Below are 60,948 nucleotides of genomic sequence, written 5' to 3' on the forward strand. Positions count from 1 at the left end.
CATATACACATCCACACCTAACTCTGTTCTCTGTTTGGCTACAGTGTGGCTTGTAATGAGATGAGTTAGAATTCAGTGCCTATACTCATAGGATGACAGAACAAAGGAAGTACTTCGTTAGAAACATACCATTAACTTGATGATAAGATCTAAGCTTTATATTACTGGCTTTTGATTTCTTGTCTTTGGGCATTTCATGACCTAAGGACATTTCTGCTTCACTTTAGAGCTGATGTTCTTTAATCGGCTTGTTTTTATGCTGCAGTATTCTTTTCAGAAAGTGCAGTGAGAGACCAAATGGCACCATTTGATGCTCTTCTGTTCAGATGATGCTGTCTTAAAGGAATTTGACAGGGAGCTTTTCTACTGCTACCAGTAGCATGTGTGCTTCTGACTGCAGGTTAGAAAGGGGTAGCTGCTAAGGTGAACCAGAGTATTTTATCATGGTTAAGAACTAAATAGGCTTCAGGAAAAGAGTCAGAATTATCTACAGCCAGGCCACATAAACTAACTGTGCTGCTTATCCTTTCTCCTAGATCGCCCTGGTATGCTTGACTTCAAAGGCAAAGCAAAGTGGGATGCCTGGAATGCATTGAAAGGTAAGCGTCTACTTAAAAATTAAAAGTGAATAAATAAAACTAAGGGAAACTACTCAGAGAACCACATGTGGTTCAGCAAGAAATCAAATGGTGTTGCCTTGTAAGAGCTTTAGGAGTATAAAATCATAATTCTTATTCTCTGCAAGGAAGAAATAGTTCTGAAAAATGTAGGCTGTCTATCAGAAGAAGATTTAAGATATAAGTTGCCCAGGTGGATGAAAATGTTACACAAAGGCAAACTGTAGCAGCAGCAGAAACTTAAATCCTTTCTGAGTCCCAGCCTAGCAGTACCTCACAGTGATCTGCTCCTCCAGTTCCTTCCAGTTGTTCTTTTTCTTCTAGAGTTTTTCTAATCAGAATATCTGGGATATTTGCTGAGGAGCATAACAAGGAGTCTAAGCTATGAAAATGTGGTTTTTCTAGTGTTTTAACCAAGCCAGCATACATCTAAATGCAGTCTGAGTTGTTTGAATAGCTTTCCTACAATAAATGGGAACTGAGTTAATAGAGTTAAAGCACTGTCTAGTTGTTGTCCATACAAATATAGCTTTGCTGTAAAACCGTTGAGCAATTTTGTTCAAAACTTTGATACTGGATTCATAGCCAAGTGACCCTATTAAGCTTCTCTGCTATGCTGTGAAGTAGTATAGCAGGGAGCTGTGACTTGCATGTAAATACTATCCTAATGCTGAAGGCTGTTTTAATTCCTAACTCAGAACTGAGTGACTCTACGCTTGTGGCAGGTACTTTAACAAAGGCTCATGGATCTTTTATGTAATGTGATTGTACAGGTGCAGGCTGAGATACTGAAAAAGATGCCTGTTAAGGGAGTTATTCTATTGCTGATCATGTTTCTTCTGTCCAGCTACGGTAGGGAAATGTTTTATTGAATGTGGAGAACTTGGCAGTGATTCTAGCTGAGAGAAAGGCAAAACAGATGCACTGCAGTAAGTAACATGTCAGAAAGTTGTTCCTTTAATAGTGACTTGAGAATGCACATGTAAATCAGCAACATCCATATAGAAGGGTGTCAAAACTGAAAAATATTCAAAGATCTATCTCTGAATAGTCAACAGAACAGTGCATAAGGGAGCATTAAAACTGTCTGATCAGGCAAATAAACAGTGATGAATATAGCATGGATGTATTTGTAGATGAGCAGGCTCTTGAATCTTGCAGGGTAGAGGAACAGGAAGAACAGCTGTTGTGAATCAAACTCTGAGCTGATGAAGCTGAGACACTGTTGTCACCAGGCTTCAGTTGTCTCTGCATTTGTGTGTCCCTGCTCAAAGAAAAGCTGCCTGGGGGCATTTTGTTGAGCCACTGTGTGTATTCTGACTGCTTCCTCTGTTTGTCTTTCAGGAATGTCCAAAGAAGATGCAATGAAAGCTTATGTAGCAAAAGTGGAAGAGCTAAAGGGCAAATATGGTATCTGAGGACTGGATAGAGCATCTGTTTGCACATCTGAAACATGCCTTATTTCTAATACTGTGGAAAGCTGATTTATGATGATGATGGTTTTAAATATGAAGTATACTGTAGCCTGTTCTTGTGATGATTGTAGTTCAGGGGGAGGTCACATACCTGTGTAATGTACTGACACCATTTGAATTTTGAGAACAAAACAATCTGGAACTCATTAAAGTGCATTTGATACTTTAGCTGTTGTGATGGTCGTCCCCTAGGAATTATTCTGAGCTCATTCACGAGTGGCTGTGTCACAGCTTTTAAACGCTAAGGTTAAAGCGGTGGTTAGCGCTCACCTCTCCAGTCGTGCCACCAGGGGGCCTTAGTAATCTGTTTCACTTGTATCCAAACCAAACCGGTGATGTCAGGTGCTGCTTTGAGAATTTCTTGTGGATAAATTGGAACTGACAAAAGCTGGAGCACAGAGATTATCACTGAGGCTGTGTCTGATGCTTTGTATGCTTAGAACACGGTGCTTGGTCGTTGTTGCCTGAGGTGTTCAGATTGATTCAACAACTGCCAAATGATCTTCCATACAGTGCTTCTTGGAGATGTTATCCCTGAACAGCAGTGTTAGATATGGCAGATTCTCAGGATCTGAACACAAAGCATCCTCTGTGAAAGAAAGAGTTCTGCAGACAGATGAGCTGTTGATGGCCCCTATGCCTTACCACTGTAGATACAGAGCTTTAGTGTTGCCATGTACTGCAGCTACAGTGAGGGGTGAATCACTGGTTTAACACTTACATGGCTCTTCATGAAAAACTTGAAAGTCAGCAGAAGTTTACGAAGCCCACAGTTGTAACAATCTGAAATAGCTCCTTAGCTAGTCTGTCTGCATAGCATGACCTAGTGCAGTTGCAACTGCCAGAAAGGGTGCTTAAAATGTGACACTGAACCAGCTTAGCATAGGGCATGTAAGAATGAAGTATCCACCTTGTACAGGAATAAGGCATACTAATTGCTGCTGTCCTGAATAACATCAGAATGGATGAAGATTTGAAATAATAGCACCTTCTGGAAAGCGACTGGGTTTGTTCTCTGTTCTCCTGAGGATCATTCACTTGAATTCCTGTTGTTGGTTTGTTTTTTTTTTTCCCCTTGGTAAGTGGTATAAACATTTTGGAGGTTTCAACTTCCTCTTGCAGCCTCTGTTAGTTACTTGACATAAGTGAAATATTCACCTTGCAAAACACAGGTAAAAGCAGACATTCAGCAGAAGGGATTCTTAGCTCCTTGCCAGCCCTGAATTTCACAGCAGGCTCTGTTTTGCAGCTGTATTTTGTCACGCTGGCTAGCAGTGGAAGATTCTGCCAGCTTGTAGCAGAATGCAACTCAATGGCAAATGCTTCCACTTCTGCTCGTTTGCTGGCAGCTTATGTACTTGAACATGCTTTGCCAACATGATTTCTATCAAAACTAGGATTGATTTTTCAGAGTTTTGAGGACAGTAACATCAGTGGTCTTCATATCTAGTCTGCCCATTGGTGATCAGCTGTACAACTCAGAAGCTGCAGAGTGTGAGTTGTTATAGAAGCAAGAGCTCTGCAGTAAGAGGTGGAAGGTACTGATGACTGTAAGCAGTGTTGGGATGAGAAGCAGCACACAAATATTGATTGCATGACCTTTAAATGGAGAAATCGTTACTGAAGCGCTGAGTGCTGTTTGTGAGCTGACCTCCTGTAGGCGCTCTCTCTCCAGGAATGCTGCATTGTTTATGGATGCTACAGCTTGAAAAAGGCTGTGAACTCAATCAAGGTGCTGGTGGTCTGGCAGCAGGGTGAATGTCTTGTAAACACGTGGGCTGTGTGGCTATTCTGAATATATTGCTGACTTATAGGCTGCACAGTGTGTGCTGGCTTTGGGGGAGTGAGATGCAATGCCTTGGCAGTAGCAATGCCACAGCAGGAATGGTCTCAGGACATCTGAAGGCAAATTTGAAGGTAGAGGTAATTGCTTTTATTAAACTAAAACAGTGGTAAAAATAGACAACCGTAAAGGAATACAGCCCTTGATATTGAAACAGAAGCAGCAGCAAGTCTCAAACCAAAATATAACTTCAGAATCACTGCTCTGCCTCAAATAAGACATGCTTGGAGGAGCAGATGTTTCTGGGCAGTGCTGCAAAACAGGAGGTTGTTCTGACACCCATTCAGGGAGTTGCTGCTATTTCATCTGTGTTAGATGAAAGAAAGGACAGCAACACCCCAATCCTTGCTGTGTTTGTGGAAGGAAAAGACATGCTCTGGAACAAGCCTAACACGCCACAGGTCAGAGGCCAGCTGGCATACATGCTCTCAGATCTGCTTTGCTGAGTTTGCAGTGCGTGCAGAACGGAATCTGGACTTTGGATAAGGCAATAATAAATGCTAACTTGCATGTGTGATAAGACTTCTGTCTATTGCACTTCTACTGTTAGTTCTTGCATAGACTGGTACCCAGTGCAATTAAAGAAGCTATAGGGGAGTGTTTGTTTTCCACATTGTTTTTTTTCTCATGGGTTTTGCTCGCTCTTACCAAAAACTTGAAGGTGCAATCCTCCTTCTGTAGCTCTAACAGATCCCTATCATTATGCTGCTTTAGGTCCACAACAAATTGTTCCATACCAAGAAGCTGTTTCCTATTTGATTAAGAGGCAGTCTGAGGGGAACTGCAGAATGTGACCATCTTTCTATCAAAATTCTCCAGTCCTAATCTGGAGTGACCATGTTTCCTAACACCACTGTTTTAACCTTTCAACTTATTTCACCCCGATGATAGTGCTTGCTAAGAATAAGTGACAATTGTGTTTGCTGTTTAAAATACAGGCATCTATCTACAGAGTGCCCAGAGCTGGCAATACTGGGCAATGCCAGTTTGAAGTGAGTGAGCATCTGAGCTGTGCGGTGCATGCTGGTGGGATTGATTATTAATGGAAGGCTTGGATATGTTTCTGAATGCCACAGCTAATTCCAGAAGTTACTGTCTTGCAAGTTGTCAGTGCTGTGAACTAAGACGAGTTGATATCACATAGACGCAGCATGTTTGAAAGAGTCCAGTAATAAACTAGGAAGGGTAGAAGTTGATAGAACAGAAATACAGCAAAAGAAGACTGATTTTTTTTTTCCCTCTCATTCACAAGTATAAGCACCTTTAAACTCAGATAAGTGCTCTATAGATTAACTAGTATTCAGCTGTTGACTTAAAGAGCAAATAATGTCTCTCCACCCTAGGTGTGAGTCGGTCTCCTTTACAAAATGAGCTTATATTTCCACTGGAAGGGGCATATCTGTCAAAACTGAAACACAACATGGGTGGTTTTCTAGAATAGTAACATAGAGCTTTTGTGTTAAGCGTCACTGCAGTAGTATTTTAGCTTTCATTTCCTTTTCTGTCTGTGGCTTCAGGATGTTTGTTTGTTCCCAGTGCTTGTACATTTATTTGTCAAGGTCTGGCCCTCTTGCCACTCGGTAGAACTGATTCATCTCTTAACAACCATGTTGCCATCCAGTTTTAGAGCAATCCTTTGCTCTATCAAGAGTACATGACAGTGTACAGAGGGGTTTTGAAAACTTCGGTGTGTCCTGCCTCTGTTTGCAAACCTTCCAATACGTGAGACTGTTCACAAAAATGGAGAAGCTGTTGAAAAGTTTAATGTGGTCAATAAGCATGGGCCTGAGGAGAAGACACCTTGCAGTCCTGGTACCTCTGGTCCAAATACTCAAGCTCAGTAAGTCTAAGAAAGCAGTGATATGAAAAACAGCCTGAACGTGGAATCGGTGGCTCAGCAGCTCCCTTCTGCAATAGTCCTTGTGTTAGCAAAGATTATTGTAGCTCCAACTACTGCCACTGCAGTGAGAAGTTCCTTATTGTCGTGAAGCCCAAAGTCCTGACAAATTGGGATGTTGTATAATCTCTGCCCATTGGATTCTAAGTCACACATTTTTTCTGTTTGCAAGTCTGGATTGCCTCGGGCAGGTAATTCCACACCCTGACAAGCATCAAAATGACACTGCTTAGCTGCCATAGCCAGAGACACCTTGCTCATCTCCACCCAAGAGTGCAAGACATGGTGTTCCCCACATAGCAGTGCTGGGAGGAGAAGGCACGCGGCTCTTCTGAATTGAGCTCTGAATCAGAAACGTATGCCCACTACTTCAGTGTACTTGGTATTTATAACTTTGACTATGTAGCTGCAGTGAATTTGCAATGTGTCCTAAGCCAGCGAGTTCTTGGTGGTCAGAGAAAGAGCTGAGCCTTGATGTTGAGTCTCTGTAGTGCAATGCTGCAGTAGGTCCAATAACCAATGAAAACGAGAAAAACTTTTTTGTTCCAGAATACAAAATGTACTCCTTTAAGTCTGTCCTTCTCTTTAAAGTTTCTCCTCTCACTTTTAGCTAGATTTAGTCTGGGAGGGATCTGGGAGTCGCTGTGACGGGCAGCACATTAACAACGTTTTTCTGCAAGTTACGAGAACCTCAACAGCTGCCGCATCATTTGGATGAACGATCCCAAAGCTCTGCAGCGGGATATCGGCGATGCGTGATGCCCCCGGCTGGCTGTGTGCAGTAAGGACGTTGGCTGCAGGGAGGCGTGCAGCCAAGAGGCAAAGCGAAACCATCTGGCCCAGGAGCCATCTCCTCTTTACACGCTTCACTACGTCCCTGTGCGTGTGAGGGCTGCCCTGTCAGCTGCAGAGATTTGCAGCCATGTGAGGAAAACCGTGAGCTGAAGCGTTTGTGACAAGGGGTTGGTGTGAGCTGTAGGGCCCTGGTACAGCCCCAAACCCCCTTCTGTTACATCCATCGCCTGGGGCACGTTTTGCTGAGTATAACTGCTGAGTTCTCTGAAGCTGCCAGACTCGAGAACTTCCTGCCGGCAACTAGCTGACTTGTTACCCCATTCCAGAAGCTGGTTTTGGGTTGAACCCAGCCTGAGCTGGACACAGCTTCTTGAGCTTGTATTTTCTATCTACTGGAAGGAAAAAAGAAAACAAAAACAAAAACACAATGAGGCAAGACAACTTCTTCCTCCTCATAAAACTCCCTATGTTCACATTTTTGGGCAGATGTGAAGGAAATCATCTTGTCCTTTGGCATCTCCCAAAGGGTCAGCCCACAAAGTGCCGAGGATCAATTTGTCTCCAAGATCAGCTCGATTTCTGGCTGGGAGCTCACCTTGAGATAGCCATCTGATAGAAACAAAGATAGAAATTCCCAGCCAGGTCAGTTGCCACCTCAAGAGTTATAAAGACATTATTGGAAAGAATTTTTCTTTTTAACAGACAAATGAAATCTTACAAGTAATTTTGAGCTTCAGTGTTTGTTCTTTTTTCTTCTGCAGGAGAGAAGCTGGAGAAGGCTCTTCGATGTTGAAGTTATTATTAAGCTAATGGAGCCAGATGAAGCTATTCCCATGTTTTACAGTGAGCTCTGGTTATGAACACGTTTCCCTGAAAATTTTCTCTCCAGGGAGAGGATGTGAAATACCCACTCGAACAATGAAGAAATGGGACTTTATAAACAGAATAATGAAACTGGCACTGTCCCAAGCCCAAGTGAATTAACACAGCTGCAACAAAAATACATTGGAAGAGTTTTAAAGGTCGTCTGCCATACTGTTGTGATGCAGTTAACATCTCTGCAGACAAAAATATCAGTTTCTTATTTTTTCCTTTTTAGGCATAGATCTCTTGTTATTGTAAAGCACTTTTCATACAGAGCTTTCCAAAACAATCGTCCTGAGACACTTTCCCACAATCTGTCTTTTGAGCAGCCCTGATGTTTTATCTGGAAAAGGCAGAAAGTAAAATTGGTTCACTTTGTTCCAAGGGGAAATTTGTTCTGTGTGAGAAAGATGTGCGGTTCCGGCAGGTTTATAAATCCCACATCTCTACCAGCAGGAATCTCCGGCCCAGCAACAAGGAGAGACACTGCTGGTAACTAATTAACACACCACTATTATCTGCGTCCTCCTTTGGCAACTTCTGCAAAGAGCGAATCCGAAAGGACGAATTACATCCCAGTGTTAATTGCATTGCAATTTCTGGTTTGCAGTTTGTATTTGGGGGAAACCAAATTAAAGGCAGGACTTGAAACTGACTTTGGGTTTGCACAAATGCCACCTCCAGCCTGTCCTTTTCCCTGCTGAACCAGCATGGCACGTAACTTTGTGTCTGCTCAGGAACCCAAGCGTGCAATGGAGCATTTTGGTTTCCAAAATAGTCACTGTAAGTTCCTCCTTCTGCAGAGCTGATGCACATGTTTACTCACGTGCGCCTTCCCGCTGCTGCTCCCTGACGTGCCCTTGCTCAGCAGGAAGCACCTCTCATCACAGAATAGATGGCTGAAGCCATTAGGAAAACACAAGTGTTAAAGTTAGATCTACACTTAATTATTTTGTTAATTAGGAGTCCAAGTGCTTTGCAGAACCTATGGTACAGAAGCATCAGGCCTATGAGGTTTTTGCCACTGAGTGTGGATGCGTTCTCTCTGGCTGCACCCTCATGTGCAAGCAGGGTTTGTCCATTTTGTGCAGCAAAGCATGCAATGTCCTGAGTCAGAGGGGCCCATAAGGGTCACTGAGTCCAACTCCAGGCTCCAGAATGGACCACCCAAAATTCAGGCCCTATGAAACAGCACAGCCTTTGTGAGATTTCAATCCACAGTAAGCGTTGTTAAATCTAGAACTTTAAAGCTGGAAATACAACAGCAACTGTACCAGCAAGTGTAGTCAGTGCAGCTGTGGAAATACTGTTCAACTTGTATAACAAATAGCACACTCATGGTGAACATGAAATGAAAGGGACATAGCAAGCATCAGCTTCGCTTGGAAACAAGTTCAGGAAGCAAAAACTGGCACAGAGCACAAGGCCACATAGGAAGCTTTAACAGCAGACCCTGCACAAATCCACCACGTGTTGCAGAAAAGGAAAATCCCAAAGCAGAGTTTGATAAAAATATAATGCAATTATGTACATGGCTTGGAAGAGAAACAAGTAAGATAAAGCTTTTGTAGGACAAGAGGAAGAATAAGGTCAGAATTATCATTAAAATGTGAACTGCAAAACCCAACGTAAACATGTTTTTCAGAATGCCTTTCTCTAGAAGAAAAAATACTAGAAATAATGCTCCAGGAAACAGCCCAAGCCAAATCCCAGCAGCGAGAGATACCTATTGCCTGTGTCCAGCTGCCATCAGTCTGCATGCAGACCATCAGCACAGGACGGCTGGCTTGCCCCGGCAAGGACCTGGAGCAGGGCTGCGGGCAGAGACACTCCTACACCCATGGAGCGGGCACAACTGGTGCTACTGCTGCAGAAAGGGATCGGTAATTCACAAGATAACAAACCACGCGTAAGAAAAAGAACCAGGGCATAAAACTTTACGAGCAGAGCCTTTTTGCTGACAGCACAGGTGGAGACAGGTAACGAGAAGTGCACCGGGATCCGATAAGAGCGAGCACAGCCCCAGGTTGCGCGTGGAGAGGCTCTCCGAGCGGGGACGCGGGGCACAGCCCGGATCCGAGGTCCCGGAGCGCTGAGCTGAGCTCCGCCCGCCGCTGCCGCGCTGACTCAGCCGCGGGAGGGCCCGGAGGGCGCCCCGGCCCCGCGGGCGTGGCGGAGCGGGCGGGCAGCCCACCGCCCCCGGGGCCATAAAGAGCCGCGGCCGCAGCCCGCCCCAGCGACTTGGCTGCGAGCTGTGCCGGCAGCATGACGGCCATCGGGGCGCAGGTACGGCCGGGCGGGGGGAAGGCGGGAGGGGCCGGCAGGGTGCGGTACTTGTTGCCCCGACGGGGGGCTCTTGCTCCGGGCGGACTTCTCGGGTTTCCCCGTTCTCGGTACTGGTTCCCGTTGGTGGGGCTGCTTGGGATCTTCAGCGGCACCGTGGACATCCTTGGTGGGATTCAGTGTGCAGTGTTCTAGAGCAGAGCCCCAAACCCGGGGGTGCAGAGCCAGGCTTAGAGCTGCCAGCTCCCAGCCATCATCCTCTGCCCTCCTGGGGGCTCTTTGCTCACCCAGTCCTGCCAGGAGGCAGCTCAGTGTGGGACAAGGCATGCAAAGCTGGGTCCTGGCATGCAAGCACCCCTGGTGATGCCAGGGAGCCTGAAGGGCAGCGTCGCCTTCTTATGCCTTAGTGCAACCTGTCACTACGTTGTGGCATGGTGTGGCCAACCTATGGCACTTTGACCACTGGCATTGTTCCTATAAATCCCCGAACTTCATCCGTCTGGCCTCATTTCAGCTTAATGCAGCTCTCATAACTCTCACTTTGCTCCTTCCCTTCCTCCCCCTCAGGCACCGAGGCTGCTGGCACACAGGAGGCCCCAGAAAGCTTTCTTTGAGACCTTCATCCGGAGCCTGATCATCCTGTGCTTGGCCATCGCTGTGGTCCTCTCATCCATCTCTGTCTGTGACGGCCGCTGGCTCTTGACAAAGGGAGAGCTCTTTGGCCTGTGGCACTTCTGTGCCATCGGCAATGACAGCGCCCCACGGTGTGTCACTGACCTGCGCCTGGCGCATGTGGAAGGACTCAATGTGGGCATGATCCTCATCCGCAGCACGGTGTCCTCTGCCGTGGCCGTGGCTATCTTTGGACTGGAGCTCCTCATGGTCTCCCAAGTCTGCGAAGATGCTAGCTCAAGAAGGAAGTGGTCCATGGGCTCGGTGCTCATCCTCGGCTCGTTTCTACTGTCAGCCACTGGGGTTCTGAGCTTCCTGATCCTCATGAAGGATCATCTCACCTTCACAGGCTTCACGCTGACATACTGGTGTGAGTTCATTGCCGCCTTCCTCTTCTTCCTCAACGGGATCAGCGGGCTCCACATCAACAGCATAACGCACCCCCAAAACGGAGCAGGGAAGATTTAGGTGCAAAGGGTATGCTCTGCCACTGCATAATCAGCTTTGCCAATTAGACTGGAAGAAAAGGGAGCCTAATGAAGTTTGAAAAGGACACGGTGCCTTACGTTGCATGAGCAGCATGGCAGGCACGGACTAGGGCTGGCTGCCGGCGGCACGTGGCTCTCTGGAAGGGTGAACAGAGTAGGAAACCTCCACTGAGCATGCCAAGGGCAGCAGGCTGTAGCCTACACCGGCGGGCACAGCCCTGGGCCTTACCCAGCCTGTGCTGCTGTGGTGCAGTACTGCTGGGCTTTTCCCCACACTCTAGAGCTCACATGTGATCCAGCTCCAGTGTACCTCATGGCTTTGTTATATCTCAGGGATGTGCTTGTGCCTGGCTGTGCGTACTGGCACAGCTTACTGAAAATCTTTGCTGGGTCCTGCTCCTTCTTTTCTATTCTGAAAGAGAAGGCGTGCAGACCTCAACCTGATCCCGTGTTGCGTGCTGCTGCATTCTCTGCATCTGTCCTATCTATAGATTGGTGGCCACCCCACAGCCCCATATATAGTTTGCTGTGATGGGACTTTGCTCATCCTGGGTTCTTTTCTAACTCCCTGGTTGGGTGGGCACTGTGGCTGGGCAGGCCACGTCCTGTCATACACCAGTTTGCTGGGATGTTTCAATCATCAGACTCGATATGCAATGAGCTCATCCTCTAGGCGAGTCTTCTATCATGTTTCTTCTGGGCAGAGAGAATGTAGGTCCTCCTGGTCAGAACAAGCCCTTGATTAACCTTGGAGGAAGAGATGATTAGAGGAGCTCTGACCTGCTGCAGCTGGTGGAAGTCCATGGAGGCTGGTCGCTCCCTGACAGTGCCCCAGTTAATCCCTGAAACTTCTGCAGCTTTGAAGTTCCCCATGTTGTCTGATGAAGACCTCAGCAAAAGACCTCGTTGTTTTTTTGCTCCAAATGCATTCAGCCTTTCCCACGTACACTGTTGTTGACTCTGAGATAAATGTGCTCAGAGTATTTGAGGGCCTCTGATTGAATGGCGTCTGTATCTGCTGCTAGAACAGCTTGTATTTCATTTTAGGACAAGTGATTCTATGTGTTTTTATCTCTGTAGTTTGATAGCTGTTGAGCAAGATTCTTACTTTCCATGCAATTGAACCCTATTTTATACCTGAGACAAAAACATTACAGCAGGAAGGCCATGGGAGGCACAAATGAGCAGCTTCGAGTTGGAACTGTTTGTAAGCAGTCCCAAGCCTTAGGACTTCTTCTGGGTTCTTGCCCCAGAGTTGGCAAGGTCGAGTCCCAGGTGGCTGCACCCCATGGTTATAGGGTGGCTGAATGGCTGAAGTCACTGTGCACCAGTTCTGGGGTGCCTGTGCTGGGCAGGATAATCCCCCCTGTCCAGAAACCTGGGTGTGTCCTCACTGAATGCCTTCCTGGTGGCATTTGCTATTAGAACTGTCTGTGGGACGCTGCCTGCGGCCCTGGTCCTGGGGAAGGGTGCAGTGTGCCCCAGCTGGTGCCTTATGCCTCGTAGGGGGAGACAAATGTCAATTGGCCTTTATGTTCTTGCAAGACTTTTTGCAATTGAGAGTGATCTGAAGATGCCCTCTGCTCCCTGCAGAAGAGCTCTTTTGTTGGGGGTAGGAATCCTCAAGGGAAAATACCAAAACTTTTTTTTCTGACTGGTTATAATACTGCTTGACTTAGCAGTGCAGGGTGAATGTGCATTTTGGTGGCAAAACACTACGAAACAGGGCTGATTGTCTCACAGCTGTCCTTACACACAGCAACCTGCAGAGCAGTTGGTGACTGTTCATTTTCTGAAGCCTGTGGAAGCGCTGAGCAATAATCCTGAACTTTGTTTAATAAATGTCTTTGAAATAACGGAATTGTCATTCCCTCTTTATAGCTAGAAGTTGGAATGCAGGTTTAAGGGCTGGGAGGGGTGAGCAGGGCTAATGTAGCATCCAGGCACAGTTCTGTGTGTTTACTCAGGAAACATATCAGCCTGATGCTTTGCTGAGCTCCCCCAGAAGGAGATGTGGCTGCACAGCCATTGAACACCCCTTTCCATTCCCCTCCGTCTCAAACACCAACCCACGCAGCCTTCTTGCTTGTATTATGAAACGAGGAGAGGTCGGCTGTGTTTTGTGGGAGACAGAGATAACCTCACAGGCCTGAATGACTTCCTGCTGCATGTGGTATGTTTACCAGCTAAAGAGCTCCTTCCTGTGTCCTCTGTTTCCCTTTTCCCACACCGCACCCTGTGTCTAGAGCATCCTCCTTCTTTCTCCAGCTGTGCTCATTTGGCCCAGAGAAGTGGTAACTGAGTACAGATGTATTCACATAGGTTTTATCTAAGGCTTGCAGTGCTAATAGGTTTAGCTAAATGCAAGGAATATAAGTTTCCAGCATCACCACTGCATTGCTTTATGTAATCTCAAGCAAGTTAATTATCACCTGGTGCTGTCCTGATGGGAGAGGCCATTGATCTATCTTGTAAGGTTTAGTATCTCTTAAAAGCAAAGCAATGAACACTGCCTCCTTTTAATGAGCTGTTCTGACTTTCTGTGTTTCCAATTTTAATTGGGAACTTGTGCACAAAACGTTGCTTGCAGATAAGAATGAAGAAATGATGGTCTAAGCCATACCAGCTAGGAATGTATCCTGGACTGCTAGTGCCACTTTGATTTTCAGCCCACATCAGCTATGTGGGCTGTGTGTTGAGGGATACCTGGTTTGTGGGCTGAGCATTGTTTGGCTTTGTGTTCTCTGGAGAACCCTTGCCTGGATTTCCCTTCCCAGTGCTGAGTAGGTAGAGGCCCTTCTAACCCGTCTCCTTCATGTGGTTTCACTTGTTTTCCAGCCAGGGCTCCAACCCCTGTGAACTGGCACAACCCCTCTTCTGAAACAGTTCACTGCAGCTCCCTCAGTGCTCAGCGAAACATTGTGCAACTCACTGCAAAGCAGTACTGCTTTTTGGCTTCTGACAGTTCTGTTGGGAACTTCCTTGTTGCTGTGTTGGGAGGAAAAAAAAAATCATCAATCGCTTCCTCTTAAATTCAGCCTTACGTTTCACTGTGCTGCTGTTAGGGCTGAAGGAGCTGCTGCCTGTGGAGCTGCACAGCCTCTTGAGTGACTTAGAGTGAATAGCCAGAAGTTGTTACAGGCTTTGCACCAGCATCCTAGGAGGATGTTAAACTGCTTGCCTGAAAGAGGGCACGCTGATAACAAATGCCTTCTGTGCACTGAATACTGAGGAGCAAGTGTTGAGAAGGGGAAAATCAGTGAATGCAGAATATGGAGTTCATGCTCAGCCTTTGTGTTGGTAATTTCAGGGCATTGAAGCTGGAGTCTTTGTGCTCTGAACCCAAATGGTGGTTTTTATCTCTTGGTTTTTGCATTGCTCACTGAAATTTACTTCCCTGTTACTGTTCATTTATGTGCAGTCATCTCAGAGATCCCATAGATCAGTGTCTCTTCTTTCCTGTTCATAGAATTATGGAATCTGGAAGAGACCTCTAAAATCACCCAGTCCAACTGCTGACCCATTGTAGCAGAAATGCTAAGTCACACTTGAAGCAGTGATTGAGCACCTGGTGGGATTGCAGGGCCAACCCAGGGGAGCTCAGGTGCAAGCAGTGCACTGAGTGACCAGAAGGGGTGGAGCCAGGATCCTTCCTATCCCTTCATTTAAGGGTTGGCAGCAAAGGTGAGGGTATTTTGCTGTAGATCCCTGCCTACTAAAGGCCTTCTAAAGGTAAGCTAATTTTTCTTCCTTTGTTTTTGCTGCTGCTGCATTTGGGTTTGTCCCCACTGGCTGCAGCCTAAGACTGCCAACCTACTGTTATTGCTGTGCTTTCTATCACATTATAGCATTTCACCCACTCCCACTATGCTCACTGACCACATTCCTCAGTGCCACATCTTCATGGTTCTTGAACACCTGCTGGGTCAGTCACTCCACCACCTCCCTGGGCAGCCTGTGCCAGTGCATCACCATTCTTTCTGAGAAGAAAGTTTTCCTAATAACCGACTTTGAGATTCTCTGGTACAACTTAAGACCATTACCACTCATCTATTAGTGCGGCTCATCACAGAGATCCCCAGTAGGGGAGAATGCTTTTACATTGTCCATGCAGAAGGTTGGTGAGGTGCCACCACCTACTGTGCAGTGCCAGGGATGGGGCCACCCGCTTCTGGCTCCTGCCATCATGGATCTGCTCTTCCCAAAGCTCTGAGGACTGCCAACACCAGCTGATATCAGTGAGGTTTTATGGAGATGCAGTTCTCCATCTCCATCCAACCTTGTGCCATCACTGCTGGGCCAGGCTCTAGGATAGCAAATAATTGCATCAGAACTGCAAAATTACACCTGATTAGATCTCTGGATACGTATTTCTTCATTCCAGAAGACGGCACTTATGTTTAAAACAAGCAGCTGCTCTGGCTTGAGTTGCAAATATTCAATTCTCAGACAGGGAATGTAGAGGTTGTTTCACTCTGCTTGGTCATATTGCAGCTTTTCTGGGCTAGTGAGAAAATAAGGCTAATGGTTGTCTCTTTTTGGACACATCTGTCTTAGAAAATGACCTGGGACTGAGTAAAAGCCTCAGAACTAGAAGGGTTTACTTGACTTCAGAAAGTCAGTGAGAAGCAGGAGCTTTTACCTTTAAGTGGGGTCTCACTTCTCACTCACAGGACTGATCTAGTTTCTGCTGTTCCTTCCACTCATTTCGGCTGAGTTTTAAAGGACAAAGTTGACACAAATCCTTGCTGTTTTCAAGCTTAAAATTAATTCCTGGAAACCAGTTCACCCCTTTATATTTGATTTTTTTTTTTTCCCCCTCTGCTTTTGAGGACGCCCAGCTCTCCCATTGCTGCAGGTGACCTGTTTTGGCAAAGCAGTTGGGGAATGCCTCTTGTCAGCACTTGGCAGAGCTGTGTCTGTTTTGATGATGTCTTATGTGTGACCACCAGCAGGGAGAAAGTGACAGATGGAATTTCGTTCATTCATCTTTGCCCTCAAGGAATGCCTGGTAAGGACTGCCTCGAAGGGGTAAAGATACAGAAACAAATAGCAGACCTGACTGCATTGGTAGCTGAATTCTTTTATCTTTTTGAGGCTCAAACAAGGGCAATTTTCATGGCCACTCTTGGTCTTTGCTAAAATAGCTCCTTCTACCTTAAAAAAACAAAAAACAAAACAACAACAACAAAAAAAACCAAAAAAACAAACAAAAAAAAAACAAAAAAAAACAAAAAAACCCACAATTGTATAAAAAAACCAAACTGGACCACTGTTATTTTCAAGATCTCTATTGTTAGACAAAGGAAGAAAACTCCATCACTGGAATGTACCCACGCAATGCACGTGCAGTCACAGCTGAAGCAAAAGCCTGACTGTGGTTTGTATTCACTGTGTCTGTCACTGTCCACCACAACTGAAGGACTTGGATCCCTGGTAAATTCTAGGTGTGCATATAATTCTAGGCTTGCATATCAAACCCATGGGCTTTATCAAAGGATGGTTTGTAACTACCATCTTGCAAAGCTAAATATCTTTCTAGCTTCAACAGCGGAAGAAGGGCATAACATCTGAAACCCACCAGCCTGGCCTAGGATTGGAAGGGAGCCACACAGAAAACGAGGAGCTACATTTAAGGTACAAATAGCAACTTAAAAATATCAATATGGACAGAAACATAAATGACTATGGTCAGAAACCCAAATAAGAGAATAACGTTTTGGCCCATTTTGCCTTGCAAAGTAACTCTGGTGCTACACAGGATATAGATGAACAGATGTGCTTCAAGAAGTGCTGATCTACAGCCAAGTCGCACTGTGGGATATATATATACAAGGCTCCCAGCACAGTCCATGAGATTTAACCACATGTATCTGAGCATGGAGGTGTCCCTTAAGAACGCAGTGTTAAAGCATGCTTGATCTTTGGGGAGTTGCCTTCCTGTCCTTTGGTGGACTCGCTTTGGTCACCTGCATCTCTTGAGTTAGGCCGCTTCCTCCGTTACTCGCTGAGGTGCTGAGCTGCTGACGCAGGTGTTTGCTTATGTGCCACTGTCTCCATTTTCTCTGAACTTCCAGCTGAACCTAGGTAGAAAGACCACAAAATACTTGGTTTGGCTGGTTTACCTTGGAGCCCTGCACTGAGAAGAGCAGTATAACAGGAAAGGGAGAGACTGTCACCTTTGCCAAGGTCTGGATTTGTTTATGTAAGCCACATTTAAGGGACGAGGGCAGGGCCTGTGTCTTGTCACTTCTGGAGATAGCGCTGCTGTAGATACGTGATTTTCTGTCAACCTGTTTTTCTGTTTAATTATTGGTGAAGCTGTTTACCGAGACTAGCTGGCCTTAGTTAAGTGTCTGGTTTGGATTTGTCAAGGATTCTTGTATTATTTACAAAACAGGACGTTTTGACACTAAGGGTAAAAAATAAGTGCAGATTTTCTTTTCTGAACCACTTATTCTGAAACCCTGTTAAAGCACCATTCAAAGCATTTTCAAGCCCTCGTTCCTTTCAAAGAGACTTTTCCTTCCGACCTTCTAGACACTAACAGTTTGGTTTTTCAATTCCCCTCCAATAACCTCGGGATCTCCCAGGTCTGGATGACATTTTCCCCTGCCTCTACCAGCACCAAGAGCTGGGAATTATGCATCAACAAAGGCAACAGTCATCTTCCGAAGGCTTTGCCTTGTGAGAGTCCTAATAAATCTAGACCTGATACAGCTTTTTCTGAATTCCCTCCCCAAGGATCAAGCAGAGAAAACACATGCTATGACAGATGATGACATCATACTTGAGGACTGGGCTCTGATTTTCAGTGTGACAGTGTGTGGGGTAGTACTGCCATCCTGTACTGCCAGATGGTAATAATGCCATCTGGTTTAGGAAAGGGCTGCAGTAGTTAAGCAGTGAAGTTTGCATCTGGCATATGATGACCTAGGTTTGCCTGGGAGGCATTTCAGGGGTGATGTTAAGTATCTGGAAAGAAAATCCTCAAATAAAATGTGTAACTCATGGGGGAACATATCCTACTAATTCATGAGATATACTTGAGCAACAGGAAAGAATGTTATTTATACAAAACTCACCTCACCATTAAGAAAACAATAAAGTACAGCCACGACAAAACCCTGAAAGATAAAAAGAACTGTGGTCACAGAATTAGAACTGCAGTTTCCGCTTTTAAATTTGGAGGAGATATCTGAAAGGAAACCAGGCAGCTTGTTGTTGCCACTAGGGCTCTGTTCTGTGCAGAGCTTCACGTTATTCCTCTTACTGCCTTAAAAAGAGTAGCATGTCAAATATTACCTGGAATGATCCAAGAGCCAACTCAAAAAACAGCTGGATTTCCATTGTGCCACTACTTGCGTCTTCGGGGAAGAAAGCAAAGATGATGTAGTGAACCCCAAAGAGTGGGATGAGGAGAAGTGTTGACTTGGCAAGTCTCCTGAGAGCAGAAACAAAGGGGAAAGCTGGTGTAGAAGGGGCAGAAGGAGCCAAGGAGAGCTGACATGGTGTAAAGTTGCAGTGTGCAGGACTAACTTGTACTGGTTGAAATCGCTGCTCCGTCCTTCAGGTGAGCTGAGCTTCCTCATCAAGATCCTTAAAATGTCGACAAAGAGAATGAAATTAACCTGGAAGAAAAAAAAAATAGAAGAAGAAAATGAAAGATATTACTAAAAAATCAAGCCAACAGTAATGTCCCATGACTACAAGTGCAGCTGCCAGGCCTCAGCAGAGCCACTGGGAGTGTTGTAGTTGAGCAGGGAGAATGGAGGGGCTGGGGCTGACATGTAGGATTAGTAGCTGTCACTGTGTCCATCCCTGTCTCCCAGCCTTCCCGGCCTTTAGGGGCTTCCCTAGTGTTTGCTAGCTGTGTCCACGAAGGAAAGGCAGGGAAATACAGTGGGGGTGTTGAGATATATGGGGTTGAGGCCTGAGGATTCTGTGGTGTTGTTTGTTGGTGTTTTGTTTTTTTTTAAACTCAGAAGATCAGATCTCAGCCGTATCAGCTTTTTACTGATGAAAATCTGCTGGGAATAGGAGGATTCCCCCTGGGAGGAATTGCCAGTGAGCAGCACAGCAACACTCGTTAGTCAGGGAGCACAAAGGAGCTTATCAGTGTTGATTTTCTGCCCTTTGAACTGCTAAGGACCGTGTGCTGAGAGGAATAAAGAGATTAGATCTGAATTCTCAAGGTCTGGCTGTTTGTTTGCCTATGTGGCTTATGGGTTTGAGAAAAGCCTCTGCTAGGTGAGCAGGCAGGAGCATGCAGATGGCTCCGCCTGAGGCAGATTAGGGCTTCCGGATGGAGGTGAACTCTCAGAGATGAACGAGGACTGGGGTTTCACCTTGCAGTCATTAGGAAAAGTGAATGCCAGGGCTTCGTTGACCCTGAATCCCTGTGTGCTCCGCAGCTTTTGTGAGGGTGAAAGGACTGCTTAGTGGTAAATGAGCGCAGGGTTGAACCCACCACCTCTGACTTGGGTTTCCTTGAGTGTGCAAGTGTTGCAGTTCATGTTTTGAAAACATAATGGCGCCTGCTGGCAACATGGAAATCTCCACAAACCTCTGGGTTCTGGCTTGGAGTGCCAGAAGGCTGCTAGACTAGCAGCTCTCGCCTTCCTCTACTGCAGCTTTACATGAATCATTGCAGACCCCCAGGGCACCACACTTGGATGAACAACTATCTCCAAGCAGCAGTTCCAGGGCCTCGGTACCTGAAGCTACAAAGGTGAGCACAAGCAATTGCTCACACCATAGACGTAAAGTATTATTTGTGCCAAAGTGTTCTTTACATCAGCTCTGCCTTTCACCCAGCAGGTTCACACTGATTTTCAATGCCTATATCTCATTTCAGTGAGTAATGCCTTAACAGTTTAATTGCTGTCTACTGACCTACAGTGTGTGAAACCTGTGAGCTGCTTTCATTGCTGAAAACAAAAGTTAATGATCGTGTCAGGCAAGTTGTTTTTGGCTTTGCTAAGAGGGGCAGTGACCAGGAGACAGAAAAGCTATTGTACTGAAATGTATAGCATCTCGGTTTCTCCTCCAAAGCCTTCCTTGAAACAGACCAAAACAAGCTTCCACAAGCCAGCCAAGTTCATATGAAATCAACAGGATGTGGAAACCTGATCTTCAGGCTCTTGCTTCTTGGGAGGACGCTCTAGCGTTCCCTTGCAACTTGGCTTCAGGGCATTGGTCATTGACTAATACCTGCTGTGCAGAAGTTGCTTAAGCAGTAATTCATGTGTCACACCAGTTCAGGCACATGTCTAAGACTGGTTCATTAACACACTTCTGAAGTATGTTGAGTAGATGATGTCTAACTTGACAATATTTGAAAATACAGTTTGAATGTGCTTGTTCCAGAAAAGACTTACAAAAATAGACAGAACTACAGGGCCTCTAATGATCCACCAGGTATTGGCATTTGTGTTAATGTCCCAACACCTGCAAAAATAGAAGAGAAGGTGCATTCAGTTATCAAAACACTGGTCTGTTTTCAAAGGGATTTGGTCTGTATTGCACTTCGGGTAGGTCCCTACTTCCTCTTCTACAATATGAATTTCCTGTTCCCACCTATCTGGTACAACATTTTTGGGAAAGCAGAAAACTGTCCACCTGCACTGGACAAGAAGTATATCCTGCTCTTAAAGCAGGATGTTTTTCCTGCTTCAAAACTTTCCAAAACTTTGCAAGGGAGAAAAGAACAAAGCTTCACTGATCAAGTGCAGGTGTTTCAAACTTCACAAGATGAATACATACTTGAAAGTCATCTCCCACCCCTAGAAATGCTCAAATGAAATTTGAGTCTCTCAGCTTGCTTAGCCGGACTTTTCCTCTTCCCCTGTGCTTGGATCCAGTTGTGCACCACAATTAAGTGGCAATTGATTTGCTTGGCTGCCAGTGGTGTGGAATGAGCAGGAAATCCCCACAGCAATCTGCACAACTTGGCCCTTTCCAAGCAGCTTACCCAATATTTTCACTGAGCTGTCTTGCGGTCGCCCAAGCAGCAACAAAGACAGTTGGGGCACCTGCAATTGAAAAAGCCAGTCACTGCTCCACAAATCCACCCCAAAGGCAGAAAAGACTGACAATTATTCTTACTAAAAGGAGAACCATTACCCCATCCAAGGGTGATGAACCACCAAAGGAACTTCTTTTCTGAGAAGAAGGAAATGACCAGGAGAGAGTGGAGGTACAGTCCCTCCACAAGGAGCCAGCTGTAGTTAGACATGATGCAGTACTGAAAGAAGACCATGGTAAGCTTACAGCCAGCCTGAGGAAACAGAGGGTAATTAACTTTTTCTGTCATTTGTATCTATTTTCAAGAGAGTTTAAAGCATTGAACATGTTTTCCAGGGCCCTGATCCCAAATATCTTCAAGATATTTTGTTGCCAATTAAAAGAAGAGGAAAAAAACGTTTCCAAATTTATGTGGTTCTTTTCCAGAACCTGAGGCTGCAAACTTGCATCTTATTAGCAGCTCTCAAACTGTAGTACAAGTCAGCAATATTTAATGTGTTCTCCTATTTTCCCTCTAAGCACCATTTACCAGGATCTATGATTCATGTAAGAATCTCCACCCCAGTTTATCTCATGTTTACAGGCCGTGGCAGCCATATTTAGGTGCCTCTGTGTCCATGTACTGAACACTGGGTGCCTTCTGTGGACACCAGTCACTGCTGGCCAGCAGATGAATGCAGACATCTACTTCTGAGCAACTTGGATGCCCTCTGCTCCAATACTTGGTGGGATCGTAGATACCTGCAAATGGGCATCTGTAGCCATGAGAAAGCACACCTGAGTTTCTGTGTGTTTGCTCCAGCTTGGGCTCCTTTATCATCCTCATACCTCTCTCAGTATGATAAATAGAAAGCTAGGACAGAGATTTCCTTCCCTGCATGCTAACTACAGATGAGATCCTGCTGGGAGGCTGAAGCATGGAGCAAGCTGGAAGGCAGAGGGTTACCGTGTATGCCTCACAGTAGTTTGTGTCTTCAGAGGAAAACAAAACGTTATCTTTGATGAAATTTGATGAGGCTCGCAAAATGAATGATGTGAAGAGATGCATGTGGATGTAGTTCCTCGTACAGCGAAGTCTCCTGTAACAAAGACAGAACTCCTATGAACTAACATTCCTATGAAATAACATTCCTAGACAACACATGTCAGTTTTTTAATGCTGAGCTGAGAAATTAAAACACAGCTTTTTTTGTCTCTGGAAAGAAGATTTGTGCATTTCCAAAGAAGGACACCCTAAAGAAGGCCTTGAAAAGCTGAAGTCACATCTGCTCCACTCAGGTACTAAAAAAAGGCAAACATTGCTAGAAGAACTAGGATTTCATGCCAATACGCTTGGTCTAGCGTACTGGTCACTGAATAAGGACTAAAGTGCAAATTCCAGGTTATAAAGATGCATTAAGATAAGCTGTCTGTCAGGTCACTGCTGTAAACATGCAATGCTTTCCCAGAAGTCAACACAGCAGTGTTTAGAGCAAAGTTTTAGTCTCCAGTGAAGAGAAGAGCAGCAGGAGGAAAGAGAGCCTGCCCAGGGACACTGACACATGGCAAAATCTTATCATGGAAGTGGTGCAAACCTCAGCCTGCAAACTATGTTCAGCTACATTTTGGAGAAGGCAGGAGAACATAATATGAAGAAAATCTCTCACATTTTTGGGGAAACAGAACTCAGCTCATTCCTATCACTGATTTATGCGAAGCTTTTCAGAAATATTTACAATGTTTAACTTGCTGTGAAAGACACCAGAAGTGTCTGTGTTTGCTGAGATGACCAGAGGTCCTGATCAAACCCAACCAGTGATGCTTCTCCTCACCTTAAAGAGGCCAGGACCACCAAGGCAATTGTCAGCGTCACCAGGGAGGTGCAGTACCCAACGGTGTACATGGTCTTCAGGGTCATGAAATAGGAACGCTGCAGGGGAACAGATATTCTCATCTTCACCTTTGATCATCTGTTAGAAATCAGCCCCTAGCAAGAGAAGGCTGCCCTTGTATCTTAACAAGTAGATTTTCTTGTAAAATCAGCTGCTGAAGTTTTAATCTCAGCAAGCCTTTGAAGAAACATTTGTGCTGAAGAAAACCTATACACAACCCTGCCTGGGGTAAATCACATTATTCAGTCTCTATTTATCAGATTGAGCACGTCCCTCCCCCAGGGCTCTAAAGAAGCAATGCTAGATCACAGGCACTCTGACTCACTCTCGCCTCGTTTGTTGTGTCATTGACGTTGTAGCCACAAGCAATATCTGGTCTTGGATATGGATGGGACCAACCTTCGCTGGTGCAGTTTCGATAGACAAAACCTGTATGTTAACAACAAAAAAAGGCAAAACCAGGTGTAAGCATTTTAAATTGTACCTTTGTTAGTCAGTCACAAATGCGTAGGGTTGCTCCAAGAGCAATGGAACACTTTCTCCCCAGGCAGTGAGCTCTGCATAGCTGGAGGTGAAATGCAGCTGAGCTGATTATGTTGATACTTGCCCAGTGTGTTTGTGTGGGTCATAATATTGTTTGCCAATTCAGGGATGACTGTGATGGATGTGTTTTTATTAATTGCAACATAAATAATACTGTTCAGTACATCTGGTGTTTCTTGGCCAGCGTTCCAAGATCAGCAAACATACGATTTGTTCAATCATGGATTCATACTCCATACAAATTACTCAGATGTTCCCAACTCAGGTTTGCACCATGTTTTGTCACAGTCTGAAAAGAATGCAAAATGTTAGACCAGCACAGTTTTTATTGATAGGATTTAAATGGAAAGCAAAAAGCTTGCCCTCACTGTCAGATCCAGGCATCATCTTGCACTTAATGGAAATCAGAGGCTAGGCTAACTCAGTTAAGTTAGACTTCTGAAAGGAAAACACTTAGGTTCATTGAGTCCTTTGTGTCTTCCCAGTCCATGGAGAAAAAGAGGCTTTCACAGAATTCATCTCATTTTCAGACAGATGTTTGTACAGGGCAGTTTTCTCACCTATTTGGGCGTCCAACTCCCCAAGTCAAGTGTGACTTGAGCCACCAAGATGCACATGGTTAAGCAGGACAGGTGTGAACGTGCTCACATTCATGTCCTGCACTAATTGTGGAAGCAGGCAGTCCTGCCTTAAACATCTCCTGATCTCACTGGCAGAAAATGGCCCTACCATGCAGGTATAGGCTATAGGCTGAAGAGAAGCTTTCACGAAGACATAACACCACTGCCTGCTGTCCTAATCACATGCATCTGTCCAGTAAGGAGACACCCTTTACAGTGTCCTGTTTCACCGCTGTTTGGAATGAAAACCTGAAATCGGCAGCCCTTCTTAGTGGAAATCTTGACAGAAGACACTTTGAAAGTCTATTTTTGTATACACAACTAGCCACAGGGACTCTGAGGTATCCAGTTTCTGCAAAACATCCCTGCAGTGTTCAGAGAACAGAGGAAGATATGCACACAGTGGTGTCTGACAGTGGTGTCTGACAGTGGTTTATGTTTTTTGGAGCCCTGCTGGGGCTGTCAGGACAGTCAGGGGCTCCTGCTGCCTCTGAACTTATCCTGGTGACCTGAGAACGTGTCCTCACTTGCTCTGCACCCACCTCTGTACAACTGCAAAGCACTGCAAACATGCTGAGATCTCCATGTGGGAAGAGCTCAGGGTGTGTCAGTACCCTGACACTACTACTCTGATGCTTTTATGAACATCTTGTTCCAGCTTAACATCACTGGAAAGGCCAGGATTGTTTTCAAACAGGTTTTTTTGTATTCTGCTGCAGTATACAGCAACAACAAAAGCAAGAGAAAGAGCTCTCCCAAACATCTCTCCCCACTGTTCTGTCTTCATGGGGCCACAAAGATGAGCAAGGGACAGGAGAACTTATAATATGAGAATGCTGGGACTGCTCAGCCTGGAGAAGTTCTGTTTCGAATGCTGTCACTTTGATTAATGCTTATCAGAAGTAGCTCAGCTCTCAGCTTCTCAGTCAGGAGAGCAACTAAAGTTTAAAGCTGTTAGCCTATCTGTCTCCAAGATAATGCAATGCGCATTGAACATGTAGCTATGACCTTTGGATGTCCAAATTCCTGTTTTCCTCCCAAGCCGATTCTGGCTGGTTGGGCAGAGGCAGGGAGCGGATCCCTCTAGTGGCTGCACCAGCACGGATTGCACTGTACACATTCAAGGCTCAGTATTGCTGTGCTGGAGATTTGTGAGCACGTGCCCGACAGAAAGACTGTGACTTTGTATCGTGTTTCCTCTGTCCCCATGCAAGATGACAGGATTCAGTGGGTAGCTGCTGTCTGTATGTACAGAAAGCAGCGTGGTATTTCTTTCGATGCAAACAGTTTGTGCCTGATTTTATTTAGAGTGCTGAATGCTTATCCTCCTAGTTATCTAATCCTTATTAGACAATCTGATATGTTGTCTCCTGTTTCTCCTTCCACAAAATCAATGCCTGCTTTTCTGTAAGCACTGGACCTCATTAATTCACATTCTATAACTAAAGCCGACCTCTCCTGATTTGAATCATTAACTCACAGAGAGAAATGGAAGCACATTTCTCAGACATTGTTCAAAAGCAGAAATGAGCAGAAAGCAGGTAGAAACTACTACTTACTGGCTTGCGATTACTGTACTGTACTGTACTGAGAATAAATTTCACTTGGTTTCTAACTGAAAAATACATTAAAAAAAAAAAAAAATAGTTGCTTGAGCCCATCTCTTTTTGAGCAAGGAGTTTGGTGAGCCATGGGGATCATGAAACCTGAGTTCTGTGCACTTTTGCCACTTCTCTGTATGGAGACTGTCACAGCTAATAGGTGAACCCCAGAACAGATTTCCTCTTGAGGGAGGCACAAAAGAGGACCTTTCCCCCTACCTGGCTGGTTGTTTCTGCCAAAGCTTGCATAAACTTAATGCTGTGCGAACTTTCGCTCTCGTCAAGCTTGGTTGAGACCAGTCAGAGTTATTTGGAAGAAAAGACAGACTGACTGAAGAAAGCTCCCTTCCCTTAAGAAATTAAGTGAAAAAGCTGCTTTACATGACAGCATTTATTTCCTCCACTTTTCTTTGACTGACTAAGAAAAACAAACTCTTGCAACATCTTACTACTTTCTCACCTTTAGCTTAGTGATGGAAATGGAGCTGCTAGGTGGCCATCCGGCTTTAAAAGGACAGAATTTCCTTCAAGTGAGGGTGACATCTCTCTAAACACCACATTGAACAAAAAACACTCAGTGTACTTTTAGTGTTACCTTGTTTCCCAGTCAGCATCTGGAAGAATTTGGGGCAGTGAGCACTGACAGTGTATCCCACAGCAGACGAAGGCCAGCAGCTCATGTTATCCCACATCCCAGCACATCTTCCTGGGGGCAACAACAACACACCATAGAACTTCTCCCAGCAATGAGACACCATACAATATTACACACCAATGAAACATCATGCGGCATCTCCCAGAAATGAAGCACCACACCACCTCCCTCAGCAAAGCACCGTGCAGCATCACCCAAGGGCTAAAGAAGCTATGGTAACAGGGATGCCCTGCTGGGTGAGACAGAGCGAGTCCTTCTGGGTGCTGTTGAGAACTGGATGGGACAGAGCAGGTCCTTCTGGTTTCAGACCAACCCCAGCATCCCATTCTGGTCTCTGAGAGCCAGACACACAGCAAACTGGGCTGTGTTGAGCCTTACATCAGGCCCTCCTCTGCTCCCTGTCCTCCCAGTTTGGGAACTATTGAATGGTGCTGGAAAGATAAAGGAAAGCAGAGGTAAAACATTTAGATCACATTTCAACTTTTCTAAAGCTCCCACTTTGAATCAGCCCGATGTTTTCTTTGCATAATCCTTGTGTAAACACAAAGAAGCACAACCTGACAAAGAGTTTAAACAGCTTCAGAATTATACTGGGCAAAGCTGCTCTCTTTCCCTGCGTGGTACACTGAGGACAGGCACAGGGTCCCCAGAGCTTTGTTCTTCTTCTTTAGATTAAAGTCCTGCAGGATTATCTCCACGCAGAACTCAGACATGCAGATAATTAAAGGATGAAGAAATCTGCAGACTGAAAGCATTATTTCCTGTAATAAAACCATTATTTTATAATTCACCAAGGTAACAGACCCTCATTGAATAAAGACCAGCAGAAGGAAATTCCTGTGCTCTCTCTTCAGAAACCATTACGTGAGGACAGCTGTGTACCCTGTCCTTGTTTATTTTGGGGGAGTTTCTCTGCCAGGAGAAGGTGTGTTTGCAGAGTTACGGTGACATACACGGGCTGAGTCACTCTGCCCATTTTCAGTTCAATGCTTTCTGCTACATGGGTAGCCCTGAACTCACACCACAGTGCCCTGTTTCGTCCCCTTTGCACAACAGTTTAAAGAGCTATTTTGATGGCCATTGGAAACGCATTCTCATAGATTTAACACAGTCCTGTTCATTTAGCTTCTTTCTGTGTGGATATAGGGAGGGGGCACAGAGGGCAGTGGACTCCTGTATTAAAATACCGAAGAGGATGCTTAAGATTTGGATACAACTGAAAACTAGATTAAGTCTCTTTTACATGCAATGAGACAGATCTGCATTTTGGAATATCTGCCAAGCTCCTCTGAGTACTCCACTATCATCACGCCCCAAGGCAGAGCTCACACCCATCAGTCTGCATGGATCACAGGGATGGATAACACTGAGAAAAATGCAAGCTAAAAAATATGCAATAGATCTTCCCTTTGAGTCCTGCCTGTGGGCCAGGCAACAGCGAAACTATCATGTGTCTTAACACCCTCAGCTAGAGAGGAAGGCTTTGAAACTAAGCAAAAACCTCATGACTTGCTCCAAACCCTGCACAGAGCACGTCTCATGGAGCACCGTCACCTCTCGTGCTGATGAGGATCTTGCCACCTCATGGTCTACAGAAGCCATTCAGGATCAGTTCAGTCTGCAAGATTATGGATGACACAAACCCAGCCCCAGCGGTGATGGCTAATCAGACACAACATCTGTTGCCTCCATCCTGATCCTGAGTGCTACGTGGGGCTGCCGACCCAGCTGCTGCCAGAGCTAACTCTCCAATCACAGGCAAGCTTAAATAACTGCTTGTGTGCCTCCTATTGGAGGAACATGGGGATATTGAGCTACCCACCCGACTCGAGAACAGCTTTCAGCTTGCACATTCACCCACCTTCACTTGAGCTTAGGAGGAGATCGTTTTCAGGCGTCCTGTTCCTTGCCTCCAGGGACAAAATCTCGGCACAGTTTTCTTCCTCCTTTTTCAAGACACTCAGGAGGTCGCAGACAGGAGGGACAGCCCTGATCTGAAAACATAAAAGCAGCAGAATTACTTTTCCTCTTAAAACTTACTTAGCAACGCTTGCCTTCCTTATGCTCCTACTCTCCATCTGATGCAGTCAATTGGTTGTGGGCAATATTTCCTTGAAATGCAGTCAATTTTCTTAATTAAGTCTGCTCTTTTCTGATAGCAGTAGGCAAGTACAGACTTGGTTCCTGCTTTCTCCCATTTGTTGACATTGTTACTGAGAGAAATGAGCCTGTTACTCTGCTAAACAAAGTGCCTGAGCAAGGTGATCCTCGTAAGGACTGCAGAAACATTCAGGGCACTGCTGGACTTTCCTGGAGTGCTTAATCAGCCACTGCTGGCAGTGTTAAACCACAGACCTTCACAGTTCATTTTCCTAGGTGACATTCACTTACACAACCAGTCCAAATATGTCCACTGGCTGCAGGCCACCCAAGCCTGTTCCCCTGCTACCGATCATGGAACTGTAGGAGCGAAGCCAACAGCAGCACTTCACTGAGATTTCTTGCAAGAGAACTGATTGTAAATCATCCTGAGCTCATTCTTTCACAGACCTCCTTCCCCATCCTCCTTTCTCACAAGGAAGGGTTAAAACATAAGTCTTAACTCAGTCCTGATGTAGTCACTGAATGTGCAGTTTATGTTACATGCAGCTGAGCCAAAATTAATGTACAAAACAGCTATCTGCCATTAAAATGGCATGTATTGAACATCATTGTAAGGTGATTTTTAGGACAAGATCCTAGTCCATTCACCTTGCAGTATGCTTAATGATAACAAATCTTCCCACACAACATGATAGCCTGATTCCCATTTGTAACAGACCTGCTTGGTCCCCAGTGAGCAGGAAAATCTACTTGCACCACTTTTAGCTGTTTCCATCATTTTAAACAAAGAAAATATTGGCTACACCCAGGTTCCCATTATGACAAATTGCATAGCTCCTTGTGAGCTATGAAATAAATAAAACTAAAATAAATCATTTTTTTGCATAATGAAATGAATTTTCTTGAATTGTTTGTGCAAAGAATTCAGGTTAAATAAGCTGTTCTCTGGTACCAGGATTTAAAAGCATTAAATCCCTTCGATCCTGGAAAAAAACGAGAGATGTCCAAATGGAGTAATACATCCAAGGAAATGTAACTGCATTTAGCTGTTTCTGTTGTTGGCTGAAGGCTGAATTCGATCATTTCTGAACACTGACAGATGATTTAAACATTATTTATCACTCTCTGTTGCTGAACATTTGTTTACCAATAGTAAAGCAATCAATGTTTTCATCACACACTAGAACAAATGCAACTGTTCAGACCTGAAGCTGACTTCTGTTGCATTATTTCCAGAAGCTGTCTTGGAAATATGTTAAAAACCATAGTGTTGAAGTGTTGAACATTTAAAAAGATCAACAGAACTGGCTTGGTCTCCATGAGGGTGGCTCGTTGCAGTATAAGCACATGTAAAACAAACGTTAATCATCATGTTAGCTACACTTCTTATTTCATCAAAGAAAATTTAAGATGCCAAAAGAAATCTAATCACATAAAATCCATTCCAAGCAGAAATAGTTGTTCTAACTCAGTGTTCAAAGTGCATTTCTTAACCTGTGAAGGAGTGGATCTAAATGCTATTTAATACAAAGATTATTTGCATCCACTGAATTTCCACACAGTTTAATTTGAAAATAAGTGGTCCAAGCTTCACAAGTGGCTTAAGGGAAAACAAAGGATGCCAGGCTGTATGCCATAAACAAAATTTGTATTCTGAAGGACTGGAAAGAGAGCGAGCTGAAGGAGGTGCTCTCAGCAGCACCCAGAATAAAGACATCCATTTACAGAGCCTTTTGGTGGTACCTAAAAATAAGAAACCCAAATGGCAAGAAAACCAGCACAGTTGATGTTTTAGTACAAAACACAATGAAAGCAATGCAGACTGCATTCCCAATGCAATTAAAACATCTAGGCAGGTTTTATCAGAGAGCAAGGCAGATCCCTGCTGGGACAAAGAGCTATTTTGCCAATGCAGCAGTGATTCTTTATACGGACTGGGGGTTTGTCTCCTAACTTCTCACAACTGGGTGGACAGATTTTGGACTCAATTTTCTGTGCTTTTCAGAATTGGAAAGCACTCAGAGATGACACTCTAGGTTCAGCTGTGTTTCTGATGGTGTTGGGTGACTGGAGTACAGCAGCAATCTGCACATTAATTCCCAGAAAATGGGAAAAGCCAAAAGGAAAATCCAAAGTGTGTGGGGCAAATATCATTTGATATTCCTTCAGCCCCAATCAGGGGAGGCATTAGCAATGGTGGGCATTTCCCCTAAGGAGATTCCCTCCTGAGTTTACCAAAGCAGTAACATTTCCCGTTTATACAGCTGGGGAAACAGAGGCAGCCAGCATCTGGCTGTCTGAATGCTGTCAATTAGTGTGGGAAGCAGCAGAAGCAAGAATAAAAATAAATAAATCCCAGCTTACACACAGACCTTTAAAGGAAAGACACGGCGACTTCATGGGATAGAGGTGCATTTATTCATTCAACATTATTCCATGCAATCAGGAATAAATAGCTCCAAGCACCTACCAGAACAGCTGAAATCCCGAAGATGATCACCGAGATGGTCCACATGTTCAGCCAAAGCCCGCTTCCCGCATCCCTCATGCACCAGAGATCACCAGGCTGTCTCTGCTCTCCTGCCTGCCTCTCAGCTCCCCTCACTTTGTCCCTTTCCCTCCTCGCTTTTTCCTTTCCCAGCTTTGACCATCCTGAGCCAATGCTTCAGCTGCAGAACCCCAGCCAGCATCAGCAGTGACAGGACCCCCCCATCCACCCTCCAAGCTCTCCTCCTCCTCTGCAGCAGCCTCCTGTCCCAAGAATAACAGCACCTCTGTGGGGCATGTTCCTGCTATCGTCTGCCTGCCTTCCTGGCTTTTACTCACTGCTATTGATGGGTGTCGGTGGGGAACGATCATTCCTCATGCTCCCATGATAAGGGACCAAGCAGGGCTCCAGTGTAAGATGTCAGCCCCACGATGGCGAGGGTAATTTATCAAGGGGAAATAGTCATTAGTGTAGAACGCAGCCAGGGGAGGACCCAGCCCTGGAATAAGTGCCCTGCTGGGAAACAGGGTTTGAGGAATGCAATCCAGGCTGGCTGTGCTGCTCTGGCTGCCGGCAGCTCTGCACATGCCTCCCACAGCCAGCATGCAGCACTCAGCAGTGGGGATTGAAGGGTGGCAGAGGTTGCTGTGGGGGAACTGGGGGGCTGGAGGTGAGCTAGGGCTTGGGGTTAGGCATGAGGGAAAGGGCAGGAGGACTTGGTTCTTCCACACCTTCTTCTTGAAGAGGACTCTAAATGCTCCACTCCACCCTCTTATACATCATCCAGAGAATCAGCCTGTCTGCATTTGGTCCTGATGCTATGGAATGCAAGGTGCCACTGCGTTTGTATCCTTGTGGTACTTTGTGGTGGGATGTAGACTTCAGCTTCCCTATAAGTGTACCTGAGCAGTCCCCTTCCCTCTCAGCTGGCCACACTTTATTTTCACAGGTTTTGTTTCTTTAGCAAAACTATTGCAAAATTCTGCTTACCTTGGCTGTGAGCTGAGCCTTGGCATGACATGTCTCCTTCTAGCACAGTAATGAGCATGGCCTCAAGAAGAGCCAAACTTTGTTCTGTGCAGCAGTGCTCAGCCTCAGTCAGCTGCAAACCTCAGCTATGGTGAAATGTCTCAAAACAACTTTTGTTACCTTTTCTGATTTGCCATCTCCCATCACCTAGGCACAAGTTAAATATGATGAAGTGCTCCCAGATTGCAGGGAGTGCTCTGGATCTTCCTGCCAATACACTGACTGTGACTATGACATACTTTTCTTGTTACTGTGCACTGAAAATCCAGTCACTGTGTTGAGCAAGCCACCCCCTAAGTAGCATAATGGAGGAATAAGGGTTTCCTAAAGAGCATGGTGCCCTTCCCATGTCTGCTCTGACCACAGTAATTTCAGCTCATGCCTATATGTGCTCCCTAAGGCAGCCAAATTGCGATGCTCTCTGTTTCTCCTACACACTACCCTCATCTCCCTCAGTGTCCCCAGGTTAGGAGCTGGGCAAGAAGCACCAAGCTATAGCTGTCCTGCCCAGCAGCTGCCCAGTGGGCAACACAACAGAAAGTTACCACATGCTCAGCGTTTCCTTTGCAAAGGGCCAATATTTCTGCATTCCTTCCCACTGTCCACACAAAACTTGTAGGAGCTTTTGCATAAGAAGTCTGCTTGCTCACAGAATTTGGTTAAAACTGCTCGAAGGGTTAAACAAGTTTTTAAAAGGGGGTCTGAGAGGCAGCCAAGCGATGTGGTTGCAGCAGTCTGCAGAAACCACATAGGCAGTGCTGTGTCACCTCAGTGGGAGCAAAGTCATTCTGCCTCATCCCTTGGCTCAGAGAGTATTTTATTATTCTGTTCACATTGTCACAGACTGTCCTGAAAGCCACTGCTCATGCATTTGTGGCACCAAGGGAGCTTTTTTTTCACCCACTTCTGGGTGGGGGATATTTGCTGACACAGGCACTGGTTGCCCAGGGTTTTTGGGGAGCTGATGTTGGATTTAGACACTAGTGGGTGAATGAACACCCTAGCACTGTGTGACCCTGGCGTTATGTGCAAGGTGAGGGCTCGACAGGAGATGGATGCAAGATAAGAACTGGGAAACCGCCACCTGTGCAAACCTTTGCATCTGATAACCATAACAGAGCTATGAAACTGAGGTGAGAATCACCTGTTTAAATCTCAGTTCCCAATCCTTATTTATCTCAACCATCCCAAGGAAGCCCGCAGCTCTGCTGGCCAACAACCCTCATTTCTGCCACCTTTTTGCGTTTATGTGCTGCCTCTGCAATAACCTTGCAGAGCGTTTTCCAGCCGTGTGTTGTACTCAGCCCCTCTGACATGGAGGCGGATGTGGATTCAGGTTTACGCTCCGTTAGGACCGTGCAAACAGAGACGCGCACACGAACCGCGTTTCCGTGGGAAGAGAACTATGCCAGCACACTGTTTGCTCCGCTATATTCCCACGGCCTTTTGCTTGGAAGCCCGACGTGGTTTGAGCCCTGCAACGGGCCGTTCCATTTTCGGCGCCAAAGGCGGGTTTTGCAGAAATCTCTCCTCCCGCCCAGCCGCCCCGACCCGCCGCCGTCCCCTCAGCGCGGCGCCCCGATGGAGGCGGGCGCTCCCCTGCCGGGCGGAAGTGGTGCAGCCCGCGTGGAGACCCGTTGCCCGGCAACCGGCGCGGGCTGCGCGGTGCGGAGGTGAGTGGGGCAGCGTTAGGGTGGGTGTACTTGTGTGCGTGGTTCATCTCGCAGGTTTCCTATGAGTGTGGAGAAGGACCTGGGGGTGTTGGTTGGTGCTCGGCTGAACGTGTGCCGACAGTGTGCCCAGGTGGCCAAGAGGGCCAACGGCATTCTGGCCTACATTAGAAATAGTGTGGCCACCAGGAGCAGGGAGGTGAGCATCCCCCTCTACTCAGCACTGGTGAGGCTGCACCTCGAGTACTGTGTTCAGTTCTGGGCTCCTCACTACAGGAAAGATGTTGAGGTCCTGGAGCGTGTCCAGAGAAGGGCAACGAAACTGGTGAGGGGTCTGGAGCACAAGTCTTATGAGGAGCGGCTGAGGGAGCTGGGATTGTTCAGTGTGGAGAAGAGGAGGCTCAGGGGAGACCTCATTGCACTCTATAACATCCTGAAGGGAGGTTGTGGTGAAGAGGGAAATGGCCTCTTCTCCCAGGCAATGAGCAGAACATGGGGCAATGGCCACAAGTTGTATCAGAGGAGGTTTAGATTAGACATAAGGAAGAACTTTCTCTCTCAGAGAGTGGTCAGGCACTGGAATGGTCTGCCCAGAGAGGTGGTGGAGTCGCCGTCCCTGGCAGTGTTCAAGAGGCGTCTGGATGACGTGCTGCGTGATATGGTTTAGTGCTAATGGTGGCAATTGTGATGAGGAGACGGTTGGACTAGATGATCTTGTAGGTCATTTCCAACCTTGTGATTCTATGATTCTATGTTGCATGTGGAAAGTGTGTGCTCAGGGTCACGGAGTGGGAAATAATATTGAGGCTAGGGTAGTGGTAGTACGTGCTGTTAAGCCTCTGTCTTATTTGTTGATTAATGCTATGTGAGGTTGTAAACCAGAACAATGTTATGAGCCTGCAAAACCACTCAACTTTTGTCTGCAAGACCTAAAGCATTCTAGAAAAATAAATGAAAGACATCTAGAAAGACAAATGCCAGGCTTGATCCCACAGAATGCAGTGTGGGACCTCATCAGCACTCAGAAGTGCTGACCCAGGTGTGCAGGGCATTGCTTTGCCTCTGCCCTCCTTCCCTCACACCTGTATTGATCTGTGTTAATTACATATTGGAGCCCTTTAGGGCCATTCAAGCCTGCATGAGAGTGACAAAGCAAAACGAAAGCAATATTGCTCCTAGGCTTTGTTTTTCGGTACTAACAGTTCAGCTTTGGCAGCACTGGATCTTGAAGTACTGCTATAGTGTAGATTATATAACCAGCACAGTTGTTCAAGCAGCTAATCGAGCCTCTATTCCTGAATAAGTTCACAGACTCATTAAGGTTGGAAAAGACCCCCAAGATCACCCACCCATGCCCACCGTGCCCACTGACCACATCCCTCAGTGCCACATCTCCACGCTTCTATAATGCCTCCAGGGATGGTGACTCCACCACTCCCTGGGCAGCTGTGCCACTGCATCACCACTCTTTCAGAGAAGAAAGTTGCCCTGTGACATGAGCCTGGCAGGAAGAGTGTCTGTTAGGTATAATACTGAGTGCGTTCAGGTGTGCACTGATAGTAATGTGGCATCATCCTGAGCTGGGCTCCCAGCTTCCCATTCATGAAGAGCAGACATAAAATGTAGCATCTCAAGAGGTGAAAAATCATAATGGCTGCTGTTGAACTCAGAAGTATCTTCTCAGGGAGGTGGTGGAGTCACCACCCCTGGTGGTGTTTAGGAACTGTGGAGATATGATACTGATGGACATGGTTAGTGGGTGTGGTGGGGATGGGTCAGCAGTTGGACTTGTTTATCTTAGAGGTCTTTTCCAAACTTTATGATTCTCTGATTCTCCTTCTCTCCCTGCAGCTGTTCATAGGAGATCCAATGACTGCATGCTATATTTGGGAAGATAATTTCTTGTGGATGGGTAATATCTGGTGTTCTTATTGTGCAATGTTTGCTCTTTTCATTACGTAAGTTTATGTTCTGATAACTGTGCTTACTTAAAACAAGATTTATAATATTCTTGGCCTTCTGGTTTTATAATTATCATCACTAAACAAATAACCCAACTGATGCTATCTAAACAAAAGATTCAAATGCCAATTTTCTTATCCCTCATATTAATATTTAAAAATTAAAAATGAATCTGCGAGTTAATAACCCAAACACTCAAGAGAGATTAGAAGAACATCCCTGCACAAGTCGGTTTGGATAGTGGTATCATTAGAAGGAACCTTCTAATGTCCTACAGCCAGTGTCCCTTGTAAGCCCTAGAACAGATGAAGTTCTGGAGCTTGCCATGGGAGTGAGGCTTCTGGAATCACCTCATCCTGCACATCCTTAGTACATGGTATCTCTGCAGCAGACCTTTTGGGGTGTACTTTGGGAAGCTGGGATGAATCAAGTTTCTTTAAGTTCAGCTTACTAGCTCAAAGGTGTCCTTCCTTTTTTCCTGGTTTAGCCATGCTCTCTCCTGCAGTGGGATAGACTTTCTGGCTGTAAGCTTTCTTCAGAAGTAATTGCTGTCTGAAGCTACTACCCTTGTACTGACTTGACTTCAGGAGTTTTGTAGACGTGATCGAGCTTTGCGTATCTGGTAACAAGACCCATGGATTGTGGCTGAGCATGGATTCTCCAGTGTTCAGTGACCATGTAACATCAGTAGTAACACAGTGCTTGGCTTCTTGAGGAGCAAGCCCTTGTCTCTGTACCACTGTGGACCTAATGTGAATAATCTTAAAATGAATAGTGATGCAAATCTGTTTGATTATTTGACACTTAGCTCTCTGAAGTGATTGGAAATTTGCTGTATAATTTATGTCCACCTGGGAAGATATTTGGCAATTAGCTATCTGGTATTTATGCTTACCGGTTACAATCAAGAATGTTAGATAGTAAATCCGTTCCTCATGTGAGGGGAAGGATTTTAACTGGTCTTGGGATTTGTATTCTGTAATCTACTTCAGAAGGAAAATTTTAAAAAAAATCTAAATGGTTTTAGGAGATTTTAGCCAACAGATGTTATCAGTGGGAAGACAGTTATATTGTTATGTTATTTTAATTTGACCCTAGGTGCTGATGAATTTTAGTACCATTCAGATTCCAACTGAGTCGTAACATGGACTTGGTTGAATCAGCCTCCACAGAAATCTTCAAGAAAATACCCAGTGTCCTGGATAGCCTGGTGGAGGAACCTAAAAAGAGACGTGCTGTCCCCAATCACCTGCTGGAATCAAGTAAGTTTGTGTTCTCTGACCGTTCCCCAACCTTGGAGCAATCCTGTAAGTTACTTCGAGGATATTAGATTATTTTTCTCAACTCGTAGGCCAAGCTCCCATCCTATGTCTCCCTGAGAGCCCAAATCATGAGAGATGGAGTCAGGAAAAAAACAACAGCTGTACTTATTCTGGCTGACCCGAAAGTTTTGTGGTGGCTTGTTGAAGAGACAGATGCCATGAGATAAACTGGTGAAAGAATCATGGATCTGCTGGGGTAGTAGATGTCACCTTAAGCCTCAATTTAAAGAACCGTGCCTGCTTACCAAGACAAATAAGCTGTTTCCTTTTTCTCTCTGTAATACATTGAGTTCAACATAAATATACTTGCTAAATGTGTCAGTAGTGTGTGTGTGTGTTAGTTGGTTGCCTATTTTCCATGCTTTACTGTCTTTCTCTGTAGAGGTTTATTCAGAACATAAGAAGAGCAATGTTATACAGGCAGAGCCTGCTGTATTACACTATGGAGGGTATGAAGTTGGAAAACATCACCAGCAGACACTGGTAAGTGTCAGGGCAGGGATCCTCTTGGGGCTTATAAAAGGATAACAGAAGCTGGGCTTATGGTCATGAGGCCATTTGCTCTACAAGTACTCTAAAAGGCAGCACTTAAAATCAGTGGTTTTGTGGTAACGAAACAGACAAGTACCATGCTATATGCACCACTCTCCTTTAGGGTCTCTGTTTTACTTATTTGTTTCCATGTGCCTGTGTTAGAGTGGCATGTGACCTGCAAGTCATGGACTCGTGCTTTAACTATGGAAAGGACTGTTTTCAACATGTACTTGGACAGACCGTCGCTGAGTCTGTAACTGTGTTCTCTAGTGCACACATGTTTAAAGCAGCCCTAGCCTTCTTCTAGGAGCAATAGAATTTAAGAAACAAAAGTCAGGGCATTGACGTATTTTTTTCTTTCTTGTGAACGATTTGAGTATTTCCTCTTCATCTCTCTGCTTTCCCTTTGTCTGCCTCCTTTATTAATGTGCCTGTGGATGGTTTCATAAAACATACTGTTGGCTTTCTCAGTTGATCTCTTATATTGTAACATCATTTTGGTATTTTTTTTTTGTTTTACAGAAGCTGATAAATATTTCTGGCAATGTAATAAACCCTCACGTTATACCACCCCAGACAAAGTATTTTCAGATCAAATACAACAAAACAGTGAGTGTCAGAAAGCTTTAACATGGCTGTTTGCAGGCAGCACTGTTTGTTTGCAGCTTATACATGACTTCTATCTTATTTTGGGTCATTTTCTAGCATCGACTCATCCCCGGCTTGTCATATGTGCTTACTGTTGATTTTTGTCCTGATGAGTGGCGTTATTACTATGACTGCATCCGAATTCACTGTCAGGTGAGGATTTATTATGAGAAAGTATACCTAAAGTTCTAGTGGAATGAAGGGACTATTCAAACTTTATGATTACAATAAAGGTACAGTTAATCACTTAGAACTTTGTGGGTTTTATTCCTAGTGAGTCAGGATTTTAGTATTTGGGTTTAAGCATTTTTTTTTTTTTTTTTTTTTCCTCTGTAAATATCCCAGAGCTGTGGATACAATATAGTCATTATTCTGTAATTTTTTTTTTTTTTTTGCCCAGACTTTATGCCACACTTGTGCAATGTCTTAGCAGAGAAGCACTGGAGGTGCTCTAGATAGTTACTGAAAGTGTGGTAAAACAGATGGATGCTGTGAACAAGCAGAATATCAAGATCCTAAGCAGCCACAGAGATGATATTGAATGTACACCATGCTCACTTACCTACCAGCTATTACAGGAACTTGTATTTGGCATAACATTTATTCATTACTCTTAATAAATATTCACCCCCTTTCTTTTGCAGGGAGAAGATACCTTAGTTGTTCCTGTGCATGCTTACCCTACTGTGAATGTGTTGGAATTTCCATCATTTATAAATATGTCTGATGTATCGATTGGTCAGAGGTGTGTTAAGGACACAAGTCCTTACAGATGTCCCACTTCTTATGGGACATGCACCAGACCCAGAAAATCTCATTTTCCCCTGTTTGTACATCTTAAGGTCTTATAAGCTTTAAGGAATTCAGCTACTGTCTGGACTGCAAAACAGTTCTGTGTATGAACTGTTTCAGGCACTCATTCACAGGAAAGTAGATGCTGTACAAACTAAACATACACGCAGTTGAAACGAGGTTTAGCTGGTCTACGTTGGTGCTGATTCACTTCATTCATGGTGTGCTGAAGCAATATAACTGTTGTCTATAATTTGTACACCTTCAAGTGCTATGTCTTTTTAGCACTAGTAAACCCTAAAAAGAACAGGTCTTCCTTGTCGAGAAGAATGGTTCTGGAAATTAAAGTGTGAGCGGGTAATTGTAATTCAGAGATAGCAAATAGCTAACCTCAATCCAAAGATCAGTCAATCATTAGATTTGCTTCTTCTTTTTGAAAATATTTAACATGATCTTCTGGTAGCATAGACTTCATCTTACTCTGGCTCTTTGGTAGATGTGACACTGACTGCTCTCGTGAACAAATAAGTAATAACTGTTAACAGAAACTGGAAATGGGAAGAGGAGAAAGGAGAATCTGTTGATTAGTGTCTAGTTGTGCTGTGTTTAAAACTATATTGATTTGTACTAACGTAAAGCTCTCTGAAATACCTGTTACTGTGCAGAATTGCATGGTAACTGTTGAATCACAGCCTGAACCACTGATTGAGCACCTGGGGAAAGGATCAGGTCAGCCCTGGGAGCACAGGTGAAGGCAATTGATGTGTGTGACTGGAAGGGTGGAGCCTGGCTGCACCTCTCTTAGACCTCTTTTAAGGGCTGACTGCCTCTGTAGAAAGGTCTTTGGTTGGAGATACCTCCCTTGGGGAGCTTTCCCTGTGAATCTAGATCTTCAGAGATGGGTGAGCACTTCTCCTTTTTCTTTGTAACACCATTCCATTGTGCTTGTCCCTTTGTCGTTATGCCTACTGTGTCACCATTTTGGTGTCACCATTCTGCGTTCCATCTTTCTGGTTGTTACAAGAATCCCTGTAACTGTGATCTACAGCTCACTGATATCAATGGAAAAAATCTCTTTTACTTCCAGAAGTGTAGGATAAGTCCTACATTCTACCACCCAGCTTTCTCTTTAGGCCCAGAACATCCATTAGGCAACAAAAGGAATGATTGCCACATTTTTAAGGCACTTTGGTTACTGATTTGAAAGCTTCACTACACTTTAAAGCAAATTGCTTTCCCAATTTGCCATTACATCTTCATGAACAGGTTATATTAAGACAGAGAAAAAAACCCTTGCTTCTATTGTTTATTTCCCTAGCCATTTCAAAATGCACTTTACAAAAGAACACTGTGTATAACATGTGTTCTTTGCTAATCAGCAGGGTAGGATTTCAGTCAAAAAGCAGGAATAAGCCTGGGTAAATTGGACTTGGTTCCTAGGTTGATGGATGGCATTACAACGATGTTTTTGTGTTTCTGTTTGATACTTAAAAACAGATACACACTAAGGCAAGGTGGCTTGATAAGATATGTGGTAATACCCCTCCAACAACCACTGTGAAACATAAAAGGCTTTAATGAAAATGAGGCCCTAGCATGATTATTTCTGGGGTGGTCCAGTCATTCTGATGTACTGGAATACTCAATCCTCTTGAAAACTGTGCAGAGTTTAGTATTTTTTTCATCTTCTTCTGCAAGCATGGTTATGGGATGAGACTGATTTCTGGTTCTGTACTTATTGTGGCTCCAGTTTTGATTGTTTGTACTGACTAGATATTGCAGCATACAAGAATGTAAGGATACACAAAAATAATTTCTGTAAAGTAAATTGTATGGAGTTTTATTTGATCAGATTCTGTGTGGGTCAGAGGAAGTAAGTCAGGATGCAAAATAACTAGCAGGTATATCAAGATGTATATAAACTGTAGTTTAACTTTTATTTCCTTGTTACTCTCTTTTCAGTAAGGAATATGTTATCCCGTTGCAGTGCAGCTGCCCAATAGACTTTGAATTCCACATTGATTTTATTCAGCCTCACAGAGCGTTCACTGTCCAGCCGATATCTGGTAGATTGCACCTGTTTAAAGTTGAAAATTATTTGAAATTACTAGTGATTAACTGACAAAATGCTAAACAGCAGTGTTCCTGTCGATGCTGACAGCTAAGTTGTTAACATTTAAATTATTGCAGTTACTCAAATAGTCTTATGAGATTATAAAGCTTCTAATCTATTTTTTTTTCCCCCAGTGTGGAGAACTTAGGACCTTAGGAAAAAAAAAATCTTGCCTGTAGTTATGACAAGTTTGATGTGAACTCTGAATATTTTACGTTTTCTGATTTTTGGATGTGTCATCCCTCTTTAGAAGTAGTATTTATACTCTACTGGATATGTGGTTCACAAAGGTGAACTATGCTACTGCTTTGGTTTGGGTCATTCCTTTAGAATAATATTCCTTCTGACTGTATGTTTTAAATAGTTGCAATATATCAAGGGAGGACAAGGGGTAGTGGTTTTAAGCTAACTGGAAGTAATGGAAAGACGCTTTGAGATCTGAAACATTTTCCAGGCCTACTGCCATCAACTTAAACACTACTATTGTTTTTAAAATGTAGTACAGAATTCATTTGAGCATACTTAAGTGGGCTCATGTTTAGATGAACTCTTACTGTTTTTCTTCCTTAATCACAGGAATTATTCCAGGAAATGGGAAAGAGGAAGTAATTGTGAAATACTCACCCCTTGAGTATGGAACAGCACAAATGAAAATGCAGTTACTGATTTCACAGTTCCACTCAGAACCCTATGTATGTGTGTTCACAGGAACATCAACACCCCATCTGGGTCAAATGTATGTGTGTCTGACTGCTCTTTGCCCAGTTCTAAAAGATACCATGCAATAGGATTTAATGCTGTTGCGCTATGATCATTTTAGGCATTTGTATCTGTGGTGACTTAAAATGCACTGATGTCACTTACAAGCTAATGTTAACAAGTGTTAATACTTTTACCTGGTTTCTTACATCATTCACTGAGAATGCACTTCCTCTGAATGAGCTTGAACTGTTGCAAAATAATGTTAAATATCCTTAATCCTTGAATAATATAATACCCTATATCCTTGAATATCTTCAGCTTATGATGCCTGATGTGTGTTATTCTTATTGCTGAGGCCTTGCAAGATACGTTTTTTTGAGCTTTACCTAATTTTTTTTGTGAACTATGAAATTAGCCAGATTAGGAAGTTTGATTCCACTTGTAATTTGGAAAAGTATTTCCAGTATCCTTGTATGTCTAGAAGGGATATAAATTCATGCAATAAGATTAGATACCATTTACAGAGTACTTAGCAATGTTTTTCCTTCTGCTGCCTAGAAAAGAACCGTTTGAAAAACAACAAAAGCGTCCAGAGAAAAAAGCAGTGTCTGTTGGAAAATCACTGGTGTGGAGAAGAGACAAATTCAGCCTACCACGATCCAAGGCTATTCAAAAAGTAAAGGTGTGAGGAAATAAGTGCAAGTTCTTTCCTGGGCTGAAAATCTTTCTTGCTTCTGTTTCTTGTTATTAATTTATATCTCTTAGGAAATTGAATACCAGAACCTGAAATTCCCCACAGACTTGTCAAATCCATATGCTGTAGCTACTGTTTTGAATCAGGAACCAGGCAAATTGAAGATTAAGAACTTGAAAGAAGGTAACATAGTTAAGCAGCATAAGCTCAGTTTTATCAGTATTTCTAGATTTCTGTTTAGAAACTTTGCATTAGAATTGCTGAGATTATGTGATTGTTATTTCTGTAAGAAATTCACTTTACCTGAAGTAGCCTGTGCATTAATGAATTCAGTTATCACCATGGGTGTTATTTCCCAATTAAAAATTCAATCTAGTATGTGGCTTTCTGATATTCTTGCAGTCCTTTGCCAAGGCAATGAAGGAATAAAAACAAGGCAGATGAAGGAAGCAGTGTTTGAGCTAAAAGTCAAACAAAACATTAAGGAAGAGGAAGCAAATAATCTGAAGTGGTAAGTGTTAATTAAAACACTGAGATTTGCTTGACTGAGGCCTCTGTGAATGATGTATGCAATATGCACTGGTTTGCAATGCGGCCATTTTGTGTCCTGATAGACCTGTTTTACAGTTAAGAAACCGTTTTATTTTTCTTTTCATCCCTCCTGCCTAAAAGCAACACGAATGTACCCAATGATACCTTTAATTGTATTACAGTTGCATTCAGAATCTTCCTGAAAACCTTATTCGTCTAATCTCGCACATTCCACCCTGCTTTGTGCCTTTTTGTTATGGTTGTCAGTAAGTCAAGGCTAAAATATGTAATGGTGTGAATAAAGTTGCACATCAAGAGGTGGAAAGCAAAATTCATAATCATGCGTAAGCATACTGGGGTTTCACTTGCGGTCAGATTTGCTCTTAAGCTGAATACTACAGACCCCTAAATGCCTTAGGAACAGGAGAGTCAGCCTTTCAAACTTACAATGAAACAAACAGTACATTAAGTAAAATGTTTTTCTTCCTTCTACTGGAAATACAGGCAAGTTCGTAAAGGCAAAGATCCAATATCTGCAGAATTTAAAAGGGAGGTTATTGAAAATCGACAAAGGGAAGAAGAGCAATATAAGGTTAGTCTTTGTTGTTTTTTCTATAAATTCAAAATTGAACTCATACTTTCAGACTACATGCAGTGCACTAGTGAATTGTATTATGCTCTTCACATATTCAGTTTTTCTTAGTACATTGATACAAACCCATGTTAGTTGAATTTCCTCATGCATTTATATCTTTATTATTTCTTTGTGTCAGTGTTACTGAGAGAGTTTTTTCTTGGAGGTGGACAGAGGGAAGGATAAGCTACTAAGTTATTAATGGAAATGTAATTAGATATTTGCTCAACCTGTAGGTTTCCATGTAGCTACATCACAGCGCAGCGTTGCAGCAGTCCTTTCAGCGCTGTGGATGCAGTCAGCCTTCTGTTTATGCTGTACCTTTCTGAATGACTCACTACTGAAGAGCTAAACCCAGTCAGTGCTCTCATACAGTGCCATAGGAAGATAATTCAGCATGTTCTGCTATACCTTTGCTCTCAGGGCCTTTTGATTTCTTTCAGTCACCCCTGACTGCAGTCTGTCTTCTGTGGAGGCAACAGCAACAATAGGTAGTGACAGAAAATGTTTGTCCACATATGGCACAGCCCTCAGGGACTTCTTCCTCCTATCTTGCCTTGTAGACATACAGCCAGCTTCTGATTCTCACTGAGTTGCAAGCCATTGGTTATGGCAGTAAAATTATTTATAGACAGGATCAAGGCTTAATTTATACACTGAATTAAGCATGAATAAATTCAAACATTATTTTTAATGATAGCAAAGGAGGAAGTAAGTAAAAAAAAACAAACCCACAATCTAGAATGTTAGCTTGTTATATCACTGAATTAAATGTATAATCACGTTGTTTAGAAACATTTACATACTTATCTGTTGGTTGTAGTGTCTGTGGATGTTTCTTGGTCCAAAAAGAACATTATTTTACTGTTTAACTTACTACAAGGCTGTAATAATCACTCACTGAAAGGGAGTGAAGTCTGTGTTTTGTGAAGTGTTTGTAGAGTGTTACATGGTGAGTTTCCACTAATTGTAAATGAAGAAAAAAGAAATCACTGAATACTTTGCACTAATGAGATTATTTTTCCTGGTGACAAATTAGATTCAAAGAGGAGATCCTATCATAGAAGAGGAGTTTCAAAGGAACAAAGTAGAGGTTTCTTCCAGACGTGTTTTCCGGCTTGTTGAGCAGGTTTGTTTCTTTGCTTTTATCACTTGCTAAGCTAAAAAACAGCCTTAAATATTTGTCACTCAATGCTTTTCCTCCTAGTATGGCCATTTCTGAATCAATGTCCTGTTCTCCATTTTACTGTCATAAAGCCAGCAGTGAGCTGCATGCACAGCTCATCTTCTCATTCTGGTATTCTATTAGCAATACTAATGGGAGAGACAACTAGAAATCTACAAATATAACCTGAGGTTCATACTGCTCGTTCCTGAGAGCTTTCACAGGAGTAGCATTCTCATACATAAAACATAAAATTAAGCAAATCACAAGTTTTGTGACCTTTATCTTGCAGGTTGAATTGACAAGAGTTCTGGTAACTAGGGTTGTTTTTGTCTCTGTGGTAATTGCTAGGATTCATTTCCTGGAATAATTGGGAACTTTGTTTAATAAATAGTCTGCTATTGAAGGAATAATGGATGAATCATTTCTGCTTGCTTCTTACAGAACATCATAGCTGTGGTAGCTGGTCTGTTTCTGTTCTCTTATGCCTGTTAAGTGTTGAAAATTGTTTGGCGAGTACAGCATGGGGTTGTGTGCAATTCTGAGCACCTTCCTAATCTAAATTTTGGTTGAGTGGCTATTCTCTTGGAGAGAACTACTGTACCATAGCATCGATGGAGTCCCATCTGGTGTTATGTTTTTCTGTCACATCAATCTAAAACTGAAGAGATTCGAGGTGTTAAATGTAAATATTGCCTCTGTCTCAAGTATGTCCAAAGCAAGAAGTAATTAGATGTTGGGGGGTTATTCTGGTGAATTGTTTCTCTAGTTTTACTGTGATCTTTCACCCTCCTGTAAGTTTTTATTCCAAGCTATTATTGGAGAGAAATGCTGAATTTGCTGGGCCTTCATTCTGAGCCCTTACTGTTATTCCAACTTCACGTTTGTGCAGGATGAAGTATGTATTCACTGGAGACCTGGTCCATTCTTCCTACTGTTTGTCTGCCCACGTATTGGACTCCACTCTTAGTAGGTGGCTGTCCTTTATTTGTGAATGCAGACCGTGCTATGTTACCTCTGCACTCACCATATTGCATCTGCAATATTTGATTACCTTCCTTTAGGACTTGTAGTGAAAAATTCTGCTTACATGCAAGTAGGGTGACAGGGACCTGGAATGAAGTAATTTGATGGAACATTTTTTGCTTAACTTAATTTCAGAATTAGGAATTCTGCCAAGGATGGAAGAAATCCATCCCTTGATCCTTTTTTTTTTTTTTTTTTTTTTTCCTTTTAAATACCATGCAGCATCCAAGTTTTCATCCCACATTTGACTTGCTCCGTAATGACCCTTGGGCAAACAGAAAAAGGATGTTGAGGAAATTCCAACAAGCAGCATACAAGGTAATGTGAACACCTGGAATGCAGTGTGATAGCTTAGTGCCTTGGAAACAGCACAAAAGAGCATGCAGATTAGCACATAACAAGACTTTTTAGCAAGCTAGGGATTTGATGGTTCATTAGTTGTCTCTGCTTCACCTGAAAATAAGGATCTGGAGTGATTATTGTCCTTAGGTGTTGGTTAAAGATAAAAACAAACAAACAAAAAAAACCCCACGAAACTACAACAATCAATCAATACTAACAAAGTGTGGAAGAATTTAGTTTTTTTTTTTTTTTTTTTTTTTTTTTTTTTTTTAAGTAAAAAATACTTTTGAACAAAAAGGGAAGACTTCAAAATGCATATAGAATGCTATGCCCAGTTTTAGGACCTCAGTATAAAAAAATATATCAGTAAAATGGATTTACATCAGTGTAAGTCTGTCGAGGTGCCTGGAGTCTGGGTAGTGGGGAGGCACTGAGATAACTGGACTTACTCTGCTGAAGACGAAAAGTGGTGGGAGTGGACAGCAATTTTCAACTCCTTTGAGGAGGTTATTGAAGCCAGCCTCTCTGCTGTGGTGCATGGTGGGAACACAGGAAACAATGGGCATAAATTCTAATAAAAGAGGTATGGTCTGTTTATAAGGAAAGCCTTTTTTCATAGAGAGAAGCTCTTAGAAGTAAATGGCCCAGATAGTTTGTACAGTCCATTTCTTTTACGTAATGTTGCTGTGGAGTTCAATTTCTTTCAAAAGCAATTTTTCTCCATTTTTATCCCTTCTGAACAGAAAACTATAGCAAAAATTCTGAAGCAGGTGGTCTGGGTGACCTTTGTAGTATACAGCTGTCATGTATGTATATTGCTATGACTGTAAATCTTAGAATGTTAAGCTTAATATTATTCTTAAATATAAAATAATTCCTTCAGATTGTGATTCAGTCTCGTCTAAATCATTTACTGCTTCTGTTCCGTGGGCTGACAAGGGAAGACAGAGATTTGGAGGAAGGCTCTATATCTGGTAAGGAGCAGAAGAAGCAGTTGATAGGTAGATTGACAATGAGTTATTGATAATTTGTGTTAAGCTACGGTAGGTCTGGTGCATCAAATACATGTTGATATATATGGATAAACAGTCCCTACAGAGGGGTCTTCAAGCAAAAAACAGATGTGTGACACAGTGGAAATGGCTGTTGTAAAAAGACATACTTTTATACATGCGTGTTATACACATTATTCATGATATTTAAACAATCTCTTTTGAAGAGCCTTGCAACTTATCCACTTAGTAATAGAGCAGCCACAATTGGTAGTAGTGGAGACTGAAGAGGATTTGTGTTTCTTATTGTATGTCACCTCATACATGCACTGTTTAACAACTGTTGGAACACCTTTCCATATCAGCCCATCTGCCTGTGTGAACAGGCACTCTTTAGTTCCCCATATGCAGGAGTTGAAGGGGTGCTTGAAGTAGGAGGTGTAGTAGAGGTGTTCTGACTTATTTCTGCCTTGTTGAGTGAAAATAGAGCCCCTTTCTTGAATGGGTGGTCTGTAACATGGAAATCAGATCTGTTTGTTAGTTGAAGGTTTTGTGTACACTACCTTACAGATGGACTTTAGGAAGGATTACCTTGCTTTTTCTATTAAAATGCATAAACCTATTCTGTGTTAGGAAGATCTTTAAATATGTTTTGTGTCTTGATTCTATTTCTGAAGCAGTGTGTTGAATTGTATTACAAAATCTTAATATTTGCTTTCCATTCCTGACAGAAAATGGAAGTTTCAGCCAAATAGAGAAGAGAGAAGAATGCAAATGCATTTCTTCCAGCATACCTGAAGATCTAATGTTACCTTCTCAATTCCCCTTTTACAGTTCCCACAAATTGCACCGCGATTTGGTAGGTATAGTAACCAAAATGGTGGCCACTACTCAAAAAAATTTGTTGGTGATGTTGGCCCTAGGCCCAGTACAGTTTTTTTTTTTTTATCCTTTACAACATAACTGGTGTTGTGGAGTTCCAGCAAGTTAGTTCAGGACTTCAGATTTATTGAGAGTGCTGCTGAAAGCAGTTAAAATATCTGCATTCTCTCAATTTCATTCTGAAATTATATTTAATATATTAATGGCCAAAGTTAGTTAAAATCTGTGATTTTTGCCCAGGAAAACGAATTTTAAAAGCAACTGAAGTGCCCTAGGAAGGGCAGAGGAAGTATTAAAATGTTTGCATAATTATCTAGTATGTTTTCAGATAGCCATGCTGATGAACTACTGTCAGTGCAAAACAAAATGTCCACCATGTTAAGGGGTTAAAATACTGTACTCTTCCAGGAACCTGATGCCCTTGGCCCAATTCCTGTCAAACGTATAGATGTGAAAATGAAATGCTTCCTTCCCTCTTACAGCTTGAAGGTGAGTCAGTACAGCTCCCTGTTTCTCTCTTTCACCAGTCCAGTTAGATGTGTTTTCTACCTGATTCAGTGACATCAATGGGCATCAAGTCTTGAAATGTGTAGTACTGTGGGTTTTTTTTAACTTTGAGTTCAGAAACAGTTTTTTTCTCCTGACCTCTAAAGCCTTCCCTCTCAGCTTTTTGAATAACGTAAGTCCAAATTCCACTCCTTATCAAAGTGAGAATACTTCCTCAGGTTCAAATCAGTGAAGGTTTTGGCTCAATTTCCTCTTCCTTTGTTATTTTTTTTTTTTCTCCACAGTTGTTATAACAAGTATAGAAACTTTCTATTAATGTCCTTATTCTTCACCTACCAGTGTTAAATTATATTGCTTGATAGAGCTTTTCTCCACCCCATTAAGTTCAGTATATTTGATCACAAAAGTGCTAATCCCACAGTCTTTCATAGAAAAGAAATGTTCCTTAATGCGCTCATTCCATTTGCCCCGGTTAAGTACGGCTTCTCAAAATTTTGGTTGTATTCTGCATAGTAGAATGGCAATCTGAATATCTTTTCCCACAGATATGTGATGTGTCTGTGACAAAGCTGGAAAGTTCCATTCCATCTGCGAGTTTATAAAGAATGATTATTGTCATCTCCTGCAGCATCTTTTTCTCCTTTGTGCTTAGGTTCCTCAGCATATCAGCATCATAAAATATCAGCCATTCCGTGCACACCGTACAGCTGCAAGTTATAAAACTCGAAAACTTTGCCGAGCTCTGAGACAGGGAGCCCAGGTAACAGATCATCTCTAATACAAACTTGCCTTGAAGAAGTCATTCCCGCTTCTATATTTCTACAATTGATTAATTTTGTTCCAACATTTTACAACAAAAGACTCCACGTGCTCCGAAAACCTTTGATGTCTGTGTTTTTTCAAGGATGAGTTGGTTCAAGTAGTTGCTTCTCCTAAGGACTATCACAAGCCATCATCTGAAGAAGTAGCAGAAAGAGATATCAGCCTTTTAAAATTGGTTCCTCCCCGAGCTTTAGTCTACCCTACAGAGAGCAACCCTCTTCGCATTTTTGTAAGTAGAAGTTGGCTTTTACAAAGTGAGAAGGGAGGTGAAAGGGTGTTTGTTTATTAGTAGTCAGTTCTCTTATTCAGAGTGGTATTTAAAACTACCTGCCAGTGTGAGTAATCCCTTATGGTGCAAGCTCTGGTAGGTGGGAACTACAGAGCTCATCCTGAAGAGAGTGACACCATTTCATTTTGAGGTGGAATTGGATCAGGTTAGAGGGGAGGGCTGGTAATACAAAATTGCCCGTGAGGGCAGTGAACTGGTCCTAGACTCCAAAAATGCTCACTAATCCCAGGATTCCCTGATACACCTTGGGGCCTCTCCCTTCTCCATTTGTTTCTTCATCTGCACAGTAAAAAAGAAGTCATAATCTCGGCATCTCAGCCCTTCTATGACTTCATACTCTTGCCCAAGTTAGTAGGACAGATTCAGTCTTATATTCAGCCAGGATACTGTGCTTCTGCCTGATCCTTAAGTAGACTGAGAAAACTGAAGGTAGGCAGTTTGTTAGCATTGCATCCTGCTGCCTTAGTTTCCATTAGTTTTCCTAGCATATCAAAGCCACATTTCCAATTATTAGGCACAGAGATTAAAAAAAATCATAGCCAGGTGTGTGGGAGGGTTTTCTCTTACTTGCTTTTCACATAGATTGTGCTACTTGGCACCAACTGCAGACAGTATTTTCCACACAGTGCAGCACAGCCTTAGAGGGTCCCTAGGTGATTGTGAGAGGGCAGAGACAGCTGTATGGCTCAGTGAAGTGCTGTACATGGGTACAGGCAGCATCTCCATGGCAGCATGGGGCTGTGCCTGAGTTGGGTGGCTGTCTTTCAGTGTTAGTTAGCTAAAATGGCCCAAAGCATAGTGTGCTGGTCTGGTGGTCTTGGCATAACACTTATAACTTGTACCCACTGAATGCAGCCAGGACTCCAATGGACTTACTGATGAAATCTTCTGTGCATCCCTCATCCCTTTGTCATGTCAGTGTAAGATCCAGGCCTGATCCCATGTTACCCAGCATTGAACTAAATGCAGAAACAGATGCTAGTGCAGTGAAATAGATGGTAAAGATGCTCACTTCCACTACAGCAAGGTCAGTTCCATTCCTTGGATTCAGAACTGTTCAGAGAACCAACATTAGATTTGGGAGTAAATAAGTTGTTGGATTTTTGTCAGCAGAACACGAATAAACAAGGCAGATTATGGGTCTGTGATGCAGGGAAGAGACAGTTGATCAGGGTCACACTGAACCATGCAGTCATAATGAGAATAAGTGTGAGTTTAGGAAGACTATTAATGTAAGACCTGAATTTTCATCAGTTTAGTTCTTTGTTGTGCTCAGAATTTTTTTTTTTTTAAATAACCTTCTGTTTTTAGAACCCCACTCCAGGATTGTTTCCACTTTTACCTCCTTTAACTTACTGTGAAACAAATATTGAGTATCATCTTTGTCCTCATCCAAAATATACCTTTACCAAGGAGTGCCCCAAAGGATCCAGTATTCCAATCACACAAAAAAAGTTTCTGCATCACAAGGTATGGCCTTTGTAGTTTATTGTATGAGTAAAAATTGTGTGCACCTAAATAATCAGTGCATGGATCAGAGTAACTTGTTATTATTAGACTTGAATTATCTCTGACTGTTTCTCTGTTCTTTCTTTCTTTTTGCCGTCTATTGTATTTTCATGACCTTGCAGTGGAGGTAGTATCTTTTAAATATGGAGAAATGTAGGTCTCCACATTTGCTTCTCAACCAAGAAGTTAGATGCTCTGACCTGCAAGCTTCTCTTTCCGCTGCATGATGTTTTAGAAGGCTAACAGCACTTGTAATTTCAGGAAGTGATTTGTGGAGTAATGGACTGGAGACGATTCTTACCAGTGGTGTATTTGACATTTCCTAACACTCCCATATCAACAAGTACAACATCTAGGTAAGAAAAACACTGAGTAGACAGGGCCTTTCACCTGCAGTTTCTGCTGCTTGAAACTACATGACTGGTGACCAGTCCCAGAGGTAGAAGTGGGCCTATGGGTTGACTTGCTTGCTTCTCAGCAATCTAAAATGAATGATAACCCCTACTCACTCTCCTTGGAGGGTGGGTTAAGTTTAATGCCTAGCCCTGGATTCTGTCTGGACTTTTGGTAACATCTGCACTGAATGCATTTTGATTCAGTACCAGAAGGCTCCAGGAAGTACGAACTGTGTTTGTCCTGCAGAACTATGAGTAATAAAACCTTTTAACATGTGGGCACCTGAGCGCATGTTGGTAGCCAGCATCTCTCAGGCTCATACTACATGCATTTCTGGTGTACTATTTTTGTTCCAGGATAATTTAAAAATAATAATATTCTCTGTAACTACAGCTACTTCTGTGAAGCTTCACAATGTAAACGTTAACTGCAGTTACTCTCTGCTCATCTTAAATACCATTTCCATCACAGGGATCCTTACAGCTTAGATATGCTTCCAAGAGATGTACCACCAGTGCTGTATAACTTGCCTGAGAGAGACAGAGAGAATATAATTGACCTGTAAGTTTCTCCTCTTTTATGTTCAATGTGATTTATTGTCTTAATTGCTTGTGTGGATGTGTCTAAACATTTTCTGAAAGATTATCGAAGGCAAAAGCACAAAGTGTGTCTGGAATAAGACATATTTTTGGTTTTGTTGTCTAAAAAATTTTAAGTACTGATTGTTCTTCATATTAATGGTTTTAGTGGGACAGATGAAAATGAATTTGAAGTGCTTCTTACTCCAGAGATGCTGAGTGCTGAATTTCCACAAATTGAGCAGATGATCTCAGAAGAAGGCAAAATAAAATCAGCGAAAGAAGAAAGGTAAGTAGAATTTGAAATTAGAGAAGAGGAATGGGAAGGACTCTGAAGACATCTCCTTCAGAATTATGGAGAAAGCTATACTGAGATGCTGTAGGGTGTCTGTCACTGAGTGGGTTGCAGAGCTGGCTCTTTGAGCAAATCAGAAGACTCCTGTATTAAATTTTGCACTGTAAGTATGATCTCAGAATTGGAGTTATGAAAACAGATTTTAATATGACACCCTGGCCTGCATGTCTTTAACTTCAGTTTTATCATGAAGCTAACCTCTCACAGAGACAAATTCTGCCAGCTACCTCCAGTACTGTCAGGCTGATGTACTCAGTTTGTAGTTCAGCACAGAAATCTTGAGGATTAGGAAAGCTGAGAAAAAGAGGATCTGTAAGGAAGTTGATTATTACCACAGTGGTTTTAGAAAGGTACAAGGCTGCCCAGCAGTGCTGTGGGGCTGGAATCAGAAGTAGATGAAGTATGTGAAATTTGGGGGTATGTGATGTTACAGGAAGGATGCAAGGAGGCATATCAGCTGGTAAGTGGAACACTGGGGGCAGTGGACTTGAGTGGTAGGCAGTATAGGTGAAATAAGTGATTTCAGAGGAACACAGGAGAAATTACTGAAGTAGAACTTAGTGTTTTCACAGATACCTTGTGTGTGTTTGTGGAATTGATGTTTCTATCCAACCGATGCAGTCTCTTTAAAGTGGTCATGACAATGCTTAGATGCTTATCTACTCAGGATGCACGTAACTGCCTGAAACTGAGAGTTCTCACCAAGAGATTCCGAAGTCTCTTTCTTTCTTTGATTTTAGAGGGAATGACTGACATCCAGATTTTCTGCATCTGTCAGCCGTTAAACTTTAAAACAGTGCTGAGTATGAGATCTCTGACAGAACACTGATTGCTGTATTGTGATTACCTCAGCATTGATTGAAAGTAATTCACTGTAAAAACACGTGTGTCTGACCCTGCTGCTTTTTGCATCTTACGGCACTTTGCTTATCAGAACATGGGGATTTGATATAGCCTATGTAACAAAATAATCATCCTTTTTCTCCACAGTCGTACACAATACTACTTTTAGTGGGAGCTATTGGGAATAGGTGAACGGTTGGACTGGATGATCTTTTAGGTCTTTTCCAACCTTGGTGATTCTATGATTCTATGACTGTTGGGTGGATGGGTACAGTGTACCTTTTCTGGGGAAGTAGTTCCGTAATCATAAGGTTCGTTCTTTTGGTGTTTTCTTCAAAACTGACAGTATTTTTCCATATTAAATACCTTTAGGTATCTATATTTCAGATATTCATTTCATTCAAATTTGTCTGTGTCTGAATCATTTGAGCAGTCTCTTTTAGTTGAGGTTTTTCAGTATATGTTACATCTAATAGGACACGCACCAAAATGTTACTAGCAAGCAGTGAAGTCCAAGTCCTTTCTTTTGTCACTGGAAGGCTCTTCACTGTTACCGATGGGGTGGTGTTTCACTGTGCTCCTCTGCAGCAGCTTCCACACTTTATCCTTTACGCAAATAATTTTTTTTGTTCTGGCCATTGCAATATGCCTCTCCATAGACAAAAACAAAACAAAAAACAAAAACTCAACTTATTTGTGTTTATTTATCAGATGGTTAATTTTTCTAACTGGCCAAATAGAATGAATTTTTTTTTTTCATAACTTGACTCTTTGCAGATCTGCATAAGTAATGGAAAACTGTCTGCGGTCAATATTAAAAAAAGAGAAAATGTGTGTCCCTTCCTTTGTTTTTGCCCACACTGCTAAGTAGCTTCCCTGGCTATTATAAATACAAATAATCTTTTAAACTTCTTGCAGAGACCCACACAAACATCCTGATGGAAATTTTCAACCCCAAGACAACGGACTCAGAGAAAGGGTTCAAAAACAGATGGAGAAGATGAAGATGAAAGCACTAAATAAAGCCCTTATTCTTGAATAAAAATAATTCTATGAAATCTGTGGTTTGCGACAGTTTACCCTGTAAATATGTGAGGCCTCCTTTGTCACAGTTATATCTACTTGTATTCAGTGAGTTCAGCAGCTACTTATGCAAATAAAAGAGAACCACCAGCAATGTTACTTCTATCAAGAACTCTGTGTGATAACTTCCCAAACACAGTAACTGCTCCTATGACAACCCTCAGCCATGGGCCTGCTTGTTTTTTCAATGGTGTGAAGGATCAGAGAACCACAGTATTACCTTGTAAATAGTTTGGTGATTAATCTACAGCTCATTATTTTTAAATAAAAATTTGAGAAGCCCTAATGAGCGAATTCTTCAGATTGTTGTTATTGCCTGTCCTTAAATTTCTGCAGGTATGTCAGTCTTGACTCTAAATAATAAACTTGAGATTCTTAATGAAACGGAAGACTTGAACACTGTTACTATCCATAAAGATGATGTCCAAGGAGATTTAATTAGCTGTTCAGGTGTTTGATTGAATGCACAGGTTTCTTGACAAAAGGGGATGTGGATTGGAATGATGAAATCCAGAGCTTAAGGAGAGAATTCTGATGCTCCAGATGTATTCTGTAGGAAAGCAGATTTCTCAGTATATATATAACTTTTCAACCGAGGTGACTCCTACTTTCTTGTGGGCAAGCTGAACATAGGATAAAATTGTTGTTTGGGTTTTTTTCCAGTTAATGGCTCATTTTGAAGAGAGGTCCAGGCTATTTGGTCAAAAAATTATGTAACTTCTGTACTAGGAGGGATGGAAAATACAGTAATAGTTACCCTTTCTGGGAAGTATACTTCTTCCCAGAGCCCCTAGGAGAAGAAATTTGTTTCAGAGAGATCAGTGTAGACAAACTAAAAAAGCTGAAGGAAATAGAAAATAAGGAAAATGTGTGAAAATAAAGCTGCAAACTGGCTTGTACTGCAAATATAGTATATCTTTAAAGCCTGTTAGAGTAAATGTTTAGAAACAAAGATGATCAGAGTAACCAGAGTTGTGTTTTTTGTTGTTGTGTTTTGTTTTTTTTTTTTTTTTTTTTTTTTTTTAAATACAGTAGTCTCTCCTCCACCGAGTTTCATTTTCATCCCAGTGGAAATTAGTCAAGCTTCTCTGTTCTCCACCGGTGGATGCCAGCCCTTCAAAGAAACGAAATTCCATTTTATGTAAGTGATTCTCCTTTCTATGTGTTAGTGCTTTTATGGGCCAGGGTTCAGTGTACATAGAAAGTGAGAAAAAGCTGTTACATTGCTTTAAATTGTTCCTGAAGTTCTAAGGGACTGTTTTCACAGCCAGTAGTGCACAGACCCCACAGTCCATGCTTCCTTCCAAGATGGCTCATAATATGAGGCTAACTCTTCCCCATTGAAGGTAATAATCAGAGGAAACCCAGGTATGTCTAAAAAGGTAGAATTTGGCTAGGTAACTAGAAGCCTTAGATTTTCAGACTGGCGGCTACTTAAGTGCTCTTCTGGCTGACTACACAGCACTTTCAGAGATGAGATATAAATTATAAGAATTCTAACTTGCAATTAATAGTTATTCACAGTTCTACAGCTGTTCAGTGTTTTATGGAAAGGGCTGAGGGGTTACAAAAAATAAATGGAAAGAAAAAAGATTTGCGTGAGGAGTGAAGTAATGGAAGTTGTACTTTTAGTGTAAACTTACTCAGTACACTGGAATTTTTTTTGAAAGTTGTTTTTTATCAATATTATTATCTATAATGGATTAAACCAGTGCATAAATTTTGGAGTACATTTCTATGCATGTATGTGTATAGTTGGCTCTAAAAAACTGCTAACTGTTAGTAAACACTGATATGCTTTATAGGGTTGGGTTTTTTTTTAAGGTTTGGATAGCAGGATTCAATAGCAATAGTGTGAAATTTGGCATTCATAATCAATGGCATGTACAGCAGCACTTGTGCAATCATCAGCCTTAAGGCTATATTTTTACAAACTGTAGAAGACACTTTTCTGAGGCATCTTTTTATGTGCTTTCTTATACTCATGTTAAAGATGCAAAACACTTTTCATGGGAATTCATTATTTTATATTAATTACATGAATGTGCAGACTGAGTTCAGTACTTCACATTGCAAATTAAAATCAATTATGCTATATAGCAATATTCTCACCTATTTGAGTGTTAATTTGTAGATTGCTTTCTTTTGAGAATCAAAGGGCTGTATTCTTACTGACTGAAATGGTAAAGTAAGAATGTGTAAATTGATGTGCAGAATGTGACAAGTTTATTTCCACCCACTTAAAATAAAATTGCTACTGCTTCCCTTGTTTGGAAAGGATTACTTGGCTAAATGACAATGCATCTGTTTTACCAATTAAGATATATCCATCCTCTCTCAAAAAGCCTGTCTTATTAGCAAGGTTAATAACCACTGATTTGTGCTTTATCTCTTTTCCCTTTTATTACATAAGAAATAAGCATTAACATCTAAATAAAGTAAAAGTGGCATTTTACAAATTAAAAAAAAAGAACGTAGTTATTTTATATGGAAATGGTCTGTGAGCTTGAATGCTCAGTAATTGGGTATCAATCTCACTTACTGTTCCATGATGAGAGACAACTCATTGAGGTCTTTAAAATGTAGATTAATTATATTTTATAAAATGGCTGAAAGAAAAACAGCAATCTCTGTGTCTGAGGTAAGGAAGTGGATGAAACTATATTTTCAGCTCACAAAAACAGCTTAATGAGCCTCAGCCTAAAGAAACCTTGTGACCTCTGTGTTTGTAACAAAGGCTGAGTCATTCCAAGCTCAGTTTGAAGTTTTTCTTGTGGTTTGGGTATTTGGTCTTTCTTCTGCACAGGTTTTCTTGTGTATAGTAAAAGCTATGCTCACTAGGCAGCCTTTGCCTTGCAGAGGCTTGCCAAAGGCTTTGATTCAGCTATTTAACCAACAAGGATTTTAGTTCTCACTGACTCCTTCTGTTTGGTTAGAAATAGCTAGCAGGTTTAGAAATTATCAGATGAGATGTACACAAATTGTCATTTCCTCAGGAAGCCAGATAAAGGCAGAAAACCAAGACCTTGTGCCAGTGTAGGTAAATTTCTTTGTAAATACTGCTTTTGTGAATTGCTGCTGGGCAGTCAGTAAGCATGTAATTCATTGAGTTGCTAGAGGGACCTCAGGCAGCTGATGTTCTGAAGGCTTCTGTGACCTCTGAAAATGGGAGTTGTCAGTGATACGCTTTAGTTTTGCATAGAGGTGATTTTTAAGGCAGAATTTTCTTAAAATTATATAAAAATATATTTATATATTTATTTATATTTATTATATTATTTATATTATATTATATTTATATTTATTTATTTATATTTATTATATAAAAATATATATTATATATCCTTCCTCGAAAGAGATCCAGAGATCATGATTTGGCCAAAACGCCCCAAACACGTCAGATAAGGCTATCTTGTGCCACTTAATACCTGCAGAAGCTAATTGTTTGTGAGGGACTTTGTTTGATTTCTGTATGACCACAGCAGGGATTGAAAATTAAATCAGGCATCTCCTGACAAATTCCAGGTGACTCCAGAACACCTGCAGGAAGTATTTTTCCAAGGCAATGGTGCATCAAAAAACATCTTCTGATGAGCTGCTTGCTTGTGCCAGGCAGTGTTTAGTTCCAGCACACTCATTTTTACCATCCAAAGGTTAAGCTGTATCTAAATAAGTGAGAGCTCTCCAAGCTGAAGGGCAATAGTGCTTGATTCCATCTTTAAAGAAAATTTCCAGGACCCAATTCTACTGTTTAGTTGAACAGGTTTTTCAATGCATTCAGGTTTCTTTGTTGTTTTTTTTTTTTTCCTGCTGTTGGAAGACCTTTCCTACTACTGCAGTCAGGTTTTATGAGTTTCTAAGAGCACCAAGGATTGAATTAACAGTGCTTTATTTTTCATAAGCTGATTTTATTTGGCTTCAAAATTCTGAAGCAAATTACGCCTCTCTCACCAGCTAATTACTGGTTTATAATCATTTCACAGTGTGGAGTCTCCAGTTATCCAATGTGCACTGCCTGTAAATCAGCAGTGCACCTTGTCACCTCAGGGATACTGACTATGTATTATTGGCTGAGCTTCAGGGCACCAGATGAAGAAACAAAGGCTTATTTCCCTTGAGTTTGGATTTGCATGATTAGTTCTTTATGTGTTACCCTGAAAATGGACAAGTATCAAGAAAGAATTGCTTTCAGACAGTTCTTTCTTTGCTTCCCTGCCTCAGTAGCCCCCTACTATACAAACAGTTATATTTCAACAAACTTACCATTTGGGGTAACATAGTAGGCACAGATGTCCCTACACAGCTACTGTCAGCAACCACAGACAGTCATTTTATATACTTGAGCAGGAATGTGAAGTGTGGCTCAGAAAGCTGGAAAGTATTGAAGAGCATTCAGCATCCACCACTCCAGAGGGTAGCCCTAAAACTTCTGAGTTCCCCTGAAGCTACCAGCCCAGAAATATGAGTCCCTGAAGTTCAGCTCCTTCTGCTAATAACCCCTCCAGGTCATTGCTGGAGCACTGCATAATTTGCAGTAGCTCTTTGATAATGCTGCAAACAGCTGAAAAGGAGCACAACAGCTCTGTCTGCTGTAACAGTGATAGGTAGCCATCTTAGTTGCTCTTTCACACCTACTGCAGCCATATCTCTGATCACTTCTATGTTCTCTTACTTCATGAAACATGCCACCTGATCAACAAGTTCTCTTCCAAAGCTACCTGGAAACACAGTGTGGTACCTAGAGTAGCAAGACTCTCCTTTCTGCAGCCTTCCCTGCTCATCCACTGGAAATACCAGTTTATGGCACCACAGGTACTTCAGTGGTACTTCTCATCATCCGTCGCTTTGCAATCAGTTAATTCAGTAGGGTGACGTTCTTGCCTTGTCAAAAGCAGGATATGTAGAAGCTATAAGCTTATATTCATGATGTGCTCATGCACACCCCTGTTGAGAGGCGTGACTCAAGTTAAACTGCATAGTTCAAATCCAGCAGAAAAGGCAGCATTCCACTCGTAATGGTCACCAACATCTGTGTCCAGCAGCCAAGGCAGGCTCACTGTGCCCACATTTTAATCAACCTTGATTAAGACAAGCATGCGCAGCTATTCTATGATTCAGTCAAACCTCCCACCTTTGCTGAGACCTACTTAAAGACTCGTGTTTTATAATGCAGCCTTACTTCTGCACAATTAACAGTGAATAAAATAACAGTTACGTATAATGAGTGTTCTTGATTACTCAATTAACCAGAAGGAAAAAATAGAATGGAGAAAGAGCACCCCTGAGTATAAGTGTGAAACTTCAGCTGATGTAAACTGAACCAATTGGGAATGTACAGAACTTTTCTTGTTGTTTGTTGTCTGTATTTGGCATTGACAGAAGAGGTTCGTATGACTTTGGTGTTACATGATTGCCAGAAGGCAAGACTACTGGCCAGATCTTCAGCTGGTGTGCTCATTAATGCCAAATGCAAAGCTCATGAGTCAGATCTCCAAAATGTCTGAAATACTTTTAAATCGGCTTGCCATTCTTTCTCTTTTTCTTATGGTTTCTGAGCTTCAGGTTATGCTTAAAGTACATCCTCAAGCTTTTCCTGAACTTGTAAAATCTTAAAAAATATATGTCTATTAAATTAAAAACCTTGTTGCTTAATCATTAGTAGCTAAAGGGCTGTTTGTTGTAACAGTGCCAGACAGTGTGAGACCTCTGCCGGTTTCTGTTGTTATTAGGAGAGACATACCAATTTTAAAAGATCCACAGGCTTCACCTGAACATCTCTTTAGGGCCTAGAGCTGTTTCTAGGGGAAGAATCAAGCCTCTGAAAAGTCACCCTATTTCAATGTTGTTTGATTCTTTCTGCCTTTTGGTGTTGTGTGAAGTTACTTGGCCATCATCTTCTGGTCTGAAGAAGGTGTAATATGAGAGTAGCCAGAAAACTTCAACAGATGTTTCTAGGAGAGCAAAACTGGGGGAAACAGTGTTAATGTTAAAGCTAGTTTTATTCTTTTTCCTTTGAAACATCAAACACTATGTTGGTCACAAGAAACTTGTGGTTATGACTGGATTGAGTGAGGACTGTGGCTATATCTAGCTATTGTTGGATCCTAGAGTAGCAAGACTTTCCTTTTTGCAGCCTTTGCCTGTTAACCCACTGGAAATACTAGGTTATGGATCCATGGGGGACTATATAATGATAATAATAACCATTATTATCTGGTATATAATAGATAAATGGCAGATTTTGCGGAATTGACGTACTGAATTTTCTTCAGAAGTTTTGGGTTTTGTCTCTGATCTACACTGTCTGTAAACAAGCATTTTGTCACTGTTATCAGTGCCATTAGTACTAGCTCTTTTAGCCTGTATTGTTTCTTCCCATATTAAATGTTTGCTCCAAAAGCATTATCTTAGTTTTATAGTGAGAGATAACTTGGAACTTGGTGCCTAGGGGAGTGCTTCATCCTGCTAGACTGGGATGGCACACCAGGGGCCTGACAGTAGGTTGCATTCCTTGAAAAGCCTTCACTTTATTCCATTGTTAAATGCTGTTAAATGTTCTCTTTTAAATTCTGTGGGTTTGTCTCATCAGATGCCGCTGGGATTCGCTCAGGGACCAGATGGCAAGAAATTCAAGTTCCTAACTCCCTCTGGTGCCACTGGCACTGAAGCTTCCAGTATCTTCATAGA

The 60,948-nt window shown here is 42.6% G+C and overlaps 4 protein-coding genes across 4 annotated transcripts in view; 3 read left to right on the forward strand and 1 right to left on the reverse strand.

Annotated features, from left to right (window-relative positions):
- DBI (diazepam binding inhibitor, acyl-CoA binding protein) overlaps positions 1–2,035 on the forward strand; it is a gene marked incomplete at both ends in the record, with an annotated part of 3,001 nt that extends 966 nt beyond the window's left edge. Inside the window, 2 exons of the mRNA XM_079539280.1 lie at positions 537–599; positions 1,962–2,035. Coding sequence (XP_079395406.1) covers positions 537–599; positions 1,962–2,035 — 137 coding nt within the window. The remainder of the gene's footprint in view (positions 1–536; positions 600–1,961) is intronic.
- A 7,721-nt stretch (positions 2,036–9,756) lies between these two features.
- On the forward strand, positions 9,757–10,914 carry TMEM37 (transmembrane protein 37; the record flags this gene model as incomplete). Its single annotated transcript, XM_079539124.1, has 2 exons — positions 9,757–9,777; positions 10,342–10,914. The coding sequence occupies 2 exons, from the start codon at positions 9,757–9,759 to the stop codon at positions 10,912–10,914; spliced, it is 594 nt and encodes a 197-aa protein (XP_079395250.1).
- Positions 10,915–16,840: 5,926 nt separating this feature from the next.
- SCTR (secretin receptor) lies at positions 16,841–31,043 on the reverse strand (the record flags this gene model as incomplete). The annotated part of the gene is given in 14 exon segments (XM_079538807.1): positions 16,841–17,017; positions 18,020–18,061; positions 18,240–18,378; positions 18,474–18,565; positions 20,315–20,384; positions 20,908–20,968; positions 21,060–21,213; positions 21,907–22,039; positions 22,772–22,869; positions 23,157–23,260; positions 26,191–26,301; positions 28,118–28,244; positions 30,824–31,016; positions 31,018–31,043. Coding segments are annotated over 14 exon segments (1,527 nt in total).
- Positions 31,044–36,646: 5,603 nt separating this feature from the next.
- Positions 36,647–54,220, forward strand: CFAP221 (cilia and flagella associated protein 221; the record flags this gene model as incomplete). Its single annotated transcript, XM_079538795.1, has 23 exons — positions 36,647–36,764; positions 37,207–37,307; positions 37,881–37,967; positions 38,064–38,159; positions 38,651–38,751; positions 40,761–40,864; positions 41,488–41,647; positions 42,172–42,295; positions 42,379–42,490; positions 42,710–42,818; positions 43,343–43,430; positions 44,512–44,601; positions 45,886–45,981; positions 46,889–46,979; positions 47,729–47,856; positions 48,288–48,368; positions 49,039–49,146; positions 49,291–49,437; positions 50,809–50,967; positions 51,268–51,362; positions 51,874–51,963; positions 52,150–52,269; positions 54,097–54,220. The coding sequence occupies 23 exons, from the start codon at positions 36,647–36,649 to the stop codon at positions 54,218–54,220; spliced, it is 2,529 nt and encodes an 842-aa protein (XP_079394921.1).
- Positions 54,221–60,948: the final 6,728 nt, after the last annotated feature.

Source organism: Tetrao urogallus (genome assembly GCF_951394365.1).
Source record: "Tetrao urogallus genome assembly, chromosome: 8".
NCBI classification, from domain to species: Eukaryota; Metazoa; Chordata; class Aves; order Galliformes; family Phasianidae; genus Tetrao; species Tetrao urogallus.